This window comes from Nicotiana tomentosiformis, chromosome 3, assembly GCF_000390325.3.
Source record: "Nicotiana tomentosiformis chromosome 3, ASM39032v3, whole genome shotgun sequence".
Taxonomy (NCBI): domain Eukaryota; kingdom Viridiplantae; phylum Streptophyta; class Magnoliopsida; order Solanales; family Solanaceae; genus Nicotiana; species Nicotiana tomentosiformis.
The window spans coordinates 66,426,495-66,498,583 of record NC_090814.1 but is presented as its reverse complement, the minus strand read 5'-3'; the positions used below and the strand labels follow the sequence as shown (position 1 = coordinate 66,498,583).

Sequence of the window (72,089 nt, the reverse complement as noted above, 5' to 3'; positions counted from 1 at the left end):
GGGAAAGTTTCTCCCACACAAGGTTAGACAAGTCACTTACCTCGACTTGCTCCAATTTAACTAAGTAGTACGTTTTTTCCTCGCTTTTTCAATTCCGATCGACTCGTATCTAGTCATAATTAATTCGATATAGTCAACAAAAATTATAGAATCAATTCCATAAGAAAATACTATATTGTTTTCAACAAAATCCGAAATTAACTCAAAAATGGCCTGTGGGGCCCACGTGTCAGAATCCGGCGAAAGTTACGAAATATGAACGTACTTTCAACTACGAGTCCAACCATACCATTTTTACAAAAATCCGACATCAAATTGACCTCCAAATCTCAAATTCTCATTTTGAAATCCCTAGGCTCAAATCCTCTAATTTCACCTCATAAACATGTAATCTATTCGAAATATTCAATGATAATCCAATATAATTGACTAACAATTATCACATGTGACTTACCTCAAGTTTTCCCATGAATTCTCTCTGAAAAATCGCCCAAAACCATGTTGAAAATGTCTAAATGACAAAAATATCGGAACCCCTCTGTTTTTGTAATCTGGTCACTGCTTTCGCACCTGCGGACAAAATTTTCGCACCTGCGGTCCTGCATCTGTGGTGAAATACAGCATCTGTGGAAATCGCTCAGCCCAGCTACCTTCGCTTCTGCGAGCTTTGGACCGCACCTGCGCCTTCGCAGGTGCGGAAAATTCCATCGCACATGCGCCCTTCCTCTCGCTTCTGCGCAACATGAGCCTCATCTGCGGCTCCAACTGAGCAAACCTTCGTCCGCTTCTGGGAGCCACAGCTCGCTTGTGCGAGTCCGCACCTTCGGTCAGTCCCTCCACAGGTGCGTTGACACCAGAAGCTGCAAATTTCAGAATTTGCCTAAGTCCAAAAATTGATCCGATTTCGATCCGGATCTCACTCGGGGTACTCGGGACCCCGTCTGAAAATACCAACAAGTCCTAAATAATCATACAAACTTAGTCGAGTATTCAAATCACATCCCACAACAATTAAAACACGAATCACACATAGATTCAAGCCTAATAAATCTTAAGAATTTCCAACTTCTACATTCGATGTCGAAACCTATCAAATCAAGTCCGATTGACCTCAAATTTTGTACACAAGTCATAAATGACATAAAGGAGCTGTTAAAAGTTTTAGAATTGGATTCCTGCCCTGATATCAAAAAGTTAATTCCTTAGTCAAACTTCCAAACTTAAATTCCTATTTTAGCCATTTCAAGCCTAATTTCACTACGAACTTCCAAAGAATAATTCGATCACGCTCCTAAGTCCAAAATTACCAATACGGAGCTGTTGGAAATATCAAAATTCTATTCCGGAGTTTTTTGCACATAATTCGACATCTGGTCACTATTTAAATTTAAACTTTTAATTTATTTTTCTTCCAAATTTCATATCTCGGGCTAGGGACCTCGAAATTTGATTCCGGGCATACGCCCAAGTCCCAAATCACGATACGGACCTACCGAAACTGTCAAAATACTGATCCGAGTCAGTTTTGCTAAAAATGTGGAACAAGGTCAACTCAGTTAAGTTTTAAAGCTCTAATTCACATTTTAATTCATTTTACGCATAAAAACTTTTCGAAAAATTTTGCGGACTGTGCACGCAAGTCGAGTAATGATAAATAGTAATTTTTCAAGGTCTTAGGACACAAAATTAATTAATAAATTTAAAGCTGACATTTTGAATCATCACAGGATATCTAGTTTCGGCCTCGCCTAAGGTCCGATTGACATAATAAATGGGGAATTGCGTACTTTTTTCTTCTCGGACCAGGACTCCACTTATCGCTATCTCCGAGACACCTAAGAACAGGTAAAGTTGTTCGTCCACTTTTGGGGTATGAAGCAGCGGCGGGCTCTATAAATACCACTTTAGTTCCTCCAAGGCGTGTTGGCATTCCGGAGTCCATGCAAAGTTGATCTTCTTCTTAAGTAGTGAGAAACATTGGTGGCTCCTATTTGAGGATCTCGAAATGAATCGTCCTGGGCGGCTATTTATCCCGTTAGCCTTTACACAACCTTTACATTGTCCATTACCGTGATATCCTCGATAGCTTTGATTTTATCGGGGTTGATCTCTATTCTCTGATTGGACACCATGAAACCAAGAAACTTTCCCGAGCCAACCCCGAATGCACACTTTTTGGGGTTGAGCTTCATATTGTATTCCCGTTTCTTGCAAATGCTTTAAATGGTCCTCTGCTTGTAGGGACTTTACTAACATGTCATCAATATAAATTTCCATTGATTTTCCTATTTGTTCTTTGAACATTCGATTTACTAGCCGTTGATAAGTTGCACCAGCATTTTTTATACCGAGTGATATTACGTTATAATAGTAGGTACCTTAGTGATAAACGAGTTCTTTTCCTGATCCTTTGGGTTCATCTGTATCTGGTTGTACCCGAAGTAGGCATCGAGAAAACTGAGAGTCTCATGGTTGGCCGAGGCATCGATCATACGATCGATATTAGGCAATGGAAAAGAATCCTTGGGGCATGCTTTATTCATGTCTTTATAATCTACACACATTCTAAGTTTGTTTCCCTTATTAGGGACTACCACCACGTTTGCTAGCCATTCGGGGTACTTTACTTCTCGAATGGATCGTATTTTGAGAAGTTTGATTACCTCATCCTTGATGAAGGCATGTTTGACCTCGGATTGGGCCTTTCTTTTTTGCTTCACCAGATGGAATTTCGGATCCAAGCTTAGTCTATGAGTGGTGATTTTCGGTGGGATCCCTGTCATTTCAAGATGGGACCAAGCGAAACAGACCACGTTAGCTATAAAAAATTGAATAAGCTTTTTTCTGAGCTCGGGACTTAACCATGTGCCCAGGTATACCTTTCGTTTGGGCAAATGTTCGATTAGTGTGATTTGCTCCAGTTCTTTGACCGTTGATTTGGTAGCGTCGGAATCATCGGGGACCACGAAGGATCAAAGGATCCCATAATCATTATCTTTGTCAGTCTTCTGCTTCTCTAGTTGGGTCGAGGCTAATGTTTGTGATTGCTATTTGGTATCCCATTTTTCCTTTGAATTTGATCCTTTTGTCGATGTGAGTGATGATATCGGAATCACTTCATCGACAACAAACATTTCCTTTGCGGCTGGTTGATCCCCGTAGATTATTTTGATTTTCTTTGGTGTTGGTAATTTTAGTACCTGGTGAAGGGTCGAGGGTCCTTCTCTCATGTTGTAGATCCACGGCCTTCCGAACAGGGCGTTATACCTCATGTCGCCCTCGATTACGTGGAATTTCGTTTCTTGAATGGTCCTGGCCATATTTATTGGCAAATTTATCTCGCCCTTAGTAGTTTCACATGCCATGTTGAATCCGTTTAGTACCAGGGCTGCGGGCACGACCTGGTCCTGTAGACCGAGTTGCTCTACGACCCTCGACCGAATGATGTTGGCCGAACTACCCGGATCAATTAATACACGCTTAACTTGACTTTTATTCATAAGTACAAATATTACCAGTGCATCGTTACGGGGCTGCATGATTCCTATTGCATCTTCGTCATTAAAGGACAAGGTTTCTTTTGGTATGTAATTCTGAGCTCGAGATCGCTTCTCTCTTACAATCGACATCTTAGTGCATTTAAGTACTGGCCCATGGGGGGCATCGATCCCTCCGATGACCATGTGGATAATGTGTTGTGGTTCTTTTTGTTCGTTTTGTCTATTGTACTCTTGCTTTTGAAATGATTCTTGGTCTGGTCACTTAAAACTCTCGAAGGTGCCCTTCATTGAATAACCGGGCTACCTCTTCTCTCAACTGCCTGCAATCTTCCGTTCTGTGGCCATGGGTGCCATGATATTTGCATATTTGATTGGGATTTCTCTGGGTTGAATTGGTCTGCAGAGGTCAAGGCCATTTAGTATCTTTGATGCGTCCGATAGCCGATAGAATGGTGGATGCATCAATGTTGAAGTTATACTCTGACAGTCGTGGTGCTTCCTTAGGTCCGGTATGCCTGTCGAAACCATTCTTGTTCATCAGTCCTCGAGACCCTTGGCCTCGATCACTTCTCCTTTCACCTCGTACGGAGTTGCATCCTAGTTCGCTGCACCTACGATCTCCATTATACATCATGTATCGGTCCCTATTCAACCTCGGTTCTCGGTCGATGTTCCTTTTAATAATGGACCCAGAAGGGCCCCCCAATTGGTCGTCTTCGATTCTAATCTTCGATTGATATTGATTATGTACATCGCCTCAAGTAACAGTCGGATACTCAATCAAGTTCTGCTTCAACTGCTGTGAAGCCGTTGAGCTTCATTCGTTTAGTCCTTGGGTGAAAGCTTGAATGACCCAATCGTCCGTGACTGGTGGTATATCCATTAGTTCCATTTGGAAACGAGATACGAACTCTCTTAGCATCTCGTTATCTTTTTGCCTTACCTTGAAAAGGTCTGACATCCCGGTCTCGACCTTTATGGCTCTTGCGTGTGCTTTTACAAAAGAATCTGCAAGCATGGAAAAAGAATCGATAGAGTTAGGTGATAAATCATGATACCATATCATTGCTCCCTGTGACAGGGTTTCCCTGAATTTCTTTAGAAAAAAAGAATTCGATCTCGCCGTCCTCTAGATCGTTCCCTTTAATGGCACATGTGTAAGAGGTGACATGTTCATTGGGGTTGGTCGTTCCATTATATTTAGAAATTTCAGGCATGTGGAACTTCTTGGGGATCGGTTTAGGAGCTGCACTCGGGGGGAAGGGCTTTTCTATGAACTTTTTGGAATTCAAACCCTTCAATATTGGTGGTTTCCCCGGGATCTGATCAACCCTTGAGTTATAAGTTTCTACTTTTTTGTCGTTTGCTTCAATCCTCTTTTCTCCTGACTCTATCCGTTTTGTCAGTTCCTCAAGCATCTTTATAATTTCGGGGTTAGTCCCCGATTCTTGTTCATTTGACCTTACCACAACTAGCCCCGTTCTGTGGGTGACTTCTTGGGGTGGACCGGGCTCAGGCCTGCTCGGTGCTTGGGTTTGGCTCTGTAACTGAGCTATCGCTACCTGTTGAGCTTACAACCTTTCAAAAATCATGCGCATGCTGATCCCGTCTTCTCCAACATTTTAGGTATTTCGAACTACAGATCGAGTTCCACCATGAATGTTTTTTTCAGGGTCGGAATGTTGGTTTGCTTCAATGGCCACATGCGAATTAACGTCAATTGGATCTACGGCCCGAGTTCCAACGGGGTCAACGAGTGGCCTTTCTACCTCGGGCATCAGGTTGTTTTTCTCACCTTGATGGCCAGCTTCGTTGTCGATAGGTAGGGCCATTAATTGAGAGTTCGTCATTTTTAACCTGAAATCAAAGATGCTTCCAAGAGCAAGTGTAAAATAGTATGTTTTATAGAGATTCGTACCAAATAACTACTATTATCCTTAGCCCCACGGTGAGCGCCAAACTGTTTACCCGAAAAACGGATAGAGTTGAATTTATACGTAGTTCTAAGGATACGTGATATAAATTGATACAAATTAGGAAAGATATGTAAATAAATATCGAAATTAGTTATAAAAGAAACGAATGCAAATCGAATAAACTAGTTAGCCTAAGCCTTCAAGTTTTATCACCTTCAAATTGAGTGAAGAATGATTGGTAGAAGAAACAATATGACTAAATATCAAAAGCCCAAGAAGGATAGTATTTGCTCTCTTTTCCTGTATATCTCAAAATGAATCTAATGCTCTACAAATGATAACAACTCTTAATATAGTGGGGGAATTCCATTTTGGATAAAATTATAAAATACATAGTAGGGATCCCATGATAGATTAATTAATTAGCTTTTTCTTCATTCAAGTTGTGATTTCCGCCGAGATTCTCCCCCAATTGCGGCTATAAAGGTTTTTTTATTTCTTGGCTCGGTCTCGATCTTGGCCGATCTCAAACTTGATCGGTCTCTGGGTCTCGAGCTCGATCTTGGCCGATCTCGATATTGATCGGTCTCTTGGCTCGATCTCGATCTTGGCCGGTTTCGGTATTGATCGACCTCTAGGTTTCGAGCTCGATCTTGGCCGATCTCGATATTGATCGATCTCTGGGGCTCGAGCTCGATAACCTAACTTCGCATCATGGCTCGATATTACAATGATGAACCTTGGACTATCATGTTCCAATCTCGATTAGTCATAAGAAGGGCAGACTCGGTTTTGACCGTATACATCTTTATCCATTAATTGTCTGCCTAATGAGCATTCACAATTTGCAAAAGCCTAACTTTATACGGCTGACTTTTTGGTTCTAAGTATTGCAATGGCAAAATGGTTAAAAGAAAATAGTTATTCACTCATATTATCAATTAGAAAATGGGTTGAATAATAAATATTTTAAAAACGGATCGAATATGGATAAGAACCATATTATCCCCTTAGAAAACGGATAACCAAATGGATAATCAATGGATAACTAATGGGTTTAACTTTTACATTTCTAAAGCCTCAAAATGGGGCTCCTCAAGGTTGGAAGACTAGGAATTCTCCCAAGTGTGATTATATTCAAGAAGCCATGGATAATGTAGATAACCATATTATCCGCCGGATAATCCATTTTTTATCCGTATTAAATATGGGTAGGGTCGGATAATTTATCCGTTTTTTTAAATTACCCGTTTTTGACCCTCTCATATGGGACCGACCCGCCCGTTTGCCACTCTTAGTTCTAAGTAATTAAAAATGCTTGGAAAAAATAGTACTATTAGCATCTTAATTAAATTATATGAGCTTAAGCAAGTTCTTCACGGCAGTTGCACAATGTTTTTGACTATCTTTTTCCCCACATTGATAGTTGCAGCAAATATATATGTGCTATTTTCGTTTCACACGAGGAAAATGACAGTGCTGAACTTTTATAATACATTGTCAAGACAAAATTGAAGTAGTTAGCTTAGCAACAATTTTCAATTTGATTAATAGGATATATAGTCAAAGGAAAAGGGTGGCTGATCCACCTTAAATGTGTCACCAGATATTCCACATGCATGTATTTCGTAAATGGGCTTCTAACGCATTGATTATCTTTTAATATATGTAAGTTTAAGGCAAAACCCAAAAAAAAAAAAAAAAAGAAAAAGAAATAACCTATAATGGAAATTGTAGTTCTTCTATTTTTTCTTTCTTTCTTAACGCTTCAAACGAAACATGCTAATAAGTCAGATAAGGAGACAAGTTTGAAAAGTTTACGTTAATTTACTATTGAGTCGAATATTATTATATTGCCTACTTGGCTTAATGAATAATTGACTATTGTTACTTAAACAACTGCATCAATATTACTTTGATAAAAGGAATTAATCAAATAATCCAAGGGGAGGCTGAGTCCTCATATATATATAATTCTTCATGGACGAGGATTGTCAAGGCCAGCAGTTCAAATCTACTTTGTTGGTATATACTGTCGCGATGCTCAAACAATAATTATACAACGTTAGTCAATGTATAAACCATCAGAAACAGAACGAATGGGTACCTGAATACTGATTATTTTCAAATTGTTTAATTTGTCTCAAACGCTTTTCAAATAATTGAAATGTACGTGCTTATTCGATTGCATAATTAGCATACATAATACTCGTAACACTTATTATTAATGTATTATTCGTCGTAGCTAGGTTCCAAGCAAATCCTTAAATCAACGATCATAATATTTTAGTTTGTTCTTTTAAAGGCTTATGATGGTAGGCGGCGCAAAGTATTTCAAAGTATTTTCTTGATCTCAATCATAAGGTCTATCACTGAGTTCCAACATATATAGCTTTACACAAAAAAGGAAAAACACTAATGCAGTTCCAATGATGGCAGAATTTACTTTACTCAAACTTAAGAGTAAAGACATAAGTGCATTGGACTTATAATTTTAAGATTTCACTTGGTGGGGACATACTATGAATGGTCCTCGATCAGGTTGTGACGGGCCTAGTCTTACTATCTCTTATATATTGAGTTAGAAAGTAAAGGCCCGACTTTGTTTCTGAAAAACAAAAAAGAAACTCCCATGAAATAGCTAGATGCAATAACAACCCAGTATAATCTTACTAGTGGGGTTTAGGGAGGATAGTATATACGCAGACCTTATCCCTACCCTGGGGTAGAGAGGCTGTTTCCGATAGACCCTCGGCTCTTCCCTTCAAGAACTCCCCACCTTACTCTTGGGGTGACTCGAACTCTTTGGAAGTTGAGGGTGCTTACCACTAGAGCAACTTAGATGCATTACGCATTATTTGCGCAGCTTGAGAGAATTTCTTTCTAATTTTTGTCCCAGCATCATAAACCACTTGAGATGGCTCTGTGGAATTAATACTTTTGAATGAAAATATCTGTATTCGCTTTTTATCTTCTTTGCTTGTTGAAGAGAACAGCTGAAAACACCATCTGCGTTTATAGTTAACTCATCGATCACTTATCTCTATTTGACATTCGTCACTCTCTGCTAAAACCAACAAATTGAAAAAAGAGCCTTATTATATTCTTATTAAAAATGGACAAGTTATATATATTCTTCTGCTTTAGATTGATGTGATTCATCAATCCTAAGACAAAGAATGTAGCTAGAGCCCACTGACACGGTAATTTACAAATTTGATGATTAGTTCAGTTTTTAATGGTGATTTGTCGATAAGATACAAGACTAGCTCTATTAATATGCATGACATTGGACTTCGCATATTTTAAACAAGATTATGTTCTTTCACGAAATTGTGTTACTTAAAAGGACGTAACTTCTCATAAAACAGACGTGTTGGAACTTCTTTATTTATAAAGACATGACTGTTTAAGAACAGATTCCATTGTTAGATCTTTAGTAGTAGGAGCAACGACCATTAATGACATGTCATAATATGTAGCTAGATGAGTTGTCGAATAAATAACGAGTGAATCACAAAAAATACATAAAGAGGAAGGATTTTTACACAAATAGATAGTTAGATTCATTGAATACATTTTCTAATATATATATATATATATATATATATATATATATATATTGATTATACACATGATACATGAATTCTATACACATATATTATTCATCTGTTGACTATTTTTTGTTTAAGCGATTAAGTGGGAAACTATTTAAATTAATTCTCGTGAATTTCTTCGGTATTACTAACTAATTAACTATATATAGAAGGGAAAATGACCAATTTTGCTTATAAATTGTTTCAAAATAGAACAACGTTATCCTCCGTTTCTTTTTCGACCCAAAATTACGCTTACCAATTAACGCACTTTGTATAGACAAGTATCCATGTAAAGAGAGTGTTCAAATTATGCGTAGTCTTATAATGTTACCTTGTGGATATGAATTGATATGATAGTGTTCAAAGGTCATACCTCTACACTTTATGTAAGTCATAAGTTGCAATTTACTACTCCTTTTTCAAATTAGATGAGATACTTTCCTTTTTAATTTGTTCCAAAATAAATGACACATTTTTAAATTTGAAATAATTCAACTTTAAACTCTTTATTTTACTCATTTTATCTTAACGAGAAACTTTTATAAGCATACAAATGTCATGGTCCCACAAAGTTTTTATTCATTAAACTTTTAAAATCAAAAGTTTCAAAACTCTTTTTTTTTTTAAACTCCGTGCGAAGTCAAAATACCTCATCTAAATTGAAACGGAGGGAGTAATATCTATTCAAGTTCATAACTTGTGCTTAAGGGTCGAAATTGTACAAAGGGACTGCCTCAATTGATCTAATTATTGCAATCTGTGGTTATTTTTTCCTCTGTTTTAAAAGGCATTTTTGGGGCGAGCCCCGAGGCGAGGGTACCAAAAACGCCCCGGGACGATGGTGTGGGGCGAAAGTCTCAAGAGGCGTAAGCCCCGCAATTTGGGGCGTAAGCCCGGGCGTTAGGGGCGTACGCCCGGGCGTTCGGGGCACATTTTTTTAGTAAGGAGTAAGTCCCACAAACTTTTTCAAATTAAAATAAAATTTGTTGAATTAGTCCTTCATATAATACCCAAATTCTCAAAAGTTAGTTTGGTAATTACTCAAAAGATTTAAAAAGGAACTCAAAAGTAATAAATTTAAAAGTAAAGACCTTTTTTATTGATTTAAACCTTAATTCATGGTTTTCTCAAATTTTTATCATCTGCTAGTCTGCTAATTGTTTTGATTAGTTTTTTGTGGGGATGGAGCACACATATATATAGTTTTCTTCAATTTTTATGCAATTTTACCTGTTTTTAAATATTAATTGTCATTATATTATTTTATAAAATATTAAAAATTAAATATCTATGGGGCTTACGCCCCGCTAAGACAATTATAAAACGCCCCACCTTACGCCCACCACTTTTAAAACAATGATTTTTTCCAAACATTCCCACCTCCCTGACTCAACTTTTACTGGGGAAGTAGAAGGGGGAAGGAATGGAACTTTTAATCCTCTTTTACATCAAAATGTCACATCCTCTTAATTATTTGATATACGTTAGAGCTGTGCTAATTCGACGTACGTAAGTGTGGAAACAAGAGAATTCCCCACTTTTCATTTTGAACCACCAAGAAAACACAATCTGGATATTTCATAGGTGGAGAGCTTCTTTAAATAAGAAATTATTTTTATTTTTATAGAAAAAGAAATGTACGTGGCCGACATAGGTGTCCATAGGAGTGGGATAATCATAACAAAAATACAATGGAACCATTGGTTTTGTTCAGTTGGTTTTTTGTTAATCATTTTAATTATTTGCTTTTTGGAGAACCTTTCCCTGATTTTGACGTAAATACGTTATATATTTGTTACTTTTCCACATGCTTTCCTCTAAGTCCCTTGCAGCAGGCTTGTTGTCTATCAACCATTTCATTTACAAGTATGCATTCGTATACGTCAAAAACGGGGCAAGGATTTAAAATTTATGGGTTCATGATTCAAAATCTTTTAATAAGTTGCTGATAATAATTTATGTATGTTTAATGAATTTTTTAAGACAAATACATAGTTTGAAGCAAAGTTACTAGGTTCAGCCGAATGTGTAGGTTCTACTCTCCTTCTGCCCCTGCGTATACGAGTCACTTTTATATAGTATATGCTAAATACTATCACTATTTTAAAATGCAAAATCGGGAGAAGCAACCTTTAAAACACCTCAACATATACTAAAAAGACTTGTATATTGTAAGTCGATCGTACGTAGATCAAGAGTATTGTTAAATTAAAAATTCTGCCTAAGTTAGGAGTTATAATTTGTTGCAATTTGCATATATTTATTTTACTATTATTATTGATTATTGGTAAATAATTCAATAATCATTGTTTCTCCCTCTCCTAACTCAAAAGACAAGTTCTCTAATTCATTTTTATGATTTTGTAGCTTTTACTCCATCAAGTGGTAATGGATATATGTAGGACGACTGATTATGATGAATTTATTTGCGGGACATACAGTCACTCTTTAAACCGTATTTAGCTAAGCTTATAAGCTGATTAAATTAATTTATGTATAATTTTTGACTTATCTACGTGTTTGACAAAATTTTCAAAGCATTTCCTAAACTCAATCATACAGTCTGTCGCTGAACCCCAATATACAACTTAAACCTAAATGCAGTTCCAATGATGAGAGAATTTATTTTAATAAAATATATACTCATAATTAAGGAGTATTGGTTCGATGTCCCTATACCTCAACACTTGTAGATTTCTCTTGGTGGGGACTATGACTGGTCCTTAGGCTTTGATGTGATCTATTGTTAGTTACTCTCAAATTGAGTTAGAAAGTAAAGGGCCGAAAGCCTATTTGGCCAATGCCTAACTCTTGTTGAGTGTTTCTTAATTGTTTAGTGAAATATGATGTGAGACTAAAGTACAAGTTGCCACAAGTGTATTTCAACATCTTCTACCCACCCCCTATTCGAGAGGAGTGGGGGCATCAAACCTAGATATTAAGTAGCATTTGTAAAGATCCCAAGACTACTTCTAACTATGATTTAATCAAAAATTTGTTATGGCTAAACACACAAGTATACGTGGTCGTCAAATAATATTTCTACCTATGATTTAATAGTTCTCGCAAAGAAAATACGATGCTGCTCATTTTCTCTCTTTCTTTTTCCACTTTGCTAGTCTTCACCCCTAATTGAAGGTTGGATGGCGACGGGCACCTATTCGTTGCACGACTGAGAAAAAAAGAGAAGGAAAAACAAAAGGAAAGAAGAAATTTAATTAGGTTTGACATGTATCTTGTGAAGCTACCTCATTTTCCCGACTAAACTATTTTTTGTATGGTAAAGCAAAGTCTACGTAGACAATAGTCAATAGCCATATATATCCACAAATATGTGTCCATTAGGAGTTGGACACTCCAATAATTCTCACAACATAATACAGCTCTGCACAGCCCATCCTTTTCGAGGTCTGTTTAAACCAAACTTTTGCTGTTAGAAAAGATAGAAACCTACCTATCCAAGTTAATCAAAGCAAATGGTAAAATTATAAAAAAGGAGAAGAATTTATTAAAAAGCAGAAAGGTGCCAAGGTATACATCTAGAAGAGACCTTAGAAGCTTTAGGGGTAGTGTCACAATCATCTTTTGAGTGAGAGGATACCCTCCTTAATTTGCTGAATTGCTGGCTTACTTTCCCTTGAGCCCAGTGGACTATAACTAGCTATATTGGCCAATCATTTATAAATGGAGTAAAGCACCAAATACTCAGTAGAAAGCAACTAGAGAATCATACTAACACTATATATCCCCATCAAATATTTAGATACACTGCATTATTGGATTAGCTCGAGAATAGTGTCTTTCTTTTTTGGTACTTTAAGACCAATTTAGATAGCTCAGTGGAATCCTCTTCGAATGAAAATATCTCTTGTTGTCATTTTATCTTCTTTGCTTCTTGAAGAGGACAGCTGAAAATACTATCTCTGTTTATAATTAACTTGCCCAAATATTACTGTCTTTATTCCGCCATTTGGCAAATGGCACCCATAGCCCGAAAACAAAAATGTCAACACATTCCTTTATTCCACAGAGCTAGTCTTGGTCTTTGTCTTCTTTTGATGTACCTTTAACTGTCTGGACGCGTAGGTAATCACCCTACCATCTTGCATCAATATCGCGTCGAGACCAATACGCAACGCGTCACAATACACAGTATAAGACCTTGAATATGTAAGTAATACCAAAGCTTGTGTCGGAGTCAGTGATCTTGAGCTTCTGAAAGCTTAACTCACACTCGTCTGACTCTGTAAATAGGGCACCCTCTTGGATCAGTTTGGTCTTAATAGTTGTTCATAATCAATTACAGAATCATCATTTAACCTCATGTTAACAAAAATCTCGTTGCAAACCTTCACAATACTGATAACTAGATGCGAGGCATGAAAACCTCATAATTATTTACCCGAATTAATGAGTCTTTTTCTCTTCATCCACTCGTTAGAAAGGATGGAAGATTACTTCATTATCTCTACTTAGACTGTTAATCGCACCCGAGTCTAATTGCACGCATACTTAGTTTGCTTATGTATATTCACTGTTGTTTGTATTACTTATCTCTTAAGTTTAATTAAACTAGTTGAGTATCATTGATAATTTAAACGCAACTTCTGACAATTACTTTATCTATTTTATTATTTACATACACGAATCCAACAATTTAAATATACAGTAGGTGAAGTACTTACTAGTTACTATTCATCCTACGTGATAGTATAGGTGCCCTCGGCTGCACAAGCCATGTTGAAGACATAGTTATTAGATAAAAAATATAATTCCTCTAATAGTTACTCTATTAGATAAAAAAAAGTGTGATTTCTTTAATAGCTTAATTAACCTTTTTGATTAGCTGATTATACACTTCAACATAATATCACAGTATGCAAAGAACCTGGTTTCAAGGCATGAAAAATAGGTCAAGCTTATATAATCAGACACTTCAACCGCGACTATCAAAAACTTACATACATACGTCCTAGTTGCAATTTACTTAATTATCTTTTCCAGTTGATACATATGGTTGTGCATAAGAGCGTGCAGTCATAGTACTGCAACATACAGGAATACTTTCAACCATTTGACCTCCAATATATTGCTAAATTTTCATTGTTGGGAAAGAAGAAAATTAAAAGCCAGATGAGATATTTTCTGGGAAAAGTATTTGGATCAGTGCAAAGAAACAAGAAAACATTCCTACTTTTCATTTTGTATACCGTCAAAACCGGTTTCGACCTTCGTATGATTAGTCGAGATTGGAACATAATGGACCGAAGGTCATCTTCATAATATCGAGATGAGATCTGAATACAGGTTACTAAGCTCAAATTTCTGGGACCGATCAAATACCGAGCTCGAAGTCATTACCGAGTTCGAGTCCAAATGGAACTATGAAGTGAAGCGGTGTCATCGATCTTAAGAGCCAGAGACCGACCAATATCAAGCCCGGTTCGATACCGAGCCCCGAGTCAATATCGAGCTCGAGTCAATATCGAGCTCGAGTTAATATCGAGCTCTAAATCTGAAAATCGACCAATACCAAATCCGACCAAGATCGAGTCAAGAGTCAAGAGCCGTTACAACCGCACTAAGGGAGAGAATCTCGGCGGGAATTAGGGAAAAGCTAATCTATCATGAGATCCCCACTATGTATTTTTAATTATATATAAAGTAGGATTCCTCCACTATAAGAGGGATAGCTACTATTTTTGTAAAGCATCGAAGATTAAGGCATTCATACACTCTCATATTATTGATATTCACAGAGAAAAACATTCTGATATTCATATAGAGATTATCCTTTTTTGGGTTTTGTATATTGATTCGTCTTGCTTATTCATAAACCGTTTTCCACTCAGTTTGGTTTGTATTTCATTCTTTATACAGTCAATACTCAATATATTTTTACTTACTTTTCGATTTTTGCCAAGTTATACCACGTATCCTTAGAACTACGTTTAAATTCAACTCTATCCGTTTTTCGGGTAAACAGTTTGGCACCCACCGTGGGGCTAAGGATAACAGTGGTTATTTGGTACGAATCTCTGCAAAACACACCATTTCACACTTGCTCTTGGAAGTATCTTTAATTTCAGGTTGAAAACGACCAATTCTCAATTAATGGCCCTACCTATCGACAACGAAGCTGGCCTTCAAGATGAGAACAAAAACTTAACCTCCGGGGATGGAAGGCCACTCGTCGATCCCGTTGTAGCTCGGGTCGAAGAGCCAATAGACGTTAATTCACATGCGGCCATCGAGGCGAACCAACGTTCCGACCCTGAAAATAGCATTCATGGTGGAACTCGGTCTGCAGCTCGAAATACCCAAAATGCTGAGGAAAACAGAATTAGCTTACGTATGATTTTTGAAATGTTGCAAGCTCAACAAGTAGCAATAGCCCAATTACAAAGCCAAACCCAGGCACCGACCAGACTCAAGCCCAGTCCACCCCAAGAAGTCACCCACAAAACGGGGCCAGCCATAGTAAGGTCAAATGAGCAAAAATCGGGGACTAATCCCGAAATCATTAAGATAATCGAAGAACTGACAAAACGAGTAGAGTCAGGAGAAAGGAGGATCGAAGCAAATGACAAAAAAGTGGAAACGTATAACTCCAGGGTAGATCAGATCCCAGGGCACCTCCGATATTGAAGGGATTAGATTCCCAAAAATTTGTACAAAAGCCTTTCCCCCCGAGCGCGGCTCCTAAACCAATCCCAAAGAAGTTTTGCATGCCCGAAATTCCTAAGTATAATGGAACGATCGACCCCAACGAACATGTCACCTCTTACACATGTGCCATTAAAAGGAACGATCTAGAGGAAGATGAGATTGAATCTGTATTATTGAAAAAAAATTGGTGAAACCCTGTCAAAGGGAGCAATGATATGGTATCATAATTTACTGTCTAACTATATCGATTCTTTTGCTATGCTTGCAGATTCTTTCGTAAAAGCACACGTCGGAGCCATAAAGGTCGAGACCAGAAAGTCGGACCTTTTCAAGGTAAGGCAGAAGGACAACGAGATACTGAGAGAGTTCGTATCTCGTTTCCAAATGGAACGAATAGATCTACCATCGATCACTGACGATTGGGCTGTACAAGCTTGCACTCAAGGACTGAACGTGCGGAGCTCGATGGCTTCATGACAGCTTAAGCAGAATTTGATCGAGTACCCGGCTATTACTTGGGTAGATGTACATAATTGATATCAATAAAAGATTAGAGTTGAAGACGACCAGTTAGGGTCTAGGTCCGTTATTAAAAGGGATATCGACTGAGAACCAAGGTCAAACAAGGATCGATATCGGTCGTATAACGGAGATCGTATGGGTAGCGAACCTTCATGCAACCCCGTACGAGGCAAAAAGAGAAATGATCGAGGCCAAGGGTCTCGGGGGCTGATGAACGGGAATATGTTCAACAGGCATATCGGACCTAAGGAAGCACCACGGTTATCAGAGTATAACTTCGGCATCGATGCATCCGCCATCGTGTCGGCTATCGGACGCATCAAAGATACTAAATGGCCTCGACCTCTACAGACCGATCCTGCCCAGAGGAATCCAATCAAATGTGTGAATATCATGGCACTCATGGCCACAAAACGGAAGACTGCAAGCAACTAAGAGAGGATGTAGCTCGATTATTTAATAAAGGTCACCTTCGAGAATGTTTAAGTGATAGTGCCAAAAACCATTTCAAAAGCAGGGATTTCAGTAGACAAAACGAACAAGAAGAGCCACAACACATCATCCACATGATCATGGGTGGGATCGATACCCTCCAGGGGCCGGTGCTTAAACGCTCTAAGATGTCGATTGTAAGAGAAAAGTGATCCCGGACTCAGGATTACACCCTTGAAGGAACCTTGTCCTTTAATAACGAAGACGCGGAAGGAATCATGCAACCACATAACTATGCACTGGTAATATCTGTACTTATGAATAAAACTCAAGTTAAACGTGTGTTAATTGATCCAGGTAGTTCAACCAACATCATTCGATCGAGGGTCGTAGAGCAACTCGGTCTACAGGACCAGGTCGTGCCCGCAACCTTGGTACTAAATGGATTCAATATGGCATGTGAAACTACTAAGGGCGAAATAATCATGCCAGTTAACGTGGCCGAGACCATCCAAGAAACGAAGTTCCACGTGATCGAAGGCGATATGAGATACAACGCCCTGTTCAAAAGACCGTGGATCCACAATATGAGGGTTGTACCCTCGACCCTCCACCAGGTTTTGAAGTTCCCAACATCGGAGGGAATCAAAACAGTCTACGGGGAGCAACCGGCCACAAAAGAAATGTTTGTCATTGATGAAGTGATTCCGATATCATCATTATTATCAGCAAAAGGATCGGTTTCGAAGGAGGCACGGAATACCAAATAGCAATCACAAACATCAGCTTCGAAGAATTAGAAGACTGACGAAGATGATGAACATGGGGTCCCTCGATCCTTCATGGTCCCCGATGATTCTGACGCTACCTAATCAACGGTCTAAGAACTAGAGCAAGTCATACTAGTCGAATATCTACCCGAACGAAAGGTATACCTGGGCACGGGGTTAGATACCGAGCTCGGGAGAAAGCTTATTCAATTTCTTATAGCTAACATAGACTGTTTCGCTTGGTCCCATCTTGACATGACAGGGATCCCACCGGGAATCACCACTCATAAGCTAAGCTTGGATCCAAAGTTCCACTTGGTAAAACAAAAAAGAAGGCCCCACTCCGAGGTCAAACATGCCTTCATCAAAGACGAGGTAACCAAACTTCTTAAAATAGGGTCCATTCGGGAAGTAAAATACCCCGAGTGCCTAGCAAATATGGTGGTAGTCCCTAAAAAGGGGAACAAGCTTAGAATGTGTAAAGATTATAAAGACCTGAATAAAACATACCCTAAGGATTCTTTTTCTTTGCCTAATATCGATCGTATGATCGACGCCACGGCCGGCCACGAGACTCTCAGCTTTCTCGATGCCTATTCTGGGTACAACCAAATACAGATGAATCCGGAGGATCAGGAAAAGACCTCATTTATCACTAAGTACGGGACTTACTGTTATAATGTAATGCCATTCGGCCTAAAAAATACTAGTACAACTTATCAATGCCTAGTAAACAAAATGTTCGAAAAGCAAATAGGAAAATCAATGGAGGTTTATATTGATGACATGTTAGTTAAATCCGTGCGAGCAGAGGACCATTTAAAGCATTTGCGGGAAATTTTTGACATACTAAGGGTGTATAATATGAAGCTCAATCCCGAAAAATGTGCTTTCGGGGTTGGATCGGGCAAGTTTCTCGGTTTCATGGTGTCTAATCGAGGAATCGAGATTAACCCCGATAAAATTAAAGTAATCAAGGACATCACGGTGGTAGATAATGTAAAGGTCGTGCAAAGGCTAACAAGACGGATAGCCGCCCTGGGACGATTCATTTCGAGATCCTCGGATAGGAGCCACCGATTTTTCTCTTTGCTTAAAAAGAAAAGCAATTTTTCATGGACTCCAGAATGTCAGCAGGCTTTGGAAGAGCTAAAACGGTATTTATCGAGCCCTCCGTTGCTTCATACCCCGAAGGTAGACAAACAGCTTTATCTGTATATAGTTGTCTCGGAGATAGCGGTAAGTGGAGTCCTAATTCGAGAAGAACGAGGTACGCAATTCCCTATTTATTATGTCAGTCGAACTTTAGGTGAGGCCGAAACTAGATATCCACACTTAGAAAAATTAGCGCTTACTTTAATAAATGCCTCTAGATAACTAAAACCATATTTCCAGTGCCATCCGATACATGTTGTAACAACTTGTCCTCTACGAAATATTTTTCACAAACCTAAGCTTTCAAGTCGATTGGCCAAATGGGCCATAGAGATCGGCGGGTACGACATCAATTATCGACCTCGAACCACTATCAAATCTCAAATCTTATAGGACTTCATGGCTGACTTTACGTCGGCCTTCGTACCCGAGATTGAAAAAGAATTACTGATAAAATTGGGTACCTCTTCGGGAGTCTGGACCCTCTTTACGGACGGTGCCTCGAACACAAAGGGGTCTGGACTGGGCATCGTACTGAAATCGCCCACAGGTAATGGAGTTAGACAGTCCATTAAAACTACAAAATTGACTAACAATGAGGCCGAGTATGAGGCCGTGATTGCAGGTCTCGAACTAGCTAGAAGTTTGGGGGCCGAGGTCGTGGAGGCTAAATGTGATTCCCTCCTTGTGGTAAATCAAGTCAACGGTACTTTTGAAGTCCGAGAAGATCGAATGAAGAGGTACTTGGATAAATTATAAGTGACTCTACATCGATTCAAAGAATGGACTTTGCAACATATACTTCGAGAGCAGAACAGTGAGGCTGACGCACTTGCGAACTTAGGTTCGTCGGTCAAGGATGACGAACTCAACTCGGGGACTGTCGTACAACTCATGAAATCGGCAATCGAAGAAGGTCATGCTGAGATAAACTTCACAAGTCTAACCTGGGATTGGAGAAACAAATATGTAGAGTACCTCAAGAACGGGAAACTTCCATCGGATCCAAAGGAATCGAGAGCTCTACGCACAAAAGCTGCACGGTTCACCGTATCCAATAATGGAACACTGTTTAGAAGGACCTTCGATGGTCCGCTGGCAATATGGTTGGGACCGGGAGATACCAACTACATCATACGTGAGATTCACGAGGGCACTTGTGAGAATCATTCCGGTGCTGATTCATTGGTCCACAAAATAATCAGAGCAGGGTATTATTGGACCGATATGAACAAGGATGCAAGGGAGTTCGTTCGAAAATGTGACAAATGCCACAGACATGCGCCCATAATTCATCAACTCGGGGAACTTCTCCACTCGGTCCTATCTCCATGGCCTTTCATGAAATGGAAAATGGACATCGTCGGCCCCCTCTCATCGGCCCCAGGTAAGGCTCGATTTATTTTGTTTATGACTGATTATTTCTCTAAATGTGTTGAAGCACGGGCTTTTGAGAAAGTCAGAGAAAAGGAAGTAATAGACTTCATTTGGGACCACATCATATGTCGGTTTGGGATGCCATCCGAAATTGTATATGATAATGGAAAGCAACTCATTGGCAGTAAAGTAACTAAATTTCTCGAGGACTACAAAATTAAAAGGATCCTATCAACACCTTATCATCCCAGTGGGAACGGACAGGTCGAATCGACCAACAAAACCATTATCCAAAATCTTATGAAAAGATTAACCAACGCTAAAGGGAAATGGAGAGAAATACTACCTGAAGTCCTATGGGCATACCGCATGACATCAAAATCTATTACCGGAGCAACACCATTCTCGTTGGTTTATGGCGCCGAAGCTCTTATCCAGGTTGAGGTCAGAGAACCTAGCGTCAGATTTCGGTATGTGACAAATGAGTCGAATAACGAGACAATGAACACGATCCTAGAATTATTGGATGAAAAACGAGAAGTAGCTCTCATCCGATTAGCTGCCCAAAAACAGCGGATCGAAAGGTATTATAATCGAAGAACCAATCTTCGATATTTTAAAATCAGGGATTTAGTACTAAGAAAAGCCACCCTCAACACCCAAAATTCAAATGAAGGGAAATTGGGTCCGAACTGGGAAGGACCGTATCAGGTTCTCGAAATCATCGGAAAAGGATCCTACAAGCTCAGTGTAATAAACGGAAAACAACTACCAAGAATTTGAACGTGTCGCACCTAAAACGATACTATTGTTAAGGTACGACCCTCCTATGTTCATTTATATTTCGAAATTAACCCTTGCAGGTGTTCGACCAGAAACAGGGATGGAGTATTCAACTCGAAGCCATTAGGCCTGAAAGAACGAGTTGCACTCTTTTTCCCTTAGACCGGTTTTGTCCCAAATGGATTTTTCGGCAAGGTTTTTAATGAGGCAACCATTGATCGTGCTAACTTAGAATAGTTCAACAGTATTGGAGGCCTCTTTACAATCAACCTCGAATACTGGGGGGCATTACCCTCGAGTATAACAAAATAAATTCGATTATCAAGTTCGATGTAAGGAAGTTACTTCATGACGACAGGGTTTCGATAGGAAAAATTGTAAGAGACAAATGGTCAAAACAAACCATGCTCGTGTAGTTTGCTCGATCCCTGTCGCAAAACATGAACACATGTATAATGAGATAAAGAGAAATTTCTTCTTTACCAATAACTCATATCTCAGAATCCATCCTCTGTTTCGTGATCTATTATGCAAACAGGCTTAAGGGCCGACCATTACCACATAAATCGGGGATTGCCAACCGAAAAAACAACGAAATCAAGCCCCACGTAAGCCTAAGGGCTGCATCACTTCGAGTTCGAGCAAAACACTCACTCGACCATAAAGCCTACGGGCTATATTACTTCGAGTTCGAGCAAACACTCACTCGACTACTAAGCCTACAGGCTATATTACTTCGAGTTCGAGCAAACACTCACTCGATTACTAAGCCTACGGGCTACATTAATTCGAGTTCAAGCAAACACTCACTTGACTATTAAGCCTAAGGGATACTCTTACTTCGACTTCGAGCAATCACTCACTCGACTACTAAGCCTAAGGGCTACTCTCATTTCGAGTTCGAGCAATCACTCACTCGACCATAAAGCCTAAGGGTCACTCTTACTTCGAGTTCGAGCAAACACTCACTCGACTATTAAGCCTAAGGGCTACTCTTACTTCGAGTTTGAGCAATCACTCACTCGACTATTAAGCCTAAGGGCTACTCTCATTTCGAGTTCGAGCAATCACTCACTCGACCATAAAGCCTAAGGGCCACTCTTACTTCGAGTTCGAGCAAACACTCACTCGACTATTAAGCCTAAGGGCTACTCTTACTTCGAGTATGAGCAAACACTCACTCGACTATTAAGCCTAAGGGCTACTCTTACTTCGAGTTCGAGAAATCACTCATTCGACTACTAAGCCTAAGGGCTACTCTCACTTCGAGTTCGAGCAATCACTCACTCGACCATAAAGCCTAAGGGACACTCTTATTTCGAGTTCAAGAAAACACTCACTCGACTATTAAGCCTAAGGGCCACATCACTTCGAGTTCGAGCAAAACTCTCACTCGACCATAAAGCCTACGGGCTACATTACTTCGAGTTCGAGCAGGCCCCTTGATAAGTCGCGCCACGAGCGCTCGACATATGTGGAGGTTGAAGCCAGGTCCCGTACCTAGCTCTCAAGGTTAGGAATAGCACCGGGCATCCAAGCAACCGCTACATCACAGAAAAGGATATTGGTAAGAAAGAAACGAAGGAGCAAAACAATAGGAGCTAACAGTAGAATTATACTTACTCTTCATATTCCATTCCTCGGGAAATGGCATCTTCTCGGCCGGGATTAGGTCGGAAGTCTTCACTCGAACGAACCTGCCCATCCAGTCTCGATCCTTGTCCTCGTCTATGCTCGAGAACAACACTTTGTTAGCCCGGTGCTAGAGTTTTAATAACTTACCTCGATAGAGGCGAGGGCTGTACAATCTAATGAGGTGGTCGAGGGTGAAAGGCATCCCCTCGATTTTGTTCATAAAGAAGCGGATCAAAATAACGATCCGCCAAAAAGAAAGATAGATTTGGCCTAAGGTTATTTGGTATTGGCGGCAAAAATCAATGACAACTGGGTCGAGTGGGCCCAACGTGAAAGGGTAAGTATAAACACTTAAAAACCATTTCACATGAGTAGTAATATCTTATTCGGGAGCCGGGATTATCACTTCTTTGTTCTCCCAGTTGCAATTTTTCCTCAACTGTTTAAGATGTCCCTCGGTTATCGAGCACATATACCTCGATGCTGGCTCGCATCGACCGGGAACCGGCGAGGCTTTGTCGATCTTAAAATTGGAGGTAAGAACACCCTCCTCCCTCCACACCCCCCGGGAATACACTCCTCAGGTCGTGGCTCCACCGGTATTTTATCGCCGGCAGGCCGCGAAGAAGAAGCTTTTCTTTTTGAGAAACGATTTTTGACGTTTTCGCCATTTGGATTTGAAGATTGAAAATAGAGGAAGATGACAAGGTTTGGTATTCTGAAGAGGGATTTTGCAGTGAAAATCACAGATTTACAGATGAAGAACTCAGAAGATGTGAAAAAGAACTTAGAAGATTTGGAAATTGGAGATGTAAAAGTAAAAAATGGTAAAAAGATGAGCTATTTATAGGGTTGGCAATGACGGTTCAATATTAGCAATGGCCGACCATCGTCTGACACGCATTTAATGCCTTGGTAACTGAACTGACGGGACATCTATCACGTACGTCATGGTCAGGCTCGATACAAACGTCAGTGTATATCTAGTCATACCGCTGAAAAATCATGTCGTTTCTCGGCACATTCTTTCCGAGAAACGAGGGGACTATCTGTATACGGTCAAAATCGATTTCGACCTTCATATGATTAGTCGCGATTGGAACATAATGGACCGAAGGTCATCTTCATAATATCGAGATGAGATCTGAATCCAGGTTACCAAGCTCAAATTTCTGGGACCGATCAAATACCGAGCTCGAGTCCAAATCGAACTATGAAGTGAAGCGGTGTCATCGAGCTTAAGAGCCAAAAACCGACCAATATCAAGCCCGATTCGATACCGAGCCCTGAGTCAATATCGAGCTCGAGTTAATATCGAGATCTAAATCTGGAAATCGACCAATACCAAATCCGACCAAGATCGAGCCAAGAGACAGGAGCCGTTACAGCCGCACTAAGGGAGGGAATCTCGGCGGGAATTAGAGAAAAGCTAATCTATCATGAGATCCCCACTATGTATTTTTAATTATATCTAAAGTAGGATTTCTCCAATATAAGAGGGATAGCTTCTATTTCTGTAAAGCATCGAAGATTAAGGCATTCATACACTCTCATATTATTGATATTCACAGAGAAAAACATATTGATATTCATATAGAGATTATCCTTTTTGGGTTTTGTATATTGATTCGTCTTGCTTGTTCATAAACCGTTTTCCACTCAGTTTGGTTTGTATTTCATTCTTTATACAGTCAATACTCAATATATTTCTACTTACTTTTCGATTTGTGCCAAGTTATACCACGTATCCTTAGAACTACGTATAAATTCAACTCTATCCATTTTTGGGGTAAACACATTTATTCTTCAAACTTGAGCCAGCACGAAGACACTGCCATTTATCACTTATCAGTTATCCCTGGACGGGTAAAATTTACCGATCCAATATATAAATACATGACACATATCTTTAAAAATATATTTATTAGAAAATCATCATTAATTGATATTCATTCTCACATTAATTTATGACTTAAATATAATAAAATAGTATTATTTGATATAAACACTTGGTTTCGAAAAACTTTTTTCCACCTGAACCTTCCATAAGTGGAGACTGGAGAGTTTGTTTAGATATCCCATCGTGACCCAAAAAAGAAAATTAAAATTATTGTCGAAAAAGTATGGCCGACATAGATGTCCATAAGAGTAAGTTCATCATAAGAAAAATACAATGAACCACTGGATTTGTTCACTTGGTATCTTGTTAATAATTTTGTTGTAATCCCTAAATGATTGCGAGTAAATACGTCATATTCTTTCCTCATTCTTCCCCCTCTAGTGCCATATTGCAAGCTTATTTAATTTCCCATCAACACTTTCATTGACTCATATATATTCATATGACTGTCACATTAATTTTATATTTTATATTGCTAAAACAATATATTATATTGCGAATGTTTTACATTAAATATAAGAAAAAACATTTTGCTTTATTTATTTTATTGACTCAATTGACCTTTCGTACTGCATCTTGCCATATAATTAATCATTCATATACGTTCCTATTTTTTCAGCTGTTTTTCATTTTCATCTATTCTGCTCCTTCCTTTTTCTTTTTTCTTTGTCTGCTATGTATAATGAATCTTCACAGATATGGAAAGTCAATCCCACAAAAAATGGAATTCTTCTTCTTCTTCTTCTTTTCCAAACGGGACAGAATTCAAACCTCATAAGTAGATACGAATTAACACAAAAAAGCTCCAAGATCCAAAGCTCTAAAATTTACAAATAAACTACAGGTATAATTAAATACATGTACATGAACTACCAGAGTTTGGATTTGAAACAGTGCACCATTTCGAAATCTCTCTCTTTATTTGTATTATCTATTGGCATTAGTTAATAAATAGTAATGAATTTTGCACTTTTACGTAAGCTAAAAAAATTGAAATGTTAGAAAGGAGGGAAAACAAGCAAGTTGGATGCACAAGAAAAAAGAAGGAACTTCATATATCACCATCTTATTAGTCCAGAAATAAACATAGAACATAATTCAAGTTTTGTTTCTCTTTCTGTGAAAAAATTCTGAAAGCAAGAGAACCAACTAAACAATACTTGTATCATGTTAAAGTTAAATCAAAAAGCTCCAACCACTAAATCATGGACCAAAGCATTAACTATACTATGATGTCTTGGCTAGTAGATCATGGGCCAAAACAATACTTGCAGAATTTCTTGGATTGCATAAGGCAGAATATATATGAGCTGAAACAACAAAATAATTGTCGACCAGGAAAACAATTTGAAGTTTGCAGTAATATGCTTTCTTGGATATATAGGTGCTGAAAACAGGCAGATACATAGTGAAAAATGACAATTAGTACTAGCAAACCAAACAGGCAGAATCAGGATTAGCTTAGATACTACTTAATACAAAAGTAAGATAAACTGACAGAGTGAGCATCTGGAAATAAGAAGCTCTTTTTTAGTGATTCTACTAACTAATGATGAGATTGCACACCTTGCCACGCCCAAACAATTTCCTCAAGTGCTGGTCTAATAGATTGTGTCAACATATTTTGGTACGCGATCGCATCACCACCTGACCTTCTCAGCTCAACCAAGTAATAGGAGTCAGTAACTTCAAATATTTGCACATCAATGCATAGAGTTCCATATTTTGATCCCTCTAATCTCAAAAATCCACCTTCTTTTTTCTTTATTTCTAGGTTCAGATTCCTGCCAACTTCCTCAAGCTTGGATATGATGACCGCAGCAGGCTTCACCGATGTGAATTGCAGTTCCTCCTTTTGATAATTTCTTATAAATAGACCAGACAAGTCAAAACCACTTGAAAGAGAGATGATATCAAATGCATTAAGATTCATAGGTTTTGCTAACTCTAGCTTTGTGTCAGAGGAAGAGATGCTGTTCTCCAAACTCGAACTGCAAACAACATTGCCATCTGCATTAACATTTTGGTTCTGTACTAGTTTGGTTCTCACATGCCTGGATTCCAACCCTTTCTTAAACCAGGAGCTTTCCTTAATTTTGGCTATTGAAATCCTTGTATGAGGGTTTGGGTCAAGGATCCTAGAGAGAAGTTTACGCACTTCTAGTGGGAACCAATTAGGGCATTTGTATTCTGCCCTGCTTATCTTCCTATACATATTCATAAGATTTGAGTCATGGAATGGAAGATAACCAGCCAACAAGACAAATAAGATCACCCCACAAGACCAGATGTCAGCTTTGGCACCATCATATCCTTTTCTACCAATCACCTCGGGCGCAACATATGCTGGCGTACCGCACGTTGTGTGGAGTAAGCCATCTTGCCTCTTAGACTCAGCCAATGCACTCAATCCAAAGTCTGAGACCTTTAGGTTTCCATTCTCATCCAGCAGGAGATTTTCCGGTTTGAGATCACGGTGATAAACATCTCGGCTGTGGCAAAATTCAACAGCGGCGATCAGTTGCTGAAAGAACTTTCTAGCAACATCTTCCTTGAGCCTCCCCTTTGCCAGCTTGTTAAAAAGCTCCCCGCCTTTGGCATGTTCGATCACAAAGTAAATCTTAGACTTAGTTGCCATGACCTCGTATAGCTGCAAAACATGTGGGTGTTTGACCAGTGCCATAATAGATATCTCTCGTTTGGTCTGTTCTATCAATCCAGCCTTTAGAACCTTCTCTTTATCAATTACCTTGATAGCTACACCCTGTCCAGTTTTCAGATTCCTTCCATAATAAACCTTAGCAAAGTTGCCTTGACCTAATAATCTCCCCAATTCATATTTCTGCATCAATACATTTCCTTTCTTCTCCATTTTCAACTAACAATCCTACCTTAAACTATAAATAATTCTTCTCCTGCTGATATGATTACTTCGTTTTTTTCACGAGCAGGAGGCCTTGTTTCGGCATTCAACCGTCTGCAACAAGGCCGTGCTTCAGCACGACTACTGGATGCTTAAGCACCGTGGCTTCATTGTGCATCTGGCACGAGAACTTAAATGCCGTATGAGCTGCAAATTTGAAATCATTATGGAGAAAACAGAATAACCCCAATGCAGACGGAAAATCAGAGGCGTCTAAGAACCAAGAGGTGTCGTTCAACCCCATCTTTCTGCATCCCAAATATATTTGCTTTCAGTGATATGTCGCAAAATCTCTGAAAAATCACAAGGTAAGAAAAAGAACATCAGATCTTAGAACGTTTCAATATGAGCTAAATAATTTGTTAACTTAAACATAAAAGGGAAAATTGGAGATATATAAGAAAAAGAAGCCCAAATTACAAGTGGCTGTACATTAAACATGAAATCATTCTGAAGAGCCAGTAGCAAAAGACAATTATATCCATTACAGAAAAGAAAAAAATAAAGATGATATCAAGATCTGAATACATAACTTTTCAACTATGACACCCTTGTACCACAAGAACACAAATGCAGCTAAAAGGTTTATATTAAAGATAAATACTACTCCCTCCGTTCCAGTTTTAGTAAACCTATTTACTTTTTGGTCCATTCCAAAAAGAATGACCCCCTTTCTAAATTTGAAAACAATTTAGCTTAAACTTTCAATTCTACTGTTAATGAGAAGCTTTTATAACCACAGAAATACTCTGGACCCTTTTTGACTTGTTTAGGACCACAAATTTCAAAAGTCGTTCATTTTTTCTTAAACTCCGTGCCCAGTCAAACACGTTCAAAAAAATTGGAACTGAGGGAGTACTGTACTTCCATTTACGTGACCACAAAATTCAAGCTGAAGAAGTTGTTCTATCACAAGGCCAGAATATGACTCACCAAGATAAATTATTTAGCTAGGTTTAGTCATATCATAAGGCAAGATCTATTTCTTAATCTAAAATAGTAAAATTAGATTCTTTATATTTTGATCCTACCTAGACCAGCATACTGATTAGGAAAGGAGCAAAAAAAGAAAAACCAATTTAATCCCGGCCCCCTTCTGTACCAGAAAGGGGTTCTTTTATTTTTAACAAAATATGAAAGAAAAGAAATACAGTATGTAGAAGAAACATGATATATTAAATATAAAATCAAAAAAATGAGCTGATGAGATACGACTAACGCTTTTCAGATCAAATCCAGAACCGAAATTGGCATGAGCACATTCAAACAAAAAGGAAAATCATTCAGACGTCAGACCTCAACAGAATTATTTCTTCCCCATACCATCTCACCCACAAAACCCGGGGCCAACAAAAAGAAAAGGAAAAATATGAACAAATGGTAAATGCTAAATAGTTGTAAATTCAAGAATACAAGGTGAAACATTCACACATCATATACCCAAGACACAACATTTTTTCTAATAAATGTACAGAATTTATTGAATTCTCTACCAATCATCAGAAAATGCAATTAATAATCCACAAGAAAATATTTGAAAATGGATCTAAATTATCAAGAAAGAGGAAAAGAAGAAGAAACCTGAAATGGTTTAACGAAAGAGAAATTTTGTAGGAGAATACAACTTCGGAAGATCTTAAGCTAAGAGGGTAAAGAAATAGAGAAAAAGACAAGCTCTGGCCTCTGGTCGTAAATGTGTAATTTCGTGAATCTGTATTTTTGTAGGAAACGCACAAAGCTGTTGTCTTAATACAATTGTTGTAATGTTAAATTTGTTATGTTAATAGTAATTGTCTGCATCTAAAAGGTAGGTAAGCTTCTGCAATCGGCCAAAATAGTGCAACTCTACCTTGACACGTGGTGGACCGCTTGATGAAAGAGAGAATTAAGTATATTTAGAGATACGTTTGGTTTATGGTTTAAATATGAGGGAACTATAATGCATCAATTATTTATACAATATATAATAATGCAAGGATTGTCATATAGGAATAAATAACAATATAAATTATTATGCGATGAATAATACATAGATTGTCAAGCAAGAATTGTCTAATTTATGACTATTTTATTCATGAATTGTCAAATAGGAGTATTTAATCTTACCACGTATTGATGATACTTATATCCATATTTCATATTCTATCACGTCTAATACACATATATGTACGGAGTAAAATATGTTCATATTTAATTATCGTAGGAGAAAGCGATACGTGGAATCGAAGGCAGAAGATAGCTAAATCCGAAGGCAATGATCTCGCTTGTCACCGAAGAAAATAATACTCATAACGGCAAAATTAATGTCGTCATCCGGTAGCATTCAATGAAGAATATTATGCAACATTAAGTGCATGATTCGTTATAGAGAATATGGCATTCATTGCCCACCGTTACACATCCTTCAATGGCCCTCATAATTGTCATTAAATAGGAGCTTAATACTAAGACCTTGTTCCCTAGGTGCAGGTATAAATAGTGAGTTATACTATCATTATAAAGGACACGAATTTTCTGACAAGCATACACTATATTCTATCAAAAGCTCAATAACATTTTACTTTCTTGCTTATATGTATTGTTCTTATTGCTCTCGTTAGCTCTGCGCCCGGAATCAATATATATGTCGTATATTTCGATTTTAAGGCTAAGTTTTATATCTCGATTTAATTCATCTATTATTTTTGGATCAAATTAATTCACCTGTCTCTCTCTCTCTATATATATATATATGGGTAATATATATATATAAGTTATAGCATAGTTTTGTTAAAGGAGAAGCACGGATGCCCTAGCGAAGAGGTGCGAGAGGTTGCAGTGATAGGTCTAAATAGAGGTAGAGAACCGAAGAAGAATTGAGAAGAGGTGATTAGACATGACATGACACGTATTCAGTTGACCGAGGATATGATCGTATATAAGAGAGTATGGAGGTCGAGGATTAGGGTAGAAGATTAGCAGGTATTCGAGCGATTTTTTTCTTTTCTGAGGGAAGCCATGGTTCTAGCTTAGAGCACCTTATTTGCTCCATCTTCTCCTTATTATTATTATTATTATTATTATTATTCAATTCTATTACTATTATTGTTTCCTTTGATTTGTTATCTTACTATTTTCGTTACTAATACTTTTTTCTTTCTTCAATATTTTCATCATAGCGTCTTTGTTCTTGTATTTTTCAAACCTGTTTTAAAAACGCTTTTATCAGAAACAATCTCTCGACCTCACACAAGGTAAGGGTAAGGTTTGTGTACCCTCCCCATACCTCATTTGTGGGATCACATTGAATATATTCTTTTTGTTGTTGTTGTTGTATATTAGAGTTTTGCAATTTGGCATTTGATTTTTGATATTAGATTTTGCTAACTTATACGATTTTTAATACCGAAATTCGATGTTATATTAGTTACATAGGGATTATATTAATTATGTAGGATTTATACCAAAAACTAAATATTGTATAAGTACTAAAATTAATATTTCTTCTTTACCAAAATTACCCTTTAGAGTCCATGGCATCTATAATATATTCCTTAGGCGCCTAGAAGGAAAAGAATATTACAGACAAATCTTCTTTCAATTTTTTTGTGCAAAAGTAGGTAGGAATATTGAACAGCTTATTGGGGAAGATGAGAGATTTAAAATGTTTATTTCTGGGCCACGATTTACTTTTTATATGAAAGCTTCAAAACGATTATCCTAAGTCATACTTTTCTTTTTTTATTTTTCTAAATTTTCATATTGCATTAAACCATATAATAGTACGGCACGGTAACCTTATTGGAGTAATTTTTTAGCCAATCAACTACAGCTGAAGAAGACAAAAAAAGAAGAAAATTGAGAAGTTCAAAAGACAAGTCCAACTCATAGTTGAATCAAAATTAAGATGTTTCTACGAATTGAATGATAGAAGAAAAAAGTTACAATATAATACAAGCCATGATTATCACAACCTCAAATTTTGTTCGATGACTCTATGATTTTTTAAAGTTGCATTATAGACCACATAAAAGATTCGATATCGACATCTCTGTATCTTGGCAGGATCATTTCTAGAGAGGTATCCCCAAACCCCAAAAGGTATCTTCCCGCGAATAGCCGGTCAGATTCACTGTTTATTTTTTAAAATCAATATACGTAGATTATATACTAATTCACACTGATATAACTATATTATTATACATAAATGATGTATTTTCGGTTATTTTTAATTTAAGCAGCGAGTCTTTACACCTAAATACTGCTTCGAAAATCCACGAGGCAAGTAATAACTGGTCATCAATTATGTTAGTAGTCCCCATTGTAATGTGTCATGATCAGAAATTCAGAATTTGTTGATTGATCCTGATTTTACATTAAATACAGACACATTTAATGTGATACAACAAGTGGGGAATTCTCGATGCAACATTTTAATTTTTGATTACCTTGCACCACTTATTTATAACCTAGTAGAATTGTGATCGAAGACTACGTAAATAGAGGGTATTTTAAAAACTGATCTTGCTGCCACAATCTTGAGATTTAACTCTTTGTCGTTCCGATTCATATTAAAAAAAACAGTAGAATTGTGATCCAGAGTTAGATTCTCACAGGCAGCAGCACTTCCCCTTTTTAATCTTCCTTCTTCCTTCTCCATTATACACTGGTCCACACCCATTCCTACAATTTTTTTAAAAAAAAGAAATAGTAGCAAAGAAAGAATTTTGGCCCGTTTATGTAATCTTATACCTAGTTAATATTTTATAAGGCATCTTTAGAAATGAGTGCATTTTCATTTAACAACTAAACGACTGCATCATAAGCACGAATAATTTGCTTTGCTCCTCTTTATTTTATGTATTGGTGTGGCCATGGGTTGGTGGAAATTTGGTAAGGGGGGCCATTTTCTGTTCACCATTTGACCCCAAATAAATGAAGAATTCAATAAAATAAAAAATAAAACAAAAAGGAAGCCAATTTTAAAGAAAAAGAAGGGTCTTCTATTGGTCATAACTACTTGACAGATTGTTCATCTTCAAACTCTTGTCTGTCCTTGATGTGATTGTAGTCACAAAAACTACTTAGTTATCTTCAAAAAAAGTTGACTAGTGCACAACTCCTACCATCTGTTTTAGCCCACCACCTGTCTGGTACCCCAGAAACACCTAACAGCTCCATTATTCTAAGTGTGAAGAATAAACTTCTAAATTCTAATGACCGTTGGCCAATACTTAGCTTACTCGTTTTGTAAAAGACAACATAATAGCCCCTTATGATATTTATATTCTACTAGTACTTAACCATTTTATCCCCATCCTAAAGAGATGCGTGGCAGCTGGAAAGCAAATCACAGGGGGGAAGAGTTTAAAAAAGCAGCAGCAATCAAAAAATAAAGAATTAGATACCTACTTGTGAAGGCAGTTCAACTATCAGAATTTCAACATTTTGTTTCCAATGTTTAAGCTCAGTTACTAAGTACCTAGCTTTAACTTCAGTCTCAAGTAAGAGTAAACAGACTTTATTTCAGCAAAACTGCTTTTGACGTGTCTCCTTTCTTTGTTCAGATAAGCTTTAATACAGAATGACAAATGAAAAAATGGAAATGCTCGTGTCAAATTAGGAACAAGTTAAGATTGATGACCACCTAATTGACTTTTAATACCTAAGTCCTTTAGCAATCTCAAAGAAGTGAGCAACATTTTCCTCTGGTGTGCCTACTTTGATGCCATGTCCAAGGTTCAAAATATGTTTCCCTTTACCAGCTTTCTTGACAGTATCATTTATTCGATTGGTGATAAATTCCTTTGAGCCAAAAAGGACACCAGGATCCACATTACCTTGTACGGCAATATTAGGACCGAGTCGTCTCCTTCCATCAGCCATATCAACTGTCCAATCCAAGCTTACTACATCTACACCTGTCAATGGTAGTCTCTCAAGCAAGCCACCAGATCCACTTGCATAAAGAATCAGTGGGAGATCAGGATGGGTTAGTTTCACTGAGTCCACTATCTGTTTTAAATAAGGCAGACTAAACTCTTCAAAATCGACTGGGCTTAGCTCAGTGGCCCATGAATCAAAGATCTGAACTGCTTGAGCTCCACTGTCTGCTTGGTAACGGATATATTTAGCCATAGAGGTCGCAAACTTTTGAAGGAGAGCATGCAGGACCTAAAGTAGCAACAATAATTGACAACATTTTAACATCAATAAGCTACTGCCAAAATGCTCTGTCTTTAAATATCAAAACATGATACAATACAAGTAATCAATTTTGGTCCTACCAATAGACGTTCATTCGTCATATTTCCAGTTGATACTTCCCTATAAGGATATAATATGACGTTGAATAAATTTGGTTTTTTTTACATATATCATCAGTATAGAAGAGGAATGTACTATTTTCACCTTAATAGCACTTCCAAATAATTGAGCTAACATTATGAAGCATGAAGAAAAGGCTTGTCACCATTTCAGCACTCTCTCTATTTTTGTTCCTAGTCCAGGGGAGGGGGCCAGATTGAGGCAGAGCTATATGCAGAGGCGGATCCACGATTCGATGACTACGGGTGCCACTATATTTAATTAAAATTTACCACTAGTCAAGGAGATTAAATTAGGCTGTATATTTTGCAAATTTTCTATTTTTTATTCGATTTTGTTTTGAATTAATTCGATTTACTTTATAAGATACATGATAACTAAACTAAAAACGTTTGGTCCTTTTATTCAAAATCAAAGGGAAAACAACAGTATATGGATAACAGAAGAAAATAATTAAAATTATATTTAAATAAAAAAATATTTTAGATCTAGAAAAAGCAAAAGAAAGCAAATGTTTAATATATAGTAAAAATGGAGCTGTACAATGAGAGGAAAGACAAAGATGAACAAAATTACAAGAATTTAAGAAAAAGAGAAGAAAGATTAACAAATGGAAAAGGGAACGACTAAGGCCGAGAGGGAAAAGCTAAATTCCATTGCCCATCAATAGCTTCGATCGCGGGTCTTGTATGTGGAAAGCGGCTATCTTACCATGGCACCTACGGTCACTTTGTGATTCGGGGTGCCACTCTTTGCATAATAACCATATTTTCGTAAAATACCAGAATATACAAGAAATTCTACCCGAGCGTCCGGGTGGCGTACCACCCCATCTCCTCTACGTAGATCCTCCCCTGGCTATATGAACATGCTAAACCAATTTTCAAGAGCAAATTCCAAATTTCCCTAAACAGCAAGGTATCTAGAAATATGCATACCGATCCCTCAGATTTGGAAAGGTGGGCGTGCCTTAGTGGTAAAGATCTAGAGGTATTGTTGTCATTGATTCCTAACAGAAAAGAAAAGAAATGAAGCAAATGGCAATAATGAAACTTCTTTTCACCTTCACAAACTTGTTCTGCATGGGTCAATAGGCAAAGTAAAGAGATGTGATCTCAGCCTACACTTAAAACTGCACTTCTCCCTTATGAATCAATCTTAATGCATTTCTCTCTCAGTTTCCCTCTCATTTTATCCCTCGCTTTACATCTTCTATGAACATCAAATCCAACCCTTTCTTTTCTGATAACATCAAGCAACGAACCTAAGGTACTTCAATCTGAAAGATTTTTCCTAACACTTCAAGGCTTAGACCTTTTCTTTTTTCCAAATTTCCTTTGGGTGGCAAGTATTGTCATATCTAGGAATCAAAATACAAATTCTGTAAAACTTAATACCTTCATATACATAATAACTAGGCTCAAGTCTAGAAGAGTACAATTCAGGCCACTAACAGTTTCAACAAGCGTATGATTAACAAAAAAACTCATAAAAGGAAAAAAGAGTATGAATGATGCACGTATTATCAAACCTTAGGAGGCCGAATGGCAGCTGTCTAAACTTCGATTAGTTCAGGCGAAAAATACATGAGGGAAAAACGCACAACAATTTAGCTCTGATATTAGAACTAAATAAACACAAGACTCCTTCCCGGTGTTAATTGACAAACACTAGACCTTCCCTTCCCAAGAAAACGCAAACCCAAAAAAGGAAGGTACTAGTCTCAAAAATCAAGTGACGTGCCTACTAATGAAAAAATTAATGTCATTTCTGGTACTCGAAAAGAATTTTAGGTTTCACAGTTTTCTGATTTTCTCCACAGAAAATGGTGTGGTCTTTAAAACATCAGATCCTTATGATCTATACGCATAATAATATCAGGCAGTAGTATATTAGAGATGCTTTTCTAATCGAACATCAAATTACTCATGTGGCCTCCAAATATCTACCACGTCCTGTTCCCTTACAACAACTGATCAGCATCCACAAATCAAGGGCTCAACAATCCCTAATTAATGTTGCTCTAGAAGCTAGACAAAAGGGGAATTTAAGCTGAAATCTCTTGCTAAATAATCTCAATGGATGGTGAAGTTCGATAGAAGTTCAGGATACAAAACATAAACTACAGTAACAAGCTATAGTTATAAGTGTATGTGACTGCAGGCTTCTTCAAAAATCAAGTATTGCGGATTCACGATGTACACACTTTGTTTTAGTGAAAATTAGTAATAGCAATTGTAAGTTACCTTGGGCTCTGCAAAAGCTAATCTCTTTATCTTTGTGAAGTTCTTAGAGGAACCACCTTCAACCACATATGACGCCAGGGTAAAAGGTGCCCCAACGAAACCAAGAACTGCTGCTTGATTATTGACCTAGACATGCAAAAGCAATTTCTAATTAAATCACCATAATAGGGCACGACGTGACAATGACAGCTACGAGATAGCAGACTATAATTAGTGTAACTGATTTTAAGCCAAGTCCTAGAGTTGTTTTAGTATATCTTTACAAACTTTTGGCTGGTGATATTAGGGCCTAGGGTTTCATATGATACAAAAGCAATGAGATGAGCATAAAAGCTCAATTGTTCAGTCCACTGATCATATGTTATATATACATAATGCATATGAATTCTCCTTACTGTTAAGTGAACAGAAAATAATAAATAATCATTTGTACAGTAATGTATATAGTTCCTCTAGTTCAACGGTATCCTGCTATAAAGAGCACCAGGTATTTTTTCAGAAGGAAAAATGGGATATTCTCCTTCGAGGATAACAAAATAACTCCATGTAATAGCAAAATCTGCCTCAGGTATACTTGGAAAAGATTTTAACGTGAAGGGGCAGAATAGTCATTCCTGCCAGATGATCTCCTAAAGATACAAAAGAAATGTGACGAAGTACCTCTTTCCGCAAAATTGTTAATGCTTCTCCAACATATGGAACTGATTCTTCAGGAATGAATTCTCTAACTTTCTCAACATCAGCAGCTGTTCCCAGGGGATCAAATATGACAGGACCCTTCCCCTTTATAATGTCGAAAGGGATATTCATCCCAGAAAGAGGAGTAAGAATGTCTGAAAATAAAATGACCTGCCACAATAATACCATGAAAGAAACAATCAAATCAAACCATTAAGCATAATAAAAATGAAAATACTAATTTGGGAACAAAAAACGTCTAAAGATGGTGATTCTGCTTATTGAAGAAAAGACTGCAATACCTAATGATGCATACATATATTCTATCAAAGACATGCTAAAGTAGGACACTAGTAAGGAATCTTACCCCATCAGGCCTGAATACTTTCCAGGGTTGTAGGGAAATTTCTACCACAAGATCAACATTCTCTGATCTATCACGGAATGATGGATACTTCTCGCAGAGGAGTTGATAGCTCTATAAAAAATTTAAAATAATGCAGAGTAATTAGACAGAACAAAAAAAAGTTAAAAGGAAATAATAGAAGTCAGAATCATGATGGCAACACAAAAACGTAATACTAAATTAACCTAAGGAAGCAAAACTAGGAATTTGAAAATTGTCAAGCTTTATGGCTTTATGGTCCATAGAAATCCAAGTAGGTCCTTTCTGATATTACTCACTTCTCCTAGAACAAGTTCAACAAAGCATCAAAAAATGATCTCCTAAGTCCCATTTTGTTCTTTTACTCTCTAACAGAAGGTGCAAAGTAGCAGATACAGAGGGTAAAATGAGAAAATATCGCTTGAGATGGTGTGCACATGTCATATGTAGACTTCTATATGCTGATGCCCTAAGGTGTAACAATATAATGATTGAAGGTGATAAGAACAAGGTAGACACAAAATCACTTGGCAAGAAGCTATTGCAAAAGACCTACAATTTCTTAGGACCAATGTGAACTTACAAAGAACATAATACAATGAAAGCAAAAGATCCATATAGGTGATACCAACACGCATACATTAAGAAGTCTTTTCCTTCTGGTTAAAAAACTTGCTTGTTCATGTAGAGCTAAGAGTCAAGCGTAGTCATTCTTCTTGTTGTTGTTCATGTAGTGTGAGCGTGAGGCGTAATAGTTATTGTTGTTATTCATGTAGACCTAAGTGTAAGGTTTCAAAGAACGTCTAGTTTTAGAGAACCCCTAATTTGTTATTTGTCTTAAATTATTTATTATTCGAATGAAATATCCTAAATAGAGCAGAAGGGATACAAATGACTCATATAGCTGACTTCAACTAATTTGGGAATGAGGCGTAAATGATTGAGTAGAATTAAAAAATTTCCACTGGACCTCTCGTTCTCTAATTCCCAAAGAAAGCATGAAGAATCAACTATTCTTTTCTCATACAAGCAGCTAACTATAATGGACCCATAACATGAATCTGTTGACACTCATGGGATGTAGGTAGAAATCTTTTAGATAGGATTTTTAGTGATAAAAAAGGCAACACAATGGAAATCCCCAAAAGGAAAAAAAGACAGACGCAAAAGTTCGAGTATGCACTATGCCTTATAAATCTTTACGAATAATCAAATTTGGAAGGAGAAGCATGTTGGAATTGAGAAGCACCTAAAATGAAGTTGAAAATATGAACCTATAAACCTGCCTTCATATACCTCCCTGCTTGTCTCATAAGCCAAACTGGAGGCCTTTCTACTTCTTTACCCCGTACAGCATCAAGCAACAAAGGTTCTGTTGCACTTATAGCTTTTGGTTCCGCAACAGTTCCTGGAAGTTAAAATCAATATGAAAATTCAACCAACTTAAGAAGTTGAAGGTACAATTGCATAAAAAATGTGGGAATAAATAGCTCTAACTCTAATCGGTCAGGGGATGTATATGGAAATTTCAGATAAAAGCTAACTGTATAATAGATGAAATTATACATGCTTGGATTGAAATTGCAAAATACTACTACTAAGATGAATTGGTAGGGTAATTTTAATGAAGACTAAATTGGGGTCCGTGAGGCTTACATAATTGACCAAAATCAAGTTTTAAGACAGCAGCCATTGCATAACTGTGAATGTGAAGACATACTAATTGCATAACAAAGACTGGATCTTAGCCGAAAAAAACTGAGTCAATAATTAATCATAATAAGCTAATCGGATTAAACAAAACTGGAAATGCAGAAATGAAATTAATATCTGTACAGTGTAAAGAATGTTACCTCCAGCAGAGCAACAGATTCTGGGGTTGACATTAAAGTTAGAGGGAGAAGTAAAAGCAGATTTAGAGGAAGGAGATATAGAAGAGAAAGAGTAAACAGAGCTGTAATTACAAGACATCATTTTTTCAGGCTCGAAATTTTCTTTTGCATCTCAAAGCAGTTGGAAAAAGAAGAAAAGTAAAGGGTCAAAGCAGATAAAAAAAAGATAAGGGAGAGCAGACCGACACTAGGAAATCTACGTTGACGAATGGCAAACTCTAGGACGTTCTGTAGGCCCACTTTCCACTCCTTCGCCTTTTCTTTTCTTTTTTTTTTAAGGATTTTTTTCGTTCAGGTAAGCTATTTGAAATTATATTACTAAAAATGTCCAAGTTTAGATATTTACCCGACATAAACACATTTTAACTACAAAAAATATATATTTGTTTAAACTAGTCTCCTTTCTGCGATAGTCTTCCTTATTTAGACGCAGGATTTTGGGATCGCTTATATTTTAATTAGATATTTTACTGACGCAATCATCGCACCATAATCAAGGCAACATATTTGTAGAATCCTTCTATTACACATCATCGCACAATAATCAAGGCAACATATCTGTAGTATCCTTCTATTCTCTGATTTTCTCTGGTTTCCTCTGGTTTTCTATAAACAAATGTGTTGAAGAAAATATTTGCAAACAATTAGCTACAATTGAATTGAATTTCGCAACATAATGTCAAAATTAACGATTATACTTCAGCTCAATGGTCAGTGGGATAGCATTGGGAGATACAAAGATTTTGATGTTGATGGAATTGTAGTCAATGAAGAGTCAAATTATAGTTAATTGAATTCCGTAATTGCAGAGCATCTAATGATTGATACCTCCGCAAAAATCATCGAAATTAAATACACTGTCAACGAACGTTGTCCTCCAATAAAAATTCGGAACGATATGGAAGTTCGAGTGTATATGGAGACAAAAAGGAAAACAAAAACTTAGGAATTTATCCGCTGTATATAACAGTGCGTGATTTCGATTCGGAATGCAGTATGTCGAATGCGAGCACATTTGCAGGTTTGCTATGTTTTTTCAGTGTTGATGTTTTTCAATTTCAAGTGTTCTACAATTTTACTATAAATTATCTACAATAATACTATATAACAAATGTAGTTCAACGGTTATGTCTCTACAAGTATTCTGTCAAATACTGAACACGTGAATATACAGACGCATGAATTACTATACTTTATTTGAGTGCAGGTTCATCTGATTATCGTAATACTAACGTGGTATAATTTTCAAGCAATTGTAACACAATTGGAGAAATATCAGGATCAGTGAAGTTGATTGATACGCAAACATCTCCAGCAATTATGGAATATGAAAGTATTATCATAACATAACATACGCCAAATGTAATTGAAGTAGGCCAAGTTTACCAAGACAAGCAAATAATTATCAGTGCAATGAAGTACTATTTTGTCATGAATAGGTTCCAATTTAGGGTAAATAGGTCTAGTGCAAGAAGGTAGGAACATTTTATTTGTCAAATTCATATTATGTATAAGTTATAATTTTTTTGTATATAAATTATTTAAGACAAGTTGTTTTACATAAATAACCTTGTATTCTGTAGCTACAATTTGCATAATATTTTTTAAATTATTTTTATTCTGTAGCTACTACCTCGTATGTATTGGGACAATTGTACGTGACACTTCAAGTCCACCAGCATAAATGAATCAACATTGTTCAAGGTTCGAAAATTCAACAGTTTGCACACATCCTCTTTGATGGACAACACATATATACAACGCAAACCTACTGTCGTGGTAGTTGGAAGCATGGTGATGCCAAAATATGCGGATCCTAAGACAATATACACCCCAAAAGACATACAAACTGACATGTTGTCGGATCATGGTGTGAACTTAGCATACATGCAAGCTTGGAGAGTAAAGGAAAAGGCTTTGAAATTTTTGAGATGTCATCCTGCATATTCCTACAGTCGTTTGCTGAGTTATTTGTATATTCTGGAGAAGACTTATCCGGGGTCGGTAGTGAAATTGTAGAAGACTGAAGATGACTGTTTCTTGTATGCATTTGTTGCACTTAGTACGTCCATCAAGGGTTGGGAGCATTGTAGGCTAATTGTAGTAGTTGATGGCACCTTTTTGAAGTCGGCATATAGGGGAATCATGGTAACAGCTAGCACAATGGATGCAGCAGGTAATGTAGATAAATTGTAAAAATATTAGTATAAAGTTATTTTTGAGACTGTATTTTTTATATTTTCAAGTTTTATTACAGAAATTGAATTTTTTTTTTCTACTTATGTGATAGGTAGCATATTACAACTAGCATACACCCTTGTTGATTCAGAAAATCATGCATCATGGAGGTAGTGTTTTGAGCAATTCAAACATGCATATGGTGGAAAAACCAAATATGTGTGTTGTTTCTGACCGGAATGAGAGTATCTTGAAGGCAACATCTTCTGTTTATACCTGTATGCCACATTATGCTTGCATGTGGCATATTTGGACAAATGTAAGGTCAAAGTTCAAGAAGGGTCATCTAAAATTAAGCGAATTGTACTTTGCCATGGCACGATCATACACGCTTGATGAATTTAATGAAAGAATGTCAAAGATTGAAGAGATCGACACACGTGTTAAAGTATACATATACAATATTGGCTATCATAGATAGTCTTGGGTACATGCTACGGTGAACAAAACGTGGACGATGACATCAAACATTGCAGAGTCCTTGAATGTGGTAACCAAAGATACAAGAGAGTTGCACCTAGTAGAACTATTAGAGTACATGAGGACTTTTCTTGAACGTTGGACTAATGAAAAGTTATTGAATGCAAAGGATACGTTTACATATCTTAGGAAAAAATACAACAAAGAGTTGGAGGACAACAGGACATTATCGCAGAAGATGAGAGTAAGTTACAGCCGATAACATCAAATCATTGATTCCATCAAACTAAATATATACTGATACTTGTAGAAATGTTGTTGTATACTGATACTGTAGTTATAGCCAATAACATCTGTTTGCTGACAACTTGTTATGTGTTTGTAATGAAATAGTAGGTGAGGGCCTCAACAGATTACATCTGTACTATGATAGATGGTGTGAAGCGCTTCATTGTTTGCCTTCAAAACAAGAGATGTAATTATGGACATTCCAGCTTGATGAACTTCCTTGTCCACACGCTTTGGTGGCTTTGAGGCAGAGGAACGAGTCTTATGAAAATTATTGTTATCCTTATTACACGAGGGAGAGCCTTCTGCATACTTATGAAATACCAGTAGACCCGCTGCCTGATGAAAGCAAATGGAATACGCCACGATATATAGCTGAAGAAGTTGTAATGCCACCTATTGGGAAAAGGCAGCCAGAGAGACCTCAAAAACAAAGATATAAACAATATGATGAAGTAAATGCAAAGAAGTACAAGGTTTCATGTGGCAATTGCGGACTAGAAGGGCATAATAAAAGATCTTGTAGGAATGCTCCCAAAAGGAAATAAAAATTGATACAGTTTAAAGATTTTTTTTACTGAGTACTGTTGATGATAATCTGTCCTTTAAAACATATGAAGTTGTATTTATTCTGTTCTGGAGAATTATAGTTGTGGTGTAATTGTGTTGCTAATTTGAATAAAGATTGTCTTAGATAATGAATGTTTGATAAACAGATTTCAACTCTTAATGGAATTGGTTTGTAGTTATTTGGTTCAAATACTGTGTTTATTTATTACTTTTCAGCCTTTCCTAACAACACTGCTTAAATTGAATAGATTATGTATTTTTGTATAGTAGTTGTAGACATAATTATAGTTATGTTGTAAAGAACTTATATAGTACCAATATAGAGATCAAGTACTAATGACTTTCAACCAAAAAATAAGCCACGGATATTTCTATTCTAAGTAATAAAATTTTAGACAAAATAACAAAACAAAAGGTAAAACAACTGTAGCACAAATTTGCTACAAATAAATTGCAGCTGACTTGTTCTTAATAAATAATTTGTCTACAACTTTAATACAATCCAGCTACAACTAAACATTTTAACTATAATTTTTCTACTGAAAAGGGCAATTAATTCTTTTTTTTTGGACTTGTGTTCTCTCGTTCACTGCTGGTGCACCTTTTTTTCTTGCTAATCTGCCAGTCACCTCACTTTTACTAATTGCACCAAGCTCTTGCTTTTTCCTAGCATAATTCCAAAGGAGCACTCCATAGCGTCTACGGTGTTGATCAATATCAGAAAGGTCTTCCTTTGAAATCGATAGCTCTCCAATGCTGGCATATTCTGCAAATGCCGCCACGTATACACCATAGTCACTGCAAAAAATAATAGGAAAAAAGATTTAGCATTCAATGTAAAAAATACAATTGGTTAAATAGATAAAAGGAAAAGCAGCACATACAGTAATCCCTCTTTTTGTTGGGGTATCTCACCAACCAACCGTTGAATTCAAGAGGGTCAGTAATACATTTTTCAATGTATGCCTTTGTGTTCTTGTAGTTGATGTCTGGACGTTTGCCATAGAAGCCGGTGCATGATAAGTAGAAAGAGATCATAATAGCAAACTTATCGACAACAGATTCAACAAGTTTGCGATTTCGTGAAGAGGCCATAGAATCATAAATATATAGAACCGTATCGGTAATGTCAAACACAGCCAATAACCAATGAAATTTCTCCACAATGTTTATGGGCATAATCACAAAATCAACTTTGTCCCATGCAATATTTGCAAGTAATCGGTACCCCAATATGCATTCTGATACGACGTCCTAGGGTTTGACAACAACAAGCTTCTTATCGATAGGAGCATTAATGTACCTCTCATAAATTTGTTCAATTCTAGTCTTGAACATATAATCAGTGGTTGTAAATCGTGTTTTGTTTTCAGGACCATACTTTCCTTTCTTCCTCAAATAGTTTAAAATAACATCAATGTGCTGCAAAAAAAAACAGATTTCATTATTTCTCAATGCTTCATACAATTTAACTACAGTTTTCAAACAAAAAATCTACAGATTTCTTAAATAACATAATACTATAGCTAATCATTAAATTCTACCAGGGTATGTGTGTACCGCGTTGTTGAGGACTTGTCCGGGATGTGCCAAAGTATAAAACCAATCCTTTTTATCAACTTTCGCCACTCCAAAATCAAACCACGGCTTGAGCTGGTTATCTTTTAAAGTATAAGGCGCCCTCCTCCTATTTAAAGACATAACAAGTACAATTACTATGTAGTTTCAATTGGAAATTCGTAATATGTATACACTCAATAATATGAAAAAATTGTATAATCTAACCTCTCTAAAACCGTGTCGGTACCTAAATATAACCACTTATTGAATTCTTCCAACAAGTCAGGATCAACATCGTCGATAATAACCCCAGTAAATGGATGCTTGATGTTGAAAATTGGAGGAGGTCTAACAAAAGTGCTTCCCCCAGAACTGAAATAAGGGAGAAAGGGGGATCTGACATGCTTTCCAGGAACCCTTGTTCTTCCTTGATGCACAGGGGTTATTTCATCTTCATTAACCTCGCCGAACTTAACAATCTGTAAGAAGTTCTTTGGAAGGTCAAAATCATCAAGTGTTACTGCCTTTTTTCTAGACCTGGAGTCATTATCCGAATCACCTACAATGATGTAGTCGGCTGATTCACCCACAAAATTTAAAACAAAAGAACAACATTGTATGTTGGTTGCATCAGTTCTTTTGGGAAAACTAAAACTTATATGAAAGCTGTTATTTTTTTCCTATAATTATATTGTAACATATAATACCACTGAAATCTTCATCGCAATCGCCTCCTTGTTATATAACATTTGCTTGTTGAATGGGAGATTGCAAATGCGTAGTCTCCTTCTCCTAATTTAAATGCTCTCTTTGTATGCCAACTTTTGCATCCTGTTTTGGAGAGTCCACATGCATAGTTTCTTTCTCTGTTACAATAAATATGTATAACTTAATAAAATTGTAGATCATTTGTAGTAAACGAAAACAACACTGTAGATAAATTATAATTTAATTGTAGTTAATTTTTTGAAATTCCGGCCTGTAGCTAAGATGTAATATGTATTGTGAAATATGTAGATAAAATGTACTAAATCATACATACAGTTTCTTCTTCCAATGCCCCTTGAAATTGGGAAGAAGAGTCAACATCTATAGGGCATGATATAGGAACGTTCTCCTCATTTTGAATGTCAGACATGTATCATGTATCTAAGACAACAATTGGAAATATAATGTAGATTATTTGTTGGTAATTTAGGCTATATTTAGATATAATGTAAATATAATGTAGATTATTTGTCATCAAATTGTGTTAAAATTGTTAAAATATTTGTTTTACTGTTGCTGCCTAACACTGGTTTAGCACTACTGCCAGGATTCTGTTGTTTGTTCTTTTCTTTGTAATGCTCATCAATTTTCATAGAACTACCAGTAAACTGCAAGCAGAATTTGTTAGGCTATATACTTTATGAATGCTAATATAAACATAAACATGATAAAAATTGTTGTCCAAAATGAATATATTTCGAATAAAACCTTAGCATCAATGTTAGTATCCTGTTGACTTTTTATTGCGTGTAATACAAACTTGATGGAATCATTGAGTAGCAGTCAAATGCTACCTAGTTCTTGAAAAACCTAAAGAACAAAAAATGGTTATAATGTATCTTACAATTAGAGGCTAACAAATATATAAAAAGACTAAAAATCAAGAATTAGGTATACCTCTTTCTTGAACAATCCAAGGTCTGAACCGACCTACGTATTAAAATAGAAAGAGCTAAATAAATAATTTCACAATATCTTTCTTGTCATCTATTCCCATTGCATGCTTATGTCCAGATGGAGATGGAGCATATGTCGGATGCTCGACCTTTGTTTCAGCTTCTTCAAGGATGTATAAAACTTTGTCTGGTAAAGTCATTCTAGAAAGCTTTTCTAGGGCTTCAAGCATGTTGGTGAACTAAGTGAAAAAATAATGTGAGGGACCTAGTCATCATATGTATAAAATGTGTAGATAATTTATATTATATTGTCTGTCCAGAAGTGAAAAACATGTACCTTGATCCATGATAGTTTGATCATCCTCTCTTCCAATGCAGAAATTCATATCTTGTCCTTACTAGCTGTCCAATTAAGTATATGGGGGATCAAATTACCAGCCCTTGTAACTATATCACTGTTGACTGTAGAGCAACACTCATAAAATAAGATTTGCATAGCGAGTGAAAAACCTCGAATGAGATAAAAATGCATAGAAGGGTTCAACTTATGCCTAACAGACTGAAGCAATTGTGTATAAGTTTCGATACCCCATGCGAAATTTGCATATTGCCCCGAGTCCACCAAATAGAACCTAAAATAGTCTATCAAACCATTATCTTTCTCTGAAGGATAGAGGAAGAATTCTATTAGATAGAGAATACACAACTTGACTGCATCCTCACCATTCACCCAATTACGGCTGGTTACAATTTGTTTCAAGTACGACTTCTCAACTTTTTCCTTGTTCGAAAAATAGTTCCTCATTATTTTATTGTCATACTTAGTTATTTAACCAACGTCCGTTACTTCTGTAAAACATCTAAGGCTAGTGATAAGGGCAAAATCCCTCAACCCAAAGTTCAGCCTCTCACCCTTTATCTCTGCTGTAAAAAATGAGAACCGGATGCGTTCAATTCATACTTCATGAGAAGGTGAATTTCCTGATTTTGGATACATATTTTGGGCAGAGAAAGAAAGTTCCCAAAACATGTCTTCTTAAACAACGTTAACCCATTTTCAAACAATAACACCTTGATGTAGCCAGGAACATATAAGGCCCCGTTAAAATTTCCTAATGATTTAAGATTTTAAAGTACGCCAACTGTATTTGGGAATAACATATTCGAGTATTAAAGGAGACCTATAGGATAGGACCACATCATTTTGAAATGAAAATATGTGTTTAAGGTGTGTTGGAACATACTAAGGAGTTTTGTGAATGGCAAGAATTTGTGTGGAACAAGTTGGATACATTAAGTGGAAATGATGTCTCAATTCGCACAACATCCTACTTCAAACGCATGCTGCTACCAAACTATATATACTTAGGAGGTGATCTACCTATCAAATTAAAGCCCTTTGAGTGTAGTTTCCAACTCATTAAACCGTTCATCATTTGGATATTTCTATAGATATTTATGGCCATTTTATCGACCTATGCTATATGCGCGACCAGATGCGCGGATGCACATATTAGAGGGTATTCTGCCTCAAGTGCGCGACCAGATGTGCGACCAAGTGCGCGATCGCGCACGTAGGAGCCCATTAAATACCCTCAAGGCCGGGTAGAGAGAGGGATTAAGTCATTTCTTTGAGCTAGGACTTGCATATCAAGGAAAATCCGTCCAACACTTCCCTCCCATGAACCAAGGTAATATTTTTGGAGTATTTTGAGTTGATTATTGCTCCTAAATACCTATATTAACTAGTATTAATCTTGAAGATCCACAAAATTCCATTCAAATTCCCAAATTGGTCAAGAACCCTACAAGTTGGGATTTTCAAGAGTCTCACTACAAGAGGTATGTCTACCATCTCCAACTAATCTATGATGATTATTTATGTATGAAATATGTGTTATAACTTATGGTATGGTGATTGGAAGTCATAAGTTCCCAATTTAAATACATAACCATTGTAGAGATTTAAAGGTGATTATTTGATGGAATTTTGTTGGTTGGGTGTGGATGAATGGTCATGTATGTGATGTTGGAAGTTAAGAATTGTTTAAGAATGATGGTGGGATAAGTTGTTGGTAAATGGTAGTAGTTGGATGAACTAATTCTATGGTTAAGAGATGTAGAGATTTATGCATACTAGGTGTTTGATAAAGTGCCTAAATGGCCTAAATTATGGAATTTGTTACTAATATTGGTCTCATTGGATGTTGTTCTTGTAGATTGAAGTTGCTTAATATAGTGGATCGTTGTAGTATCATTAAGGGATGAATTTTGAGGTATGTTGGCTAAACTACTCTCTTAGAATTGAATTTCATGATGTTCCCGTAAGTTTCAAGTATGGTTGTCTCAAGTTCCTTATTCTATGTTCCGAGATGTTCCCAATAAATTTGATTGTCCTGAATAAGCAAAGTGTCGAGAATTATGTATTCAAAACGTGTTCCGAATGTTCCTATCACATTATGTTATCCTTTGGAAATGTGTTCAAGAATGATATGTGTATTAAAATGCTATGTCTTTGAGTCGTGTTTCAAATGAAGGTTATGATGCCAAATTGTGTGAGAAAACCTCGATATGCTTAAGACTCTTAATTGCTCATATGTGTACCTAAAGTCTTGATTGAAAATGTCTTATTTCTGACAATCTATAAAGATGGTTGGAAGTGAAATAAGTGGATTGGGAATATAAAGTGTGGCCAACGTGCCAAGAGTGAAAGTTATACTTGTGGCCAATGGTGCCAATGAAATGAGATGATGTGAGAAAGATTATGAAATGAGCTTTGATTCAATTGTTCCGAAATTGACTTCGAAAATAGAATTGCCTAAAAGCTTATGAACTCAAGTGATGCCCATATGCGGCTGTTTTAGCTAATATTATATTTTGTAAGTAGTTTCGATGTGTTTTCCGTTCTTACATATTCGTGAGTTGAAATTGTGTATTACCCTTTTTTGGAAAAAAGTATTTCAAGAATAAATGATGTGTTACTTGTTTATGATTTTAACTTGTGATTCGATTGTCAATCATTCTACTCCATTTCTTGAAAAGAAGTCTATTGTGTTTAAAGCCTTCATTACTAATGAACCTAAAGTTGTGATTTTCGGAATATTCTATTTGTTGATATTTATAATGATGATCCATGAAAGGGAAGAAATAAAAGTGTGGAATATGAAATACAGCTATTGTGCTATGAATGAAAAATCATATGTATGGCCAAGAGAGCCAATGAAATAATGATGTTAAAAGTTGTTGAAAGTGCCAATGAGGCTATATACGGTATGAAAGGTTATGAAGTAAATGCATTTATATTGTTGTTTCCTTTGTAAGAAAATCAATAATATTTTTGGGAGTATCGATAGTCACCAAAGAAGGGTAGGTTGAATAACCTAACCCCGAAACTATACATGCTGGTGTAGGAATGGATTGTGATTATTCCCCTTATTTGGGATGAGATTGATGTGATAAAATTATTTTACTTAATTGGGATGAGATTATTAATAGAAATGGATGATGTAGATCCACACGGTATTGTGGTGAGATGGCCTAGCCGATCGAGCCGTGATCGGACACCATGCCGCACACATGGTGGTGATTGTGCTGGAAATTGTAATTGAAATTGTGATTGTGGTTGATGTCTCGGATGAGATGGCCTAGTCGATCGGGTCATGATCAGACTCCGTGCTAAAAGTACGGTGGTATTGGTATTGTGAACATTGGTTTTGTGAACGGTGATATTATGAACAGTGGTATATCGGTGCTAAAGATCTCCCATCCAAAAATAACATTATCTTCGTATTTTGGAAATTAATATTTTTTAATTTAGAAATTGGATATCATTGATTGTTGATTGTTGTTTCCATGGTTTTTCCTTTTATGTTGGCATTCTATTTTGAAAGAGGACAGTTAGCTTTACATACTAGTACTATTCCATATGTACTAACGTCCTTTTTGTCGGGGCGTTGCATCTTCAATGGATGTAGGTGGTTCATCAGCGAGGCAATTTTGGTCCCCGTTAGCAGTCACTCTCTATTCAGTAGGTTTTGGTGAGCCCTACTTTATTCCGGGCCTGATGTCGTTTGAGTTGTACATTGTGTTTTGAGATATAGCCGGGGCCTTATTGCCGGCACTTCCATTCTTCACTTCTGTTGTACTTAGAGACTCCGTAGACAAGTTGTGGGTGATATTCGATGTTGGAAATTGAACTAGATGTGTTGGTATTTTTGGCAAACATATTTTTCATTATATCTATAAACTTGTAATAATTTGAAAATTATGAATGAAGCTGCTAATGGAAATGAAATGGGAGTTATTAATAAAATCTTTTCAATGTTTGATTAATGGAGTACATCTCCTCTTTATTCATGGATGAGTTTGGGTAGAAGAAAATATAACAGGCTTGCTCGATCGGGTTCACTCGTTTGAGCGCCGATCGCGCTCCTCGAGTTCGGGGCCTGACAGAACAGTAGGGTTGGATAATGTCTGGAGCCTAGTGATGCCATAATCAACATCATGTGGTGCAAAAAATATTCGATTCTGCACCAAAAGAAATAGTAAGTTAATAAAAGTTGTTTAAAGACTAAAAAACAAAATAATCACAAATTTATTACACTTTAGCTACAGTCCAAAAGACATTAATATATTGCATACAAGTAAGTTACAAAATTAGAAAACATATATAACAACTGACTACATTGAAAGCTACAAATTGACTGATAAAATTATGTTTAGAACAAGAAATTAGAAACTAACAATTAGACATAATATATACAATTTGTTTACAGAATATGAAACTAACATCTATAAATAGAGCAAATAACAACCAATAAAACTATCTAAATCATGTAGTACATTCCCTAACAAAATTATTTCGAATAATATACAAGAAATCTGCAATTTCCAGTGAAATGTAGAAAAGTTGATAACCAACAACAAATATACACAATGTAGACAAAATTTCTACAAATACAGAAAAATAAAAAATAGGTATAGTCATGAGAATGAGAACAGGTTTTGTAACTAAAAAAAAAAGAATCAAAATTGTAACTACTAAAATTTTACTTTCTCTAATAACTGTTGGGGTATGGTTTTAGGAGATTATTGAACCTTTTTTTTTTTTTGAAGGTTTGACAGTAGGGGAAAGTTTGGTTTTTTTTTTGTAGGTTTCGGGATACATTCTTCTTCGACGAAATCATCACCACGAGTAATTTCTTTGCTTTTCCGCTTTACTGATTTAGCAGATGTCGAGATTTCACCAGCATCTCTGTCATGCTTGAGTTTTGTTCGAACTTCAGCCCTAGCTTCACGAGGGGAAAGCTTGGACTTTGTCTCTGGTTTTGCATATGTCGATTTCACTACTTTTTTGGGTGAATTCTATGAGAAAACATCCAAATCAAAAGTAGGAATATCACCAACATTAGCTTTTTAGGGTTATTCTTCAGAACTCCTTTCTTCTTCATTGTAAGGGAAGGAAAACTTTAAGCTGTTACTGATTTCGTAGGATTTTGACAGAGAATTCAGAAAGATTGAGAGAGATTATAAAGATTTTTGAACAAAAATGGAAGAGATCGTTAGTGGAGGGAGAGAATACATAATCGTGGGGGGAGGGTATGGATAGAGAAACGTGGAGGGAGTGAGTTATGTACGTTAGCGAGATTATAGGAGTTAATTGATTCTCATTAAATTCTTAAAATGTATATAATTGGTAAATTATATATGCCTATGTAATTAAATTGAAACTTAAGTAAGGAAGGTAATAAAGTTTCAAATAGTGTATAGGAAGGTAAAAATCTCTTTTGTTAACTGCTCAATTCAATTGTGAAAAAGTATGGTCCAAATCCAGCATACGTTATCTAGTGTATGTTGCTTCTATTGGCTTAAAACCAAGGTCTCTTCATTTTGACAACGTGTTATGAAATTTCGTTTTAGAATTTTATTACTAGTTCTTTTTATCAATGTAGATTAATAGCCTATTTGACCAAACTGAAAAAATCTGCTTATTTTGAGAAGTATTTTTTCTAGAAGTGCTTTTCGAAAAAGTACTTTTGGAGAGAAATAGTTTTTGTTTGGCTAATCAATTGGAAAAGCACTTTTGAGCAATAATTTGTGTTTGGCCAGGCTTTTCAAAAAGTATTTTTAAGTATCAAATTATGAATAAGGAGAGAAACCTGGGAATCTTTCAAGCTAAGAGTAGAAATGCATCAGTGTTGACCAGAGTTATTGTTCAAGAAATACACTGTAGAGGAGAACTGAAGCAGAAGCTAGCGAGACGTTTGCAAGAGTTAGATTACTAGCATTAGAGCTATAAAGTTGATACACCTGGGGTTGTATGTTCAGTGTGTATTTGCTATATCTTTCTTATGTTTTGTAAATATTATTTGGTAAATAAAATTTTCTTACCCAAAAAAAAAGGACATGAAGAGATTTACTTAATAGTTAATATTATATGAATAAATAAATAATTTCAAATGTTTATTATTAAAGATAATAATTAATATTTTGCATTTTATTTAAGTAAAACATGAAAATAAAATTTAAAAGTACTTTATTCTTTCAAGATGATTTAAATATATCAAAAAATTATTTAACAATTATAAAAGCATTCATCCCAAAAGTTACCATATATTAGAAAGCTATACTAAAAATAAAAAGAAATATTTATACATTAGGAGAGTTCAATAATATAATCTCTAATTCTAAGTATTAGGTTTAAAATAAGTAAGGTTATTTTGATATATATCATATTTTGTTAAGGATATTTTTGGTAAGAATAAAAGTCAAAACTGCTTCTGCTTCTGCTTCAGGGGAGAAGCTACTTTTTTCTGCTTCTCTAATAACCTGTTTGGCCAAGCTTCTCAAGAGGTCAAAAGTGTTTTTTCTTCTCAAAAATACTTTTTTTCTAACTTGAGGTATTTTGCCAAGCTTTTTTGGAAAAAAAGTGCTTTTGGAAAGAAACAGAAGCAGTTTCTGAGAAGCGGAAAAAAATAGCTTCTTCCAAAAGCAGAAGCAGAAGCAGTTTTGACTTTTCTACTTACCAAAAATACCCTTAACAAAATATAGTATATACCAAAATAACTATTAAACCTAATACTTAGGATATTAATGTATAAATATTTCTTATTATTTTTAGGATAACTTTCTAATATATAGTGACTTTAGGGGTGAATGCTTTTATATTTGTTGAATGATTTTTAATATATTTAACTTACATTAAAAGAATTAAGTACGTTTAAATTTTATTAATATTTTACTTAAATAAAATAAAAAGATTTAATTATTGCATGTAAGAATAAATTTTTAAGATTATTTATTTACTTATAATATTAACTATTAAGTAAATCTATTCATGTTCTTATTCGTAATTTGATACTTAAAAGCACTTTCTGAAAAGCTTGGCAAAATACAAATTATTGCTCAAAAGTGTTTTTCAGAGTGATTAGCCAAACACAAACTGCTTCTCTCCAAAAGTACTTTTTTCAAAAACACTTCTCAAAATAAGCTAATTTTTCCAGCTTGGCCAAACAAGCTATAAAAATGCTTATGCTTCTTCCCAAAAATAGTTTTTTCCCAAAAAAGCTTGGTCAAACACCTCAAGTAGAGAAAAAAGTGATTTTTTAGAGAAAAAAAAAGAGGCACGTTTGGGGTGGGGAGAAATTTGGCCAAATAGGCTATAACATGACAGATTAGGCGTGGTAGAAGATCTCTTTGACGAAGATTATTTGTTACTATAGCTGTTTAAAAATACAAAAACATCAGCTTTTTACAAACAACCTTGAGACTTTACAAAAGAAAGTTTTGGAGACAGCAAAACTTTTAATAAAAGAACAAATTGCAAAAATACTGAACAAGTAGGCTTGATTCGTGCATTGCTTATATCAATACTATTCTATTCTCCTACTTTCTTATTCTTAGATTCTAGTACTACCCGTTGTTTTATTTGCTTCAATTATCTTGATGTTGTTATTGCTTTTTTTTTTTATGACTTCTCCAGTATTGTATTTCTTTTTAAAAATATTATGACTGCCTTTCCTGAACCGAAGGTCTATCAAAAATAGGTTCTCTACCTTCACAAGGTCGAGTAAGGTCTGCGTACACATTATTCTCTCCGGACCCCACTTATGAGATTGGATTATATTGAATTTATTGTTATACATGCAAGGACTGGATATCTAAATCAATTTGGCGATTTTCATTGACAGTATTGTTTCCGGAAATTTCACTGAAGAAATGATATTTTTTCTATCTGACAAACAATCATGAAGAACAAATACTGAAAAACACAAGCATCAAACTACTCATGCCCAGACGCAACTTTTTTTATTGTCAGCCATAAATATACAAACCACAAATAGGAACATAAACCCGAACCCAAAGTTGAAAAATCAACCACTACATTCAAACTGAAGTGTAAAAGAAAAAAAGATACAATCTTTTATATGTTATAGAAGAAGTTACAATATTACATGTAACTATAAATAACTATTATTAGGGAAATGGATCGGATTTCCAATACAACTGCTGGTAACGGCTTGATCACACAAACAGAAAACCCCCCAAAAGAAAGAGAGAAAAAAGAAAAGGGATTTCTGAATTTCCGATTACCCCCAAGGTAAATCATCTTCTGCCAGCTACATTTTACCTAAAGAATGAATGAAGGCAAGAGATGGCATGATCTACAGATTCTACACTAAAAAGGCCATTTACAAGTAGGAAAAGGAGGAAGACGTTGTATCAAACTTGATCAGAAAATGGTGTCAATTGTAAGCTTTCTTCTGCGAGGTGTTTTTTCCACTATTTGCTTCTGTAGGTCCATAAAGTTGGAGCCTTTATGTGCATATAGTCTCCTGAGATTGATCACAGAAAGCTCACTGAAGCTACCTACAGCAAGGTCAGCTTGCCCTAAATCGTACCTGCAAGTTTCAAAGTCCTAAATAAAAATTTGCAAGAAGAAGCAGTGACATACTGCATTTGAAGAAATTTAAAATAATGCAAACATTCAAAAACAGATATTGAAGTAAGTGCATACTCCTAAACCCACCCCTCCCTTAAAGGGAAGAAGAGTCCGGGACTCCTTTTTGGCAGCAAAGAATATTTTGTGTCCAAACATAATGCAATTAGACAGTTCAAAAGAAAGAGAAAAAAAGACAGAAGCAAGAGCTTCAACAATAAGGAGAAAAATCAGAAAACAGTAATACATACGCTGGGTGGGCACCAATAAGTGCTACAGCCATCATTGTACAGTTATGAGCAGCAGTTATGCCCCTAGGATCATCCTCAAACACCACACACTTTGATGGTTTTCTGTCCAGCTGCAGAAGATTTTTCAATCGGTAAGATCCAAGAAAACCAAGAGAGTCGAAAAGAAGGTTTGTATTTTGGTCTGCGCTTAAAATGCATGGAGGAAACTGGAAAGAGTAGAGACTATACAGTTGATCTATCATTTAAGTGGTGCAGCAGGCCATATTTCTAGGATTTAATAAACAATGAACGCAGCTGTAAGTTTAAATAAAAAATTGTAACTGCCACACCAGATTAAATTTAGAAAAAAAACACAATTTCAGTTCACACACCACAGTTATATATAATCTTCTCTCTCATATGCTAGTAAGAGATGAAATCTGCTAAAAGCATCCCCATCCCTAAAGAATCCAAATTAGACAGTAAGCTTAATATGGTTTTGGAATCCTTTTAAGTGTTAGAAATGCACCAGTCCAACACTCAAAATACACTTCAGCCTTACCTTTACAGCTGCAGAAAGAAATCTATGTGCTATGGACTCCATTCCGTCCTCCTCTGTCACAATTGCCTGCATCAACAGCATGACAGTAAACAACATGCACATGTTACGTGCCGACCACATTATATACATCATCTCTAAGAGAATGTATTTAGCTTTACCTGGAAGTACTTCATGAGTCCCATGCGCTCTAAGGCTTCAACCATATTTCTGCGATCAAGACTTGACACAACAGCGCAAGGGATACGGGCAGTTGATACAGCATCCAACCATTCTTTCAACCCTTCAATTGGTTCTGAAATCTAAAAGAGAATTATAGTTATGGTCTTGAGTTCATGACAAATGACAGCATGATTATTCTGCAAAAAGGATTTACTTTGAGAAGATTGTCATAATAGATTTGGGAAAGCCTCGTCTTCAATCGATCTCGATCAGCTTCCTTCTTCTCCCTCAGCAGCACCTGTCAATTGCATATGATTTCTCAGAAATAGACAGCTTTAATAAAGCTTTGAATATATAAGAAAGAGTTTCTGCAAAACTAGAAAACAATCTCCCAAAAGCAAGTGGGGCTCGTACCATTTAAACCTAAAAGTTTGTGCAGATGACATTTTGAGCTTTACATCCCCCCCACCTGTTATTTTTTTCTTGTGTGGGTGGGTGGGGGGGGGGGGGCATATATAGGCAAATTTCCCAGAGTATTTAACAATTATTTATCTAACAAAAGAGTAAAAAATTTGATGGGCCACAGACTTGGAACAAAATTAAGAAAGGTCACTATCCAACTCATTGTACAAATAAAAATAGGCACTCATGAGTTGTATGATCATCAACTACAAACCTTATCTAGAACATGATCAGCATCTGCATAAAGTAACAGCCGTTGCACATTATAATCTTCAGGAATCTCTAATCCTGCACATAACAAATGATAAATAATTTATATTATTTGACAAAATATAGTCAAAACTAAAAGCATCAGATATGTGAATATACAAACTGAGGAAAGTACAGGTGCTGTATTCTCTGAAAATTCACTAGACCAAGTCCGGAAAAACAGCAATTGTTGTTTTTAATAGGATAAGAAGATCATGCTTTAGCTATTTATTATATCCCCATGAACTGCAAAGATTAGTTTTATATCATACCCTTCCCAATTGTTTAAAATTGCAAACTTACGGCCTATAAGATTATGCTTCTTGTATGATTGCAAACCATAAGTTGCTTATAAGGGCTCATTTTTCGTAGGACTAACATTGAAACGGCTCATTGTTCGATGTTCATAAATATTTTTTGGGGGATGGAGGTGGGGTTGGATCAGTCAGCCACCGCCCCTCTCCCTTTCCCCCAAGATCAAGGCTTAAATTCAGCCCGTGACGGGAGATAAACCATTTAGAAAAGCCAATTTCACCCTGATCTCTGATATAGGTCAATTTGGATTCACAGAGGCCAAAAAGAATCTGACCTATATATTTACGAACCTCATTAAAAATTGGAAAAACAGTTACCACTCACTGTCTCACATTGATATGGAGATACTAAAAGTGCCAATAAGATCCCTGATTATGCACGGATGACATGTTACTGGCACTCCAGATGGATATGCCAGTACTGGCAGCAGACAGCTAAATCCTATCACATTCCCATTTTCTCATTCTCTTTTAGGGGCCCTAGAAAACTTTAGAACTTTAATATAAACCCATTTCCCTTTTAGAGGATTTTTCCTTCTTTTTTTTCAAATGATGTAAGGGCAAATAATTCCACTGTACTACAATATGAAACAAAAGTATGATTCTCTAATTTCAATCCCACTCGGATTGACTAATGCTTTACTGCTGAAATATATTGATATTTACATGCAAACCAAGTGAACTTCAATTACTCAGAGAGAAAATGGCAAGTCACTCACCTTCTTCAGAGGCAAGTTGATTCCACGCATCCAACTTCAGAGCTCCAGAATCTGCCTGAAAAATAAGATGTGGAACTACTTACTTTGTCAACAAAGAGTTGAATGTTGCGACTTCCACTCAAGTAGAAGAAAAGAACTCAGCAAAGCAATTACTGTTAGCTTCATTATTGGAACGTAATATCTTACCACATCTTTGGTCTAAAATTATCTTACACCTTCTCTTCAGCAACATGTCTACAGGAAATCAATCCAAATTTTATCTTATCTCTCTCTCTACCATCATACTATATCAATATATTTAGACAAACATGTGATCAAGATATACATTGTTCATATGCATATAACTTTTTTTTCTCATTCTATCAAGTTCTTCTTTCTTAACATGAACCCAAGTTCCTGTGGCCTTTTGTCTGAGTTCCAGTCCATGCACCTAATACTTTGTCTGAGTTCCAGTCCATGCACCTAATACTTTGTCTGATACAAAACAAGCCACCTCTATTCAGTAGGAGTCATATTTTGAAGCATAAACTTGTTTAGGACTGAGGCATAGTAGTAGTTGTTGTTGTTGTTGTTATAGCATCAACTCCTAGGGTGAGTGATGAAAACATCAGAATTCGGGTATCTTGTACTTCTATTGCAGTATAATCCTATCCATGTTTAATCTATCTTTCAAACCTAATTTAAGATAAAGTCCCCCATATAAGAACCAGAAAGGAATGCGGAAAAGAAAAGAAGAAAAGAGGAGGAGGTTATGAGTTTTTAAGGCAAGGTCATCAAATGTTGGATCTGAATGAAAACCAGCACACTTCAAGAATCATAGGGCAAATCAAGTAATCAACAACAGAAAATTATTTCCTTTTACGAAGACATAATAATTTGTCAGCCAGGCTTCAGGGACCACGTTCATTTATACTATCACAAATCAGGCAAGCTCTCCTAAATTAGACCAGATAGTCAAAGATTGAGGTCTTACCACCACATTATCCCAAGAGAAAATGAGGCCATAAGCTTCATCAGGCTTCATCGCATAACGGATTCTTTGGAGGAAACCTGCTTGCAGTCTATCATTTAAGAAATCCTAAATCCATAAAAAGGAACTCTTTGAGTATAGATCTGGTGCCTGGAGCACCACAAGGCGCAAAGACTCATAAACCATGCTACAAAAACTAAACTTTTGGACTTACCACATCAACTTTGAGCATTCCATTGGGTCTAAATGTCTCAAAACCTTCTCCGTATTCGGCACCAATTGCCTGCAAAATCCAATACACACAAATAAATACCCCTTAGTCCCATTTTAAACAACGATATCACTATTGGGAAATCAAACTGTTCGTTCAAACATTTTTCTAAATACTTTTAATTAGAAATATTGTAACTTAAAGTTTTTTTTAAATGATGGCGGTGCTTAGGCCACCTTGTGTGCAACTCGAGTATTCAGTAGGCAACATGTTACATCCCATGAGCAGGGACGGAGCTATATAGAACCAAGGGGTTCAATTGAATCCCCTTCGCCGGAAAATAATACTAGCAAAAATGAATTTTTTTGGTCATATATAAACTGTTGAATCCCCTTAACATAAGAGAAGATTCCTGTATAGTGGCAAAGGGGTTCAAAAATTGCTCTAGGTCATAGGTTCAAATCCAAACTGGAACATACTAGTAGTATTTCTTTTTGAATCTCCTAGCATATATTGTTGGCTCCGCCACTGCCCATGACCAAAGCTACCAAGTAACTCCGAGTCTCTGACCAACAAGACTAAAGCAAATGGATTGTCACTAAGTGGTATAAATAGCACCCAAACGCGAGACCTCCTAATTATTACTCCTATGCCTCAACCATTCAAAGATCCTCTTGGGAACATTTTGTGTAGTTTCTAGATATGAATTAAATAATTATTTTAAACGAAATATTAGATGTTTTGACTCTTGTATTTTGAACCCGTCATTTCGTTTTGGAACAGAGAAATGGGATGAAAAAAAATTCAAAGACAGGAATATAAATGAAGAAGATAAACCATAATATTATTCTTAAGCTATGAGCCTCAACCTAAGAGGAAACGGCCGGAAAATATAGGTGGCTAGGTGCAAAGGGGCGGAACAGGTTGCGGGTTCGGCTTAACCCAGTAACTTTTGTTCAAACTACGTATTTGTATTAAGAAATCCAATGATTATGTACAAATTATTAAATTAGGACCCAGTAACTTAAAAGAATTATAATCTCCGATAAGGTTCAAATTCTAGCTCAGCCTCTGTCAGCAATATAGATGAAATAAGTTTAAAAAGAAGCTAGTAAAGGCAAAATACCTACCTCTTCCATAAAAATCTTGTTATGTGTAACTGGAAAATCTTCAAAGTGCCCATTATCGCCCGTCCCCAACGCCTTCCTAATCACCAAACGACGGCTCTGATAACACTGCGGCGAGCTCAAAGGCTTCGTTTTCTGCACTCTCTGCATACAAAATCTCAATTAATAAAATTGGAATAAAAAAAAGGAAAAAACTAATATAAGAGGAAAATAGCAAGAGCGAACCAAGAATTGGAACTTGTTGGGGAATTGAGGAGGGAAAGAAGTTGGTTGTAAGGGGAGCTGAGCCTGAGAGCAACTCCTGAAGCTAAGAGTACCTTCCATTTTTAGTACGGGTAATTAAATTGAGAGAGAAGCTTTTGAGATTAAAACGAGAGGAGGAGGAGGAGGAGATGGTCGTTTCTCCGCAGCTCAAGGTTGGGCCTACCTTTACTTATCCATTTAATTTGTTTTCAAATGGTATGGGCCATTGATGGTTATGGCCTCGAATACATGGCCTCTTAGATGGTTTTCCATAAATTACCATTTTCTTTTTCATCTTTATACCGTAGGCGTCCTGATTTCATTTTATGATCATAAATAATAAAAATTTACGCTTAATCCGAAATAAGTTTTGGATGAGCACTTTCCATTAATACGTGTATTATGAGGATTAATAAATTGGCTAATTTTATATGGATTGTCAATCTATGATCTCTTTTATTCGGACTTCAAACCAACAATGTAAACAAGCTCACATAGACGGAATTAAGCATCTTGCTTTTGTATTTTGCCAAAAGAAGTCCTTTTGGTATCGCTTTGTGACCGTTTGAGTTTACTAGAGGTGTTTTTAAATAAGTGAAAAGATTATTTTTCGAAAATATCTTTATGAAATTAGTTTAAATATTTGATTATTTGAAAGTGTTTTCCTCACAGAAGAGTTTTCTTTATAACCGATGACAAAAGATATAGTTATTAGTAGACAGAACCTTTTTTTTTCTTTTTCTGTTTTGTGCAAAACATAAATTGATTACTCAGTTTCATACCATTCGACTAGCCCAAACATTATTATCAATCTTTTAATGTTTCAAATTATTCCCAAAACACCACTCATTGCCCCATTCACCACCTCCTAGTATAACTATAACTTACATACCTTAGCACAAGAAAAAATGAAATGCTTTACATGGAAAAAAAAATTATATCATAACAAATACATAGATAGTGGTTGTTACTTCCAATGGACCCAATCTTAATACTGGTATCACTTTAAGATTTTCAGGATATAGTAAATCGACGTTCAGGAATAAAAATGTTAGCAACTTTTGGTACCATCTGTACTTCCTTTGGCAACTTGAAATGCTTTATACCAATTCTGAAATCAATCTTTACACAAATGCCAACTCTCAAATATTAATCTACAAATTAAACTTCAAAAGATGAAGGCACATCTTTCTTATTATGAAGAAAGGAAGTTGCCACATGTGCTATACCAAATCTAGTTATATATGAGTTTAGTACTATAATAATAAAATTGTAACTAAAATAACTAATTTCAGCATCTAATATACAGTAATGCTGATATTAGTCCAATTGTTCAAAGTTGAGATTCAAAGAATCGACAGCAAAAGCACACTTCTCTGGCTTCATCCGTGAAGTGTAACCCCCTACCCCCACCCCACCCCACCCCACCCCAGCGCGCTTCATCGCTTTAAGCAACGAAAGCACCACTTCAATTTGGTAGTATTAAGGTGTTTTCAATATTTCCTATTGGGAAGAGAATGATCATCCACTGTCACATTCAAATATAAATAATTCAATGAACATGCACATTTCATAATAGACTGTACACATAGGCCCTATTCCAGGAGGAAGCCTACAAATCAAACGCAAACCTTTACCAAAAAAACATCCTATACAAGGCTCCTGGCTGATCTCAAGATATGTATCACTGGTGATTGTCTGAGAAAATGTATCAATGTTCAATATCCTAACTCCTATAGTAACAAATAGACAATCCACCTGACTTGCCTCCAATAAGGTAGGAATGGGCAAGGCTTCTGCACAAAAACAGATGCCAGCCATTGACATAAAGGCTCCACCAATTCAAAGCATGGAGCCCTCAAAATGATGTTCAATCCTCAAGATATTATACCAGCTGTCCATGGAAACAAACCGTCCTGTTTCATGGAAGAAAAGAGAAGAGTTGCATTGTGGTATTAGGAGCCCATTACAGCATTACTACATACTCTAAATTCAAATACAAGCAAACAAAAATAAGTGAGAAATAGAATCGCTACCCTTTAGTGTTGTCAAAGCTCTTCCTTGTCTCAAGCCAGAATCAAATCCCCAGAAGATTCAGAATCATAATCATAATATTCATAATTCTGCTAACAAGAAGACAACAAGTCAGCAATGTGTGCATCGCTATTGTGATTCAATATGGAAAAGAAATCAGCTAAAACCAAAATTCTAGAGGAAACTAGAGGCAAAGGAACGTACCCAATCGTACTTGCCAACTTCAGCTGAATCCGCCTCGTCGTCCGCCTATAGATGCAAACATCATTTACAGTATTCTAAAAGTTGTACTTGAAAGTTAAAAATCTAATTGAGGAATGCAAAAGATAAGAGGGACCAAATGCACTATCGCAGACGAACTAACTTATTATTCATCGAGCATGTCAGAGAAGAAACCTTCCAAAAATTAAAGCCATAAGAATATCCTGATAGATTCAGGAGACATAGGATGTTAATGTCATTTACAGTATCCAGAAACTTATATTTCAAAGTTAAGCATCTTAATGAGAAATCAGAAAGATCGAAGAAACCAAAAGCATTATCCTTAAGGAAATTATTAGTACTTATTAAGCAGATCATAGTATCAAGCTTTTCAAAGAATTATAAGGAAATAATGTAGAGAGAGAAACTAAATACATAAAAGAGCATGATGAGCTCTCGATGTAAAACTTCCACAGTTGAAGTACATTAAGCCTCCAGATGTCTTCAGCAGTTATAATACACAGTAATCGAGTTTCTAGTTGGAAAGCTAGAGGCAGATATGTTCAATTAGATCATGATCTTAGGCAAATGTGCATTCGTAAGAGATACTAGTATGTTTGCTCGAGAGACTAATAAAATTGCAGATAATGGGGAGGATGAACACAATTTTGGAATATGAACTATTTTTATCATTGACGTGATTCGATTGTTTATCTAATGTCAAGTAGAAATCAATGTCCTCTCCTAGAAATTACTGGATAAGAAAAAATGTAATTTTATCATGTTTGCATTCCCTGAAGCAATAAGCGTGCAACTTCCTAAAAGAGAGAATTTTCAGTTTAAAAAAAAACATAAGAAATTCAATCAAGGCTGAAATTTGGGAATTTTCGAAGGACATAGGAAAATTCAAGAATGGATGCCATACTATACAAACAAGGCCATATTTTTATTTAAAAATGCATCACTAGCCAGCAGAGTGCATTTAGGAGCACACTATTTTTTTTTGAGGAGTGCATTTAGGAGCACAATATGTAAAGTGGCAAACAATGATCATCCAAGGAATATGCAATAGCAGCATTACAAAGAAATGTAAAATGCTGATTACCCTCCATTGCATATCATTCTCCTCTCTGCGCAAAAGCTTCAAGTATGCAAGATTAATTTTATCGGCTTTCATGAAGTACAAGAACCTCTCCTGAAATAAATAATGGAGTTTGTCAACCACATAAGTAAACACTTCAATGAACAAATGATGATGAACCATGATTAGCTAGCGATGTGTGATTAAAGAATATAGCCAAAAGCGCAAACAGAAACGGCTAGAAGTACTAAATAAACTACCTCACGTGTCATATTTTTCCATGTCTCAAAACCTTTCTTATCCACTTCTAACTCATTCCCGTCCATGTTTGTCTTCACAAATTCCTCCCTGCAATACCAAACCCATGAGGTCATGCAACGGAAGAGCTACAACTAGCGAAGGGTGGTTAGCTAAACACCATTAACCAGAGAATTATATTGTAAATATAAGTCAAATATCACTGCTTGAATTTTGAGCACCTTTAGCGAAATTACTCGCTTCGCAAAATGAGTCCATGACCACTTAAGACCATGATTTTATTAATATGAAATATCTCCCAATAGGTAATACGGTTTTTAATGTAAGATTTGGCACACACATTGAGTATGTTTAAATAGGCATAGCAAAACTCATAAATACGATTGAGAGTTACTAAACAGAGGAATAAGAGCAAACTTACATGAAAACTCGAAAAGCTGATTTGGGTTGGTCAATGGGCCTCTGCTCCTTAACAACGATTGCTCTCCTGGGTTGGCATTTCAATTTCTTAACATCCTTTCTGGGTTCACATTCGTGCATGTCAGCCAATGCGACAGCCACTGAAATGCCACATATTTCACTGCGATATAAATATACTCGCATTAATAGATACATATTTAAGAACCCCACATAGATTAGCAGTCGGAGTAAATTAAAGTGGGGGAAGCAAAGAAAAGGGGGGGGGGGGGGGGTACCATTTTTGAAAGGCACTGCCGTCGGGACCACGACGTATTTGGATACCGTGGACCCGTTTCCTTGTTCTAGCTTGATACACCATTGAATCCAAAGCCAACCTCTTAACTTCGATTTTAATGGAAGATTGAAATTGCCATTAATATGGCTATAAGGGGCAAAATTTAGACTAACATGCACCTGGGTGTAGGATAACGCCTTTGCTTAATGCTTAGGGGAGTAGTAAAGTAATTAAGGAGTGGCGGGACACGTCGCCATTAGGGGTACATTTTAGCGGGACGAGAGGATTTTCTACATTTTAGGGGTGCAGGCGGGGACTTGAAAAGTGTCTATAATAATGAAATTGAAGCGCCTTTAAGAAAAGGGCAAAGATTTCCCGCGATGACTCAAAAGTGGGGATTGTACGGACCTATATGGAAATGACACGTGAAAAGTGAAGCTGCGTAGATCTTGGGTAAGTGGGGTCGGTTTGGTTCAAATTCTGATTATAAAATAATATATATATATATATATATATATATATATATATATATATATAATCACGATAAATAATCTCATACTCTATATGATATTAGATAAATCTATGATTTTGATATAAATTTTATCTTTATTTTAACAAATACTCACAATCAACGGAAAAGGGCCAAAAATGCCCTTGAACTATCTGAAATAGCTCAAAAATGCATTCCGTTTGTTTTTTGTACCAAAAATATCTCTGTCGTTTATATTTTGGACAACAAATGCCCTTAAACTGCTAGTCTTGTCATTGAATATGACATGGCAATCCAACTGGGTTAGATTTGCTTACATGGCCATCCACCTAAGCAATCCAACATGGCAAAATTATTTTTTCGTAAAATTATTTTTCCGAATTTTTTTTAAAAATACAAAATCAACACTTATTCCGAAAAAAATAAAAACAAATCTGGAAAAATAATTTTCCAAAAAAATAATTTTCCGGATAAAATATTTTCCGAAAAAATAATTTTTCGGATTTTTAAAAAAAGTACAAAATCAACACTTATTCCGAAAAAAATAAAAATAATTTCGGAAAAATTATTTTTCGAAAATTTTTTTTTACTTTTTTCGGAATATGTGTTGATTTTGTATTTTAATAAAAAATTCCAAAATAAATAATTTTTCCGAAAAAATATATAACGGTTTAAGTGCATTTGGACCACAAAAGCAACACTATTTCCGAAAAAAGTAAAATATTCCCGGAAAAATTATTTATTTCGGAAAATAATTTTTCTAGAATTTTTTTTACTTTTTTCGGAATAAGTGTTGATTTTTTATTTTAAAAATATTTTTGAAAAAATAATTTTTCCGAAAAAATAATTTTGCCATGTTGGATTGCTTAGATGGATGGTCATGTAAACAAATCTAACCTAGTTGGACTGTCATGTCACATTCAATGACAAGACTAACAGTTTAAGGGCATTTGTTGTCTAAAATATAAATGACAGAGATATTTTTGGTACCAAAAACAAACGGATATTGAACAAATTTATTCCCAAATTTTATTCTGAGATAACTCCTAATCCCTGTAGCCAAACGACGAATTTAGGTACGAAATTCGGGTTAGAGGGGAACACAATAATGCAAGTAAGCAGGCACAAGAGTAACACAATTGTCCTAGTAGTTAAGAAAATGATGTCAAGAATAATATAAGGTATTTTAAGAAATTGGAGATTAGTGGTGCAACCGGCAACCAGTAGTTGTGTTGTCAACTTTAAGTGATTGTGAATAACAATGTTTTAGCCCTAACATGGCTATTGTCACAAGGGTGATTTATGTCACTCGGATTCTGCCCGAGCTTCACCACCGTGCGTCAGTCAAGCCCAGCATTGACTTCAGCCTTTCCAACACTTTAGAATTATTTTAGGGACGTTTGGGACTTAGAAAAATTAAGGCAACAAGAAAAGTAAAGGCACACACGAAATTTACAGGAATTTCTTCCCAACTCGTATTAATATGTGAATACTAGTATACAAAGAAGCCAACCCTATGGCCAAGAACAAAGAACTCCCTAGTCCCCTACCCCAAAATAAATTTTTCACCCTTAGGAATTACACTTAGATGTTTTTGGCTAACACTTTGCCACAAGACTAAGTTCTGCCCCTTTGGGACAGCCTTATGCAGATATTTATAGTGCAGGCTACCCAATTACACTTGGCAGCATTTAAAGCAATCAATTGACAAGCCCCAACTGATGGGCAAACATGGAGAACATGCTAAAAATGTATACCACTAAGTCACACAATCAGCCATGATCTAAAAACGTGCCTCCACTTAGCCCCATGATGAGTCATGTTTGGATGGGGCAATTGTAACCGCTCAACTGCCCTATCATGTGCACTGCATGTGCTTGTTTTGGCCAGCTGCTGCACGCCCAAGGTTGGCATTGCGCCTAGCCTTGCCCTTTGACACTGCTCCGCTCCAATGTCATGATCACAGCTTGTCGCCCATTGACTTAGCCGCACACGTTCGTTGCCTCAGCAACCCACTTATGTCAAGTCGCCCCCAACTTGATCAAATCTGCCCATGCCCTTGTCATTTCTTGTCTTGCCTTGCCTTGCATTTGCCCCTGCTTTAACATGGTTTTGCCTTTCCATTGTCATGACATCTCGTATGTCCATGTGAAATGCGTCTTGCCTCCGTCAAGGTGCGTTTGTCAACTCCGCACAATCCCTCGTGCCGAGCTTCCTGACCTATCGCGCACAATGCATACCTCAAAACAAAGTATGACACAATCAATTGCAATTATATTAATCCAATGAAGAGTCGGGATCGAATCCACATGGAGCTAGATGGGAGTTAGGAGTATATATTCTAATGCGTGAATTTGAACTATCTTAATTTGCACTTCCACAAAATGGTTTTGTTGTTGTTTCTATTTTAAAACTAAGGATTGCAAAGTAAAGAAATAAGACTAGGTTAATTATTTTTGTTATTTTTCAAGTTTGTAAAAGGTCTAGGGCTATGACCTTCACCTAGGTGTTCGCCTAATGGGATAAAAACCTTAATGCTTGTTTTGGTGTTTGGAGTGTATTATAGCTATCAACTCCCAATTACCCACTCAATACCTCTCGGTCAGAGAGTGGTTTCGCCCAATTTGGCTTTCTCAAGTCCAAATGGGTATCACACAAAACGGTTGATAAAAGCTCGAGTCGGGTTATTACTATCTCTAGGTTGAACCCTTTTGATTAGGTTAATCAATCTCTCGATTGACCCAATTTCTTATTAGCTAAGATTTCCTAGACTAAGTCTCTCTTTCTCAAGTAGAGACTAAGTCAATTAGGCATGAACTAATATTTGCGACCATTAATTTCATAAATTAAAGCATGAACAAGGCTAAATAACAAACACACAATCATAAACAAGCACTAAATTAGATACCCTTAAGGTTTACATACTAGGGTTGGGTCACAACACTAGTTAAAATCTTGCTACTCATGCTTGAAATTGAAGAAATAGAAGAAGAAATACTAATTAAACTCATATTGTAAAGTTAAAATGATAAAATCTATAGTAAAATACTCCAAGATATAGAAAACTTCCAAAGAGGCAAAGAAAAATGGCTACAAGACTTGCTGATGTCAAAAGTTGACCTAATTTTATGAAACTCATCTATTTATACAAGGCTGAAAATTTCAGACAAAAATTCCCTTCAGGAGGTTATGTGGCCACACAATTCCATGTGCGGTCCGCAAAAATCTTCATCTTGCAGGAGGTGGGGTTCTGTGACCTCATAATTCTGAACTGCGACTGCGAGACAATATTTTTGTGGTTCGCATATTTAGCATTGCGTCCGCAACCTGGTCTTCTGCGGCCGCACAATTCTTGTGCGCTTCGCAATTCTGAAGGATGAGATTTGCACATTCTCTGAATTTGATCTCAAGCTCTTCTTTTGCGGCAGCACAATTCATGTACGGTTCGTAGTTTGCTAGAAAGTCTGCTAGGATTTCCTTCATTGTCTGCGACCGCAGATGGAATTATGCGGACCGCAATTTCTTTTGCAACCGCAATTTCTTTTTGTGGACCGCACTTTGTATGCTTATATACCCTATTTGACTTGAGCTCGGACTACTCTTTTTTAGTCAGATTTCATCTCGGGAGTCCAACTTCCAACATTCCTGCAAATTTGCACTTCTCATTAGTTCTGGGAACACAATTCAATGCTTTTAGACTAAAACAAAAGTAAAATGGTGCTAATAAGTAGTCAAAATCCCCACTTATCAACTCCCCCAAACCTAAGTCTTTACTTGTCCTCAAGCAAACAAAAATAGTTACCACCTTCACAAGTTGAGGGTCATTTCAGCCATTCAAAGGTGAGTCATTCACACATCGGTTGGGACCAACAATTATCCATACTACTTATGTATTATCAACAAGGCGACAAGTTGAATGTTTATGCACATATAATTCTAATGTGACACTTGAGCATCAAGAGTTGACATTATTCATCAAGGAAGCTCACTCTCTCATGTGGGTCATTGTGGATTCTAAACTCCTCCTCATCTACTCTCCATTTTCATAGCTCACTTAAAACTTTTAACACTCAATCCAAAAGCTTATGAAAGGTTCACTCATCTCTCTCAAGACAATGTCGCAAGTACGACTTCAAGTACCATAGGCTTGCCTCTCATGTAGATCGCCACTAATGTAAGCTTACTTGGCTCGAAATCGGGTAGGACTTCTTTCGGGATATAATGAAGGCTTTTGGATTAGGGTTGGATACACTATGGTTGAGTGGTTACACCTTTCTTAAGCACTCCATCTTTTTATTCTCGGCTCACACCTTGTCAATTCTTTGAGGCACTTTCTTTTCCTTGGGGAATTAGAGAGACTTGACATTACTCTTTCTTGATCGTGACATTCATTTTCTCCCTTTTTGATTTCTCCATGTTTTGGATCATTACCTTTCTTTGAATCCCTTCAACTCTTCCACTTATTTACTTTCTTTTGCATTTTTCTCTTTGTTCTTTCCTTTTCTTGCCTTTCCTTCTTATCATTTCTTTTCTCTTTTTGTGCTTTGATACCTCTTTCAAGTTTTTCGTCTCTCCCACAAACTTATGTTTTTAGCCAATTATTTCACAAGAGTGCTAAGGAAAGCTCGGGTGCCAAGAGAGGGTCACAAAAAACGGGTAAAGGCTTGTAACATGGTTAACAAATGAGATAGGCTCGAGGCTCAAATAGGTTGAGTAGGGATAACAACATTGGTAGGCAATGGAAAATTCAAGCGGGTCAAGGAAAGCCTAAAATCACTTCTCAAGCCAAGCAAAACTTAAAATTTCGCCTTGAAATATATTCGGGGCAAGTTCTAGACCATTCGCACGGGTACTTGGGCTAGCAACAAAATATCTCACCCCTTCACACAACTGGATTGTTAAAGAGGATAGAGTCGAGGGCCCACAACGACCACATTCAAGGTTGAAAATCACTATGGTTCGATTAAACCGCTCGATGATTGCCTAAGTCAATACAAGAGTCACAAAGTCATTAACTAGAGCTATTTCTTTCAAAAAAACTTGTTTCTAACCATAAACACGTAGTTAAGTGTGTTGGTGCCAAGTGAAGCATGTTTGACTCTTCGAGCATGACTTAATTGGGTCTTTTTATTCATTACTACTACTATTATTATTATGTACACACCAAAAATGGACCCAGTCCCTTAAGAAGGTTGTCACGCCATCCATCGTTGGGAAGAGTCACCCGGTTCACACAAAAATTATTTTTGGAAAGAATCGTGGCATTAAAAAAACCAAAGGCTTATTATCTACTAAAACATAAAAAGAAGCTACTAAATCAAGAAGAAGCTACTAATTCAAAAAGAACTACTTAGTTAAATACCAACTAATAAGAAAACAAACGTAAAGAAGCTACAAAGCAAAAACTATCGAAAGCATAACGAATATACATAATGAGAGAAGATATATACATAATGAGAGAAGATATATAAAAAACGAGAGAAGAAAAGAGAGAATATATACAGAATAAGGGAAAAGGAGAAAATACTGTCAAGTTATTACAAACCACTTATCTCAGAATCATTGAATCAAATCAAATAAACTCCACCCCCCCGAAAACCCAATAAAAATAAGCATTGTCCCCAATGTTTAACAAAATAGGAGTAAAGAAAGGGTAAGAGTGAAGAAAAAAACTCCCTATGGCTCTGTGGCCATCTCTGTGTCCACAACAGCATTACCACCCCCAGTCTCCTCCAACCGGATCTCATCATCCTCAACTCTGGGAGTGACTGGGTTGGTGAACATCTAACGTATTGTAGGTGTTGTAGGATCTGGGTCTGGATGGTGTGGGTCAATCAGCATATCAAATGGAATATCTACGGCTGCCGCAAGCTTGTTAACTTGTCTCCGGATATTGTCCACTGACTTCTTGGAGGCCTAGGACTTTCTTATTTTCTTAACTTCTTTTCCCATCTTTGATCACTGACCCATGTTGTACCAATGTGACTATGATAGTGTTCTGGTTTTCCAGGAGCTTCTTCAGAGTGTCTTCCATTGATGGGGGCATCTGAGGTGATGGCATAAAGGACGGTGCTGCAATAGTACTAGATAAATCAGACAACTTTGCAGTAGCTATCTGCATCCAGTTGTTGAGGCTCGCCAATGTCTGGGAGACTCGCAGCGCAGAGAGTTAAGCAATAGGCATCGGCGCCGGCTTCAAAGCCGAGGTGGAACCTGTGATAGGGACTGCTGTAGGCCCTGAGGATTGTAGTGGAGGCATAGGTGAAGGCTCGACTTAAGTGGATGGAATGTCAATTGCCTCTGCAGCTACAATCGATGGCTCATCAGACTGGCTTGTGGTGGTAGACGGCTGCCCCTTTTTCTCAGGGTTGTGTGCATCCATCAATGAGCACCATGAGAAGGGCTTCTTCGCCTGCACCTTTATATCAAAGTCCTTCGGCTCTTCGCTCGTATCCGTAATATACTCTGTAATGATGTTGGGATATGGGTAGGATGTATCAGCTTGCCAAGCGACCACATAGATATTGGCTGACATCATGGCTCCCACATTGATGGGGTACCCGACCATGATGGATTCCACTATAATTGCCTGCGGGATAGAAAGACATGTATCATTCTATCTCGGGTCTAGTCGGCTGCATACAAAGGTCTGCCACCCCTTTGCCTCAAAGCTCAGCGTACTCCTGTGGATAGAAACCCCAGTTGTGATCCATGGTGGCGGTGGCCAAGGAGCTGCTAAAATCAGCTAGCCAAGGACGAGCTATTTCCCCAAGTGCACATTTCTCAAGGTACTATGTGGGCTCGATATCATCAAACCTCAAGTGAGTGTTCAATGTGTACTGGTCAAATCACACCTTGAGGTTCCTTACTTTAGTTACCTTTGTCCCTTTCTTGATATGCTCCACATTGGCGTAGAACTCCCAGAAAAGGTATTCCTTCGCATCCACCACAATCTGGGTAAACCACATCCACCATTTGCGTTCCCGAAATTTCCTCAAAACTATAGGGTTAAACTTTTCTAAATCTTTCAACTGAAATTGTCGCTCAAGAGTAAGCGACCTCAATAGCCACCATTGATGAAAACCAGTGAAGGCAGCCAAACTGAAAAATTGGTCCTCCCACACCTCTTTCTTCTTCGACCTCTCGAGGCCGGTAATAGTAGCATCTTCCCCCGCCATCATCGGGGATGCCTTGATCTGATCTCTCTGGTGCCTGGGGGATAGGTGTAATGGAAGGCTTAGAAGCCTGAATGCACTCTCCGAACCCTCGGAGGTGCTATGTGATGATGACGGCTCATCCCTAAGCTGATATCTCCCTGATGACCTTGATTGGACGGTCGGCTACTCATGTACAGAGGCTAAGTTGCCCTCTGATACGTCCATAAACGGGACATAAGAATTGGTCTCTGAGAAGTCTGCACCTCTCCCTCTGTCGGCCGTTGTTTTCTTTCTAATTTCAAGCTATTGAGCACTAAGTAAGGGTCTCTTCCCTCGTTCCCGAGAGGGGTCACCCCTTCCTTTTGAAGTGTTACCTCTACCTCTAGATCTAACTATATTCTGTGCCAAGCAAAGGTGATTGTTAGTTGCAATTCAAGTTCGGACATAGAATGAATGTAAGGACACACCAGAAGATAGAGTGAAAAACACAGTAGAAACATGCTTGCAGGGTAGGAAGTTGCGGTCCGTAAAAATTATCTTGCGTACGCACTTGAGAGTCACC

General features: G+C 36.7%; 5 protein-coding genes across 6 annotated transcripts; 1 reads left to right on the top strand and 4 right to left on the bottom strand.

Annotated features, from left to right (window-relative positions):
• Positions 1-25,611: 25,611 nt before the first annotated feature.
• Positions 25,612-28,960, bottom strand: LOC104104302 (CBL-interacting protein kinase 18-like). The gene is made up of 2 exons (XM_009612353.4): positions 28,763-28,960; positions 25,612-27,474 (listed from the first exon to the last, which is right to left on the bottom strand). The coding sequence occupies exon 2, from the start codon at positions 27,128-27,130 to the stop codon at positions 25,805-25,807; it is 1,326 nt and encodes a 441-aa protein (XP_009610648.1). The 5' UTR covers positions 27,131-27,474; positions 28,763-28,960; the 3' UTR covers positions 25,612-25,804.
• A 3,705-nt stretch (positions 28,961-32,665) lies between these two features.
• Positions 32,666-38,883, bottom strand: LOC104104303 (uroporphyrinogen decarboxylase, chloroplastic). The gene is made up of 6 exons (XM_009612354.4): positions 38,650-38,883; positions 38,083-38,204; positions 36,779-36,889; positions 36,394-36,582; positions 35,734-35,859; positions 32,666-33,334 (listed from the first exon to the last, which is right to left on the bottom strand). The coding sequence occupies exons 1-6, from the start codon at positions 38,768-38,770 to the stop codon at positions 32,819-32,821; spliced, it is 1,185 nt and encodes a 394-aa protein (XP_009610649.1). The 5' UTR covers positions 38,771-38,883; the 3' UTR covers positions 32,666-32,818.
• Positions 38,884-41,383: 2,500 nt separating this feature from the next.
• LOC138907940 (uncharacterized) lies at positions 41,384-42,380 on the top strand. Its single transcript, XM_070198567.1, has 3 exons — positions 41,384-41,590; positions 41,841-42,110; positions 42,351-42,380. Exons 1-3 carry the CDS (start codon positions 41,384-41,386, stop codon positions 42,378-42,380), a joined length of 507 nt encoding a protein of 168 aa, XP_070054668.1.
• Positions 42,381-53,792: 11,412 nt separating this feature from the next.
• LOC104104304 (5-amino-6-(5-phospho-D-ribitylamino)uracil phosphatase, chloroplastic) lies at positions 53,793-59,799 on the bottom strand. Its single transcript, XM_009612355.4, has 11 exons — positions 59,595-59,799; positions 59,373-59,513; positions 58,246-58,314; positions 58,035-58,139; positions 57,062-57,116; positions 55,994-56,067; positions 55,532-55,615; positions 55,317-55,457; positions 55,159-55,224; positions 54,618-54,727; positions 53,793-54,328 (listed from the first exon to the last, which is right to left on the bottom strand). The coding sequence occupies exons 1-11, from the start codon at positions 59,691-59,693 to the stop codon at positions 54,160-54,162; spliced, it is 1,113 nt and encodes a 370-aa protein (XP_009610650.1). The 5' UTR covers positions 59,694-59,799; the 3' UTR covers positions 53,793-54,159.
• Positions 59,800-60,850: 1,051 nt separating this feature from the next.
• On the bottom strand, positions 60,851-64,188 carry LOC104104305 (high mobility group B protein 7). 2 transcript variants are annotated; one of them, XM_070197060.1, is made up of 7 exons: positions 63,882-64,188; positions 63,608-63,766; positions 63,189-63,276; positions 62,953-63,042; positions 61,851-61,895; positions 61,649-61,738; positions 60,851-61,528 (listed from the first exon to the last, which is right to left on the bottom strand). In XM_070197060.1, exons 1-6 carry the CDS (start codon positions 63,962-63,964, stop codon positions 61,679-61,681), a joined length of 525 nt encoding a protein of 174 aa, XP_070053161.1. In that variant the 5' UTR covers positions 63,965-64,188; the 3' UTR covers positions 60,851-61,528; positions 61,649-61,678. The 2 variants fall into 2 exon arrangements, with proteins under 2 accessions (XP_070053161.1, XP_009610651.1); XM_009612356.4 differs by having other exon boundaries at positions 61,649-61,735.
• Positions 64,189-72,089: the final 7,901 nt, after the last annotated feature.

Bases quoted from the DNA above. Each gene is read 5' to 3' on its own strand.
- LOC104104302 (XM_009612353.4), bottom strand. From the start codon at position 27,130: ATGGAGAAGAAAGGAAATGTATTGATGCAGAAATATGAATTGGGGAGA.
- LOC104104303 (XM_009612354.4), bottom strand. From the start codon at position 38,770: ATGATGTCTTGTAATTACAGCTCTGTTTACTCTTTCTCTTCTATATCT. The intron at 38,205-38,649 runs GTAACATTCTTT...TTTAACTTCCAG, and splicing joins AATCTGTTGCTCTGCTGGAG to GAACTGTTGCGGAACCAAAA. The intron at 35,860-36,393 runs GTACTTCGTCAC...TTGCATGTCTAG, and splicing joins TAACAATTTTGCGGAAAGAG to GTCAATAATCAAGCAGCAGT.
- LOC138907940 (XM_070198567.1), top strand. From the start codon at position 41,384: ATGACATCAAACATTGCAGAGTCCTTGAATGTGGTAACCAAAGATACA. The intron at 41,591-41,840 runs GTAAGTTACAGC...TGGACATTCCAG, and splicing joins CATTATCGCAGAAGATGAGA to CTTGATGAACTTCCTTGTCC. The intron at 42,111-42,350 runs GTTTCATGTGGC...TTTGATAAACAG, and splicing joins TAAATGCAAAGAAGTACAAG to ATTTCAACTCTTAATGGAAT.
- LOC104104304 (XM_009612355.4), bottom strand. From the start codon at position 59,693: ATGGAAGGTACTCTTAGCTTCAGGAGTTGCTCTCAGGCTCAGCTCCCC. The intron at 58,315-59,372 runs GTAGGTATTTTG...TGGATTTTGCAG, and splicing joins ACAAGATTTTTATGGAAGAG to GCAATTGGTGCCGAATACGG. The intron at 58,140-58,245 runs GTAAGTCCAAAA...TTATGGATTTAG, and splicing joins GAATGCTCAAAGTTGATGTG to GATTTCTTAAATGATAGACT.
- LOC104104305 (XM_070197060.1), bottom strand. From the start codon at position 63,964: ATGGTGTATCAAGCTAGAACAAGGAAACGGGTCCACGGTATCCAAATA. The intron at 63,767-63,881 runs GTACCCCCCCCC...TTTATATCGCAG, and splicing joins GGCAGTGCCTTTCAAAAATG to TGAAATATGTGGCATTTCAG. The intron at 63,043-63,188 runs GTAGTTTATTTA...TATTTATTTCAG, and splicing joins GGAAAAATATGACACGTGAG to GAGAGGTTCTTGTACTTCAT.